Source organism: Vidua macroura, chromosome 12 (genome assembly GCF_024509145.1).
Source record: "Vidua macroura isolate BioBank_ID:100142 chromosome 12, ASM2450914v1, whole genome shotgun sequence".
Classification (NCBI taxonomy): domain Eukaryota; kingdom Metazoa; phylum Chordata; class Aves; order Passeriformes; family Viduidae; genus Vidua; species Vidua macroura.
In genome coordinates this window covers 16995326-17067414 of record NC_071582.1, presented here as the reverse complement: position 1 = coordinate 17067414, position 72089 = coordinate 16995326, and positions in this window count along the sequence as shown.

The window sequence follows — 72089 nt, the reverse complement described above, 5'->3', positions numbered from 1 at the left end:
CTGGGCTAAGAGAATCCTTTTACCTGAGGTCAGAAAGGCTGAGGTGCTCTTACACCTTTCCTCTGTGCTTGTATATATAGATTAGATGCAAATATTTAGGTAGTACAGGATATGGTTTACATTTCTGTTTCATATAAATTATATTTTGAGGATTAAAACTTTTTTAGTATGACATCCAAGAGGTTTTAGAGCAAACTTCTGATAATAGTAGTTGGAAAATTTTATCTAAGTGAGCTTTAAAATGGGCCTTAAAGACATTAATAATGAAATATATCAAATAACCTTGGAAAATGGTGAGGACACTCTGAGTAGGCTGCAACACCAAGTCCAATTTTCCTCCTAGAAAGAGGGAAAATCCCTTGGGAACTGGTAGAAGGAAGTCCAGTTGTTTAAAACTGCAGCATTTCCCAGCTCATCAGAACTTCTGGAAACTCCAGGAGTGGAGGGGAAACAGGCCAGTGCAGGGGTTGAGGATCTGCTGGGGTTTTCCTGGTAGGAACCTGAGCTTTAGAGTGTGTTTTAGAGGAGTTCCATTTCCTGCATGATATATAATGAAGGCTGAGGAGGAAAAAGCAGCAGCAGAAAGAGGCAGATTGGAGAAGGTGATGTCTCTTTGGCTTCAGGAGGTGTTAAGCAAAGCTGAAGCAGTCTTCACTTTGAGAAGAGAAATTAAGTGAATGCCCAAGTCAGGTGGGCATCCCCTCCCAGCTGCCACTGCTGACAATCAGATGGAGGTCAAGCAGCAGCTAAAAGTCTGTGTTGGCTCTGACCAATCTACCAGAGACTATGCCAGGAGCCTCCTGAGAAATGCATGAGGTTTGTCTCCTTGATTTTAAACACTTTTCGGGGGGATGGCACCTAGAGAAGCATTTATTCTGTGTAGTATGGCATGGAGTAGGGAGGTTCTTAGTGGGTATCAGCCTAAAGGCTGGATCCCCTCTGTGTGCACTGTAGATAAACGCCTGTCCTACATTTAGTGCCTTAGAGTTTGGGTGAGTTGGATGAGTCCTTATCTGCTCAGGAGGGCTTATTTCTTACCAAGGTTCCTCTGAGTGTTGCCTGATAGAAACCTTTTGCTCCTCAGTGCCTAGAGGAGGAAGCATGAGGTGTGTCAGCTCCCTGGGGCTGGAATAGCAGGAAACAGCAGTGTGTAGGCACAAGTTCAGCTTGTTTCAAGTTAAAAAAAAAAAAAAAAAAAAAAAATCATGGTTTTCTGTTCCAGTGACTCCTGGTGGAGGAGATGGGGGATTTTTCTGGGTTTTTTTGGTGGGAGCCCTAGTCTCACAGCCGGTACTGTTGGTCAGTGGGCTCCTGGCAGGCAATGTTGGATTACATCGCTTGTAAAGTTTTCAGATACGGAGACAGAGAATGTTGAAGGCAGACATCTCTCACTTTCCAAGCACAATACATACTTTCCCTTCTTTCTTCAAGTGCTGTTCCTTTTGGAAATCTCTGTGGAGAACAATGCAATAATCAGTTCTTAACATCTAATTATGCCCTTCCCTTTACAAAAGAAGCTCATATTCTTAAATAACACTTCCTGGCAGCAGAGCTCCGTGGCTCACTTTGAAAGAGAGGGGAAAACAATGCAACCCAACCCAAATATCTTCAGATCATTAATGCACAGGGAATTGGGTGCACAATCCTTTCTTAGCCTCATCAGTAGATGAAAATAATACTTACCCTTGAGCGCCTGGTGATGTTCTTGTACTGAATGCCGACAATAATCTAATCAGTTAACAATTCTTATTCTGATGATCATTTTCCTGTGAATTGTTTCAGAGGTAGGAAAAAAAAAAAAAAGGAGAAAATATAAATAAATGAGACTTTCTTGCTGGAAAGACGATGACTTACCAAGAGCCTACTCTTTACAGCTTGGTTTCTTGTAACAATTCAGATTCTTCTCCCTGCTGGGTGAAATGTCAACCTGCAGAGCAGTAAGCTAAAAAAGGCCGTTTACACTGAAATCTTGCCCCTGTTTTGCCCAGAGGCGTTTCATAGCATAAGTATAACACTTGAGGTCTGCAACTACTGGCCTACATGGCAACTTCTCTTTGTCTGCGTTTCAGGAATAGGGTTGGGTTTTGTTTTTTAATACAGAGAATGTTTAGGGGTGGAGGGGGGGTTGTTTATTTTATTTTTTTTTCCTTCTTGTGGAGTAAATTTCAGCCCCGAAATGTATGATATGTGCTGCATTTGGTGCACTCTCCCCGAGGCAAACCAGGGGATCTGTAAGTGGTACTATTTTTCCTATCAGCCCTGGAGAGTAGTGTGGCAGCCCTGCGTGTTATTAATGGATAAAATCTGAGCAGCAGCCAACCCCAAGGTGAACCCTATGCATTTAAAACATTTCATCAGACAGCTAAGTATTTTTTTTTCCTTCACTACAGCGGATATCTCTACTGCCACCACTCAATAGATCCCGATAGAAGAGAGCAATAGCTGGACTCACTAATGTGAAAATTGATAGTATGAGCTCTCCAATGAAATATAAACAGCTCTGTGTTTCTTAAGTGTCAATATCACGGGGCTGGGCTGAGGAGGTGGTGTGGTGGATTAACCCTAGAATTATCCAGGAGGGGGGAGAAGCTGGTAAATAGGAAATATTTGTCCAATCAGCCAGGGCTCATTTCTGAAGTGGATAAGATGGGCTGCTGTTGACTCCCAGCTGCTGACAGCTAGAAACCCAGCTCCACCTCCCTGCCCCCGCACACTGGAGTGTTTCCGGAGGCACGAGGAAGGTCACTCTGGACTTGCTTGCCCTTTCCTTTCCCCCTTCCTCCCTGTCTTTAAAAATTTGATAAAAGAGGGCATGAGGAATGGTGTGATAATCAGGGCTGCAACCTTGCAGACGCCTTTGCAGATGCACAGACAGACATGCTGCATTGGGAGCAGCTCCTGGCAAGCTGCAATGCTGCTGTCAAAACAGAGCTCATTAGAAGAGCAGCTTATTCTGGAGGGAAAACCTGCAGCAGGCAGAACAAATATCCTTGCTTGAGGAGAACTGAGACCTTGCACTCTCATTCCCTCTTACAGAAGCACTTAACACAACCAGAAGGGCCCCTGTCAGGGAAGGCAGGTGTCTTTGCATTAGGTGGTTTCCAAGGGTCAGATTGCCTCAACTCTCTCACTCTTGCTGTTTTTTCACGTGTATGGATAATGTAGAAATGTTACTTAGCACCTTCTGCTCTGGCTAGAAAGCTAAAACCAGCCAAGACCACTCCTTTATTGACATCAGAGTCACCTCCTGGTCTCCATACTGAGCTGGACAGTGCTAGGTGCAGGTTACAAATAGCCCAGAGCAATGTTGTTCTTTTGACAAAGAAATGGTTTCCATGGAAACTTTTAAATATACCCAAGATTATGTAAGTTTATATCCAATATACCTCCAGAACATTTATATTGCTAGGTTGCAGAAACACATTTTTAAAAAAGAAATTACTTAAAGTTCTTTGGCATTTGTTCTTTTTGAGAAAAACAAGCAATTCTACATACTGCTTCTCAGTATTTAAATGAGAAAATGATTGAGCTAAATGTGGACAAATGGGTACACAATATACCCAGCTTTGACTTGCAAGGGTTGTGGGAGGAGTAAAAATAATAAAAAAATACAAAAGGCAACCTATAAATCATTACAAAGTCACTAAAAATCTCTTTGCAACAATATATTATAAAAAGTGCTTTTCATGCCTTTGTGGTGGGAGACTTGGACTTCTTGAGTTTCTCTTCTTCATCATGTTTACTGAGTTTTCAATCCACTTTTTAAGGCTTAAGGACTCTTCTGAGTCTGCCCTGGAACCAAAGCACAGGATAAAGGATCATACCTAAGTTGAGTGTCCTTAATCTTGTGTGAGCAGACTGAAGATTTAGTAAACAAGCCAAAAATGACTTAAGGGGTCTGAGCAGACTCTTGGGAGAAGGGGGAAAGGAAGATGTTAGCAGGAAGGAATCATTCAGCTGCACAGAAAGAAATGGGATGAGGGGTCTCCCTTGCAGCACTCTAAAATCAGCAGGTTTTCATAAGTTAAGCACCCACAGATATTGGTTTATGGTTTTGTCTATGAAAAGGAGGTTTTCAGAAAGTCCCTAGGAAACTTCCCATTAGTGGCACTGGGAAAACTTCCTCTGTACAAACCCTTTTCCTCCCTGCACAAGAAAATCTATGAGAGTTTTAAATTTAATTATCAATGTAATTCATAGCTTTGCTTCTGTTGGAACCCAAGATCCAGCTCAATTGGAAAGGAAGAGGAGATAAAAGTATCTCTGTTGGACTTTTCCCGTTATTCAATAAAGAATTTGAAATGTCAAATGAAAATAAAAATTTAAAAAATCATCTGCAATTTGAAAATTTTAAGCTGGAGTTGAGAAAATTAAGTCATACCTTAAAGATAAATGCAACATTCACATTTATATCAAAATATATACTGAAGTACATAAAAATCAAAAGCATATCCTTCCACCTCAAAGCATAAGATTGGTTTAAATATAACGAGGTTGCATAATTTAAAAAAAGTAGTTAAGTAGGTAGCAGAGCAGGGTTACTGGGGGGTTCCTCATTTAATGTTTAGATTTCAAGCTTCCATTTCCCTGTGTACAGACCAGAGACCTTTAATGCAGTCTGAATTTCATAGAATATCATGAGATAAAAACACAAGACACCAAAGAATCATGAAAAAATGGGACTGAGAAACTTTAATTTTGTGTCTGTAGGTTTGGTTAAGGGAACCCTGCAAAATGCAAGAACTGACTGTGTGCTTTGGGTCTGCATGGATTTGTTATAGGGGTAATTTCAGACTTTGAGAGGTCCCCTCCTGTTGGAAGGAGATGGAACTCTCATTAGTTAGAAGAAATGTTAAATGCTACATATGAAAATATTTCAAGTCTTGTTTTTATATTTTATCAACAATAATTTTTCTTTGTAGAGAAAAAAATCCCATTGTCTGACCAGCTTTAGTGTGAGCTTAGTTTTCTGTTTATTATTCCTGAACACGTCCAAGAGTTATACTGATGTGTTTATTATCAGTGAATCAAAGCTTGATTGATAAAATAAACTAATGTGGTCAGGAGTTGAGGTATTTGAAAAGTTTTTCTGAGTGGCTGAATCAAAGTTGAAGAGAAAGATAACCTATGCCAGCTTTTGCCTCTTGGCTGGATGGAAAAAGGCAATTAGAAATCTAATTCCTCTCCACTCATAGATATTGAGAAAATCATCCTGGGCATCAAAAGGGAGCAAAGCCAACATTAGTCTATGAGGAATGGTGAACACTGTTGAAATCAGAGCTCTGGTGCCCTGATGATGTGGATTTTTACCTCACTTTACTTTGTTTTTCTTTCTTCTCTTAGAGCTGGAGTCGTGGATAGTTACCTCTGAAACTGACATTAGCTAGATAGAAAAAACTTCCAAAGCCATTGTAAAAGATAGTTTCACATTAGGGAAGGAAAATCTGAAGGAAAGTAAGGCAGAAAAGCCAAGAGAAAATGGTGAAGGTGGAAGGGGTTATGTACATATCTCATTGAACTTCATGACCGTCATTTCCACCTGTACAGTGGCTGGATCATGGAGCAAGGGTAGAAATATGAACAGTGAATCATTAATAAAAAATGAAATGGTATTTGCTGAATTTTTAGCTGTGTGTGTTGTGCCTGGGTCCTTGGGAGGACACCTGGAGCTTAGTGACTATGCACTGTCAGAAGTGTGTGTTTCTGTCAGGTAATTTCAGGGAAAGGCTGACGCCTTCTGGAGTTGTAAATGCACAAGAAACAATTCCTCTTCCTTTTCCCACTGAACTTTGCCTACAAGTGCACAAAGGACTCCCAATTGGCACAGGCTCACACCCCCAGGAAGGAAAGGAGAAGCTGGAAAAGTATCTTTACCACTGACTTGAAAAGGCTCTGGAAATCGTCACAGGTCCACAAAAGGATCAGCCAAAAGCCAGTGCTTTTCCTTTGGGCAGTAGTGGCAATGCAAACCCAGCAGGACTGAGTGCCCCAGTGCCCAGAAATTCACTAGTGTGTGATCTGTTAAATGTTCCAAGAAAAGACAACATCTTGCATGGCTTCACCAAGTCCCTGTATAGGGTCCATCTTAAATATGTTTTAATTTGGTCCCATATTTGTCTCTCTGGAAACTACACTTATGCTGGTCAGTGGATTTTAACTGTTCTCTATAAAGAAGGGCAAATTTCATCTGGATTTCAGGAGCACTTGGACAGAAGGAGGTCTAGTTTTACCCTCCCTCAGTCCGTATCATCCAAGGATTGAGAGGAGGGGTGATGGGCACACTGTGGAAACTTTTCAAAACATCTCTCTTCCAACAAGTCTGTAAAAACGCTGAGCTGAAAGACTTGAAGCAGCTCACTTGAGACTCATTTTCAGTGTGGTTAAAGTCCTGAAACCCAGACTGCAGAATCTCAGGAAGCAGCTGGGTTCCTAATTAGCACAAATCGTTAATAGATTTAGCAGGCCAAATTTATGCTTTTCAATTAAAACCACTGTGGGGCTTGGTGTGTGCTCGTGTGTGTGCTCTGACGTGCTGGAGATGGGTGTGAGTTAGAGCAGTTAGGGGTGTGATGTGTGAGGGGTTGGGTCAAACCTCTTGTCCGCAACACGTGTTAATGAATTCAGAACATCTCACTAAACAGAATACAATAACTCCAGAGCAGAAGAGTCATGACAAACGTGGTGTCAAGGACACTTTATGCATTCGTTTCCTGACCACAGACTGTTGTTCGTCCTTCTGCATGAAGACAGGCATTTTCCTCACAAAATTTTTTCGTTATTTGAGAGCTACAAATGTTTTAGTCAGCATGGTGAGTCGGAGCTATTGTTTGACTGGTGGTCACCCAGCATGAATTAGTCCTTCAATTAGCCCTGCTTTTTTCTGTGTATTGTTGATTTTCACACTTCAGACCAGAGCATCCATTTGCTTCCCTAGAATGGCTCTTTTGTAGGCATTTCAGTAAAACTGGGGTAAAAGCAATTTTGTTGTTGTTGTTATTTAAATTATTTTTATAGTATGACAATAATTCTCATTACACCAAATTTGATGAAATGATTTTTATTTCCATCTTTTTTCTACTGAGACAAAGAATGCATCTGTATGTTTTTGTTGCAAGAAAGAAAGAAAAAAGCCATGTGTTGCCTCAAAGCATTAAGCTGCCGAAAGTTCTTTTGTTGCTACCAAAATGAGGCTAGCAGCTCATATATCTGCTTTTGAACAAGAATAAGCTAAAAACTGCTCTCATTTTGTAAAAGCTAATTTCTCTTTTCAAGTTAAATGGAGGACTACATCTATAGATAATTCTTGCTCTCCCCGTCAAAAAAAAAAAATTCAAATGTTTTCAAAACGCTGATGAGAAAATAAACTTTTTCCTGCAGTGAAATGTGAGGCAATTTTAAAATTAAAAAAAAAAAAAAAAAAAAAAGAAGGACAGGAGACCACATATCTCCCAGAGCCTGTCCTCAGCTGATCACGGGACTCTCACTGTGCCTGACCCCTGCATGGTGTTCAAATGAAAATAGAAGCTCCAGTCCCACCTCCAGTCCTCTGACTCTATAGATATTTATTCATTTGTGCTATAAATGGGGAACTCAGGGTTATGGGTTCACTGTAGCAGATTCCAGTGCAAAATTGGGCCCCTCTCTATATACAAACATTTGTAACAGCAAAAGACTCTGTGGGCGCTATGGCTAAATGCAGGCTGGCTGCTCCATCTGCCTGAAGATTTGCTGCGACGCTCATATTTAGTGCCTTGCCTTGCAAAGTGCTTTCAGAGACATCTCGGTGGCAAGCAGACAAAATTCTCTTGTATTGTATTATAATGCACAGAGCTGACCCGATTTATCCTTGCTCCCAAGAGCAACATGGGGAACGTGCAGTGTTTTTGTAAATTTTGGAAATGCAGCCGTCCCGGAGATGTATTTGGGGTTGTCGTGCTGGCAGCCAGAGGGAAGGTGGAAAGGGGAAAAAGCTGGGTAGATTCCATGGTGCTGCATTAAAACCCTGGAAAGCTCATTTAGTCAGAGATTAAGCTCTGGAGCTAAATCTGAAAGTGAGAAAGGAGAGGAAAAGCTATTGAAAACTGAGATTCTACTGCTGACTATGGAGGCCACATGACCCTGACACATAACTTTTACTGAGTTGACTATATCTCACTTCCTTTAAGTGCCTGTCCCTCCTGCTCACTCTCAAGGACTTGGCCAATCTCCTTTTGTAAATAGAACAATGCTTTATATTTCTCTATTACTCTGGAGTGACTATATCAATAATGCAGGAAAGGCATCTGTCCAGCACAATGAGATTATTTTTCTGATTTTGGTTGACAGTTATGGTAATAGTTTGGCAAACAATCTACTCCACCATCAGTGACCACACATTACAGCTGTTTTTAAAAATCTCAGCCACTCCTGGAAACTTAGAAGATTGATTGCTTGGACAGAAAGAGAAAGAAAGATGTGTCAAAAGCTTTTATGGCTGAAACTTTTAACTCTGTCTTGCTCCCATTTTTTTCTCCCTCTCCTGATTCTGAAAGCCAATGTGCAGCCTTATGAGTGCAGTGAGTAAACAAGAGACCGTGCTGCAAAGGGAATTGAGGAGCTGCTCAGCACCAAAGCCTGTGGAAAGCAGGATGGGAGGTGTGAAGGTGGCTTTGTGTCCCTCCAGAGCTGTGGAGGACAGCCAGGGCTGCTTGCCTTGTCCTCTACATGTCCTGTGGATTGTGCTGCATCCCCTGTGCATGTTGTCCCTGTGTTTGTGAGGCAGGATCTGCTTATGGGATTCTTATGGAGGGCGATGTAAGCAGTGCCTAAAATTTGTGCTTAACGCCTGAATTTGTTCCCCCTTGTGATTTCCTTGTCCTCTTATTGAGCAGTTAGAGGATTTGACTGGGAAGTACCTGCAGGTTTATAAGAAAATCCCTAAAGAAAAAGCAGTTTCCTTTCATTTTACATATTATTTATCTCACATGAATCAAAAATGGCACCTTATAATCAAATACACACCTTGTAGAGCTTAACACTGCATTAAAGGACTCAGAACTACCAATAGCCAGAGTGGAAAACATACTGTTTTGAATGTACGTGCCCTTTATGCAAGGAACAGAAATAACACCATGAGATCTGTGTGCCTAGCTAGCACCGGGATTTCAGATAGCAAATGTTCACATTGAACTGCTCAGGGACAAATTTGCAGAACAAGAATTATCCTCAGAAATTATTCAGGAGATATTTTCAATTTGAGTAACAACGGAAGAGAGAAAATCAGGGGCTGCTTGTGGACAGGGCCATGAACAGATAAAAAAAAAAAAAAAAAAAAAAGGAGGTCAATTCATCAAATAAATTATTCCCTATGAATTATTCACGCAGGTCTAACTTAACTGTTATTCCTACTTTCCCAGCCTCACTACAGGGGTTGACAATAATACAGCTTTGTCAGTTTCTGGACTTTGGTATTAGCAGGAATAAAATCTCAGAGTGCAGTTAGGTCTGCCAGAGTCAGTCAGGAGGTGAATTTGGTCCTCCAAGTTGACTTTTCTTATTGGCCATGACTTTGTTATGTTATCAGCCATCGTGAATGCAGAAGATGCAGTCAAGAAAGTTAGTCAGAAAAAGCTGACAATTACAGAAATCTCCTGATATTTTTTTTTTTCTTCTTAGTTGAAGAGCAAAAACACTCTCAAGCAGTAGTGAATATGGATTAAGAATCTGGCTGCTCAAATTCTCAAAACTAATGTGGGTTCATCTATCTTATGAACTCTTCACCCAAGCCCCAATTAGTATTATATTAACCTCTTAAAATATGGGACTGCCGTGATCTCCAGAATGTTCTATTAGCTACCCCATGTCCTGACTCTGTCAGATAAGAATGCTGCAGTAGGTCACTTGAAGGCATCGCTGAATTAATGCAGAAAGCTGCTGTGGGTTCCCAGGATGTCAGCCATGCACAGGGAGCTTGGAGGACTTCTATTACACATCCTCACAATTTTACACTACAAGTGCATGTAAACATGATCTGAGAACTTGAGCACCCAAACACTCAAAAAGAAACTAAACCTTGACCTCTTGCTGAAATTGATAAAAATTAGGTGCTTAAATCCCATTAAGAAATAGGGCCACAGTCTCATAAGTGGTCTTGGATTAAGTCCCAGGCAAATGAGATTACTATTCTGGATGGTGTGGGCACCATATTGCACCAACATATATTCTGAGCATAATGCAGCTTACAAGCAAGGAATAACTTACCTCCACTTTTAGAGTTCCAGATCACACAGAGGATTCTCCAGGTGGGCTTGGAGGAAAATTTCTTTTTTGTTGTTTGTAGTCTATACAATCATTTCCTACTGAAAGTTACTCACAACATTGCTTGAAAAAGTCTTCTGGTTAACTAAGCATATTTTTCAGAATCTGACTTCAACTAGCTTTTGAAAATACTGTCTCTCAAGCCAGCAAGGGATTTTGAAGGTATCAACTGAGTTGCCTGTTATATAATTCTATGGCACCACATAAAACCTACTGCTATTTGTGGAGTCATGGCTTTGCTTCCACTGAATCCTTGCTAAATCAATCCAAAGTGCCATTTCCTATCTCCTTTCCCAATCATGGCTCATTAAGCATCATGCAGAATGTAATCTATTAGGAGCGATCTCCTTGGCTGCTGAGAAATTCAGTTATGAGTCGCTAACTTTTATAAAACAGAAAAAAAAACAAAAATAAAAACAACATTATAAGGCCTGCCACTATTAAAGAGATTGAATGCAGGAGGTGTGTATTTATGCCATTGAGCCAACTTAAATGTTCATAAAGACGATGAAACTTCAGTATCCTGAGTCGTTGATTTCAAGCTTCAGGTCAGAGACAGATGACTTCATGCTGAGATTTATTACTAAGAGGCAAAGCTTTGGAGTTTGTGTCAAGGTGGGCTCATCCATCACCGGAAGAATTCTGCCATAATATTCTGCTGTCAGATCCCATCTACCCTTGATCAATCTATCAGTTGGTCTGCTTAGGAAATTGTACATAAACCCAATATAATCTGATTAGACATCCAAAAACAGCATCGCTGGTTAATCATGCAGGTAAATTGTAGTGTGCTAAATGTGACTCCTTTCCCAGGGCATGCATGCTGTCATGGGGGAATGTCCCCAGCCTGGCTAATGAATTTCTCATTCCTCTGTGCCTGGGGAATCAGTGTTAGAGCTGTGTCCCTGTTAAAAATTCAAATGCTCTGGAAATCATCCACTCTGTGTGTGTGTGTGTGTGTGTGTGTGTGTGCGCGTGTGAGACACTGGAGTTTGTACTTGTAAAGCCTGGCTGATAATTTTAAGATGTTTTGAGGTGAAAATATTGATGTTTATCAGCAGGTACAGGTGATGCATTGTTTCTAGTGAATATGAGATGTTATCAGCATCTACCAGTATCTGGTTGTGAACTTTGTGATATAAAGATCCAGGAAGGTGGAATAGTTGACTTAACAGAGTCCCTCTGCTTTCTGTGAGTGCTTAAAATCCATACCCAGCAGGAACAATCCTGTCCACTCAATTGATCAATAAATCATTCCATGAGAACTCATGAGTTGCTACGACTCTGAGATGAGGATACAGATGGATGCTGTCCACTAGAATTGCAGGAAACACTTGCCTCTGATCTTAGTCACGTCACCTCCCACTTCACTTCCAAGGAAAGCCTCAGATCACGCAGACCAGACCAGATCCTTGGCCCCATTATGCCAATTTCAGTAGTGGGTCCTTTCAGGCCATACCTTAGATTTTGGACTGCTGGGTTGCAATCCTGAGTTCCCACAGTTTAGCAACAGATGCTGAGCTTCAATATGGCAGAGACATTAAAAGAGGTGAATTTTCCAAAATGAGGGAGATCAGTGAGCTGTGCTGGCAATGTAATTCCATTACTTTCAAAGAACCTGAGTCTGTTACAGCCAGTCATGTGGAACAGAGTTGTGCCTTAAAGAAAAAAGTTGGATTTTTTAATGGTTGCTTCTTATTATTATTATTCTTATTATTGATTATAATAATAGTAATAATTACTATTGTTATTTATTTATTATTAGTCTGATGTGAGAACATTAAAGAACTGGAGTAGTGGAGTTAGGTAGCAAACACATCTCCAAAGAGAAAGAATATTAGTTTTCCTCGGGTGTAAAATAAATCTGCTCATAGTTGAAAAAGTGGCTGCCAGCATTTCCCAGATAAATTGATGTGAAATGGAATTAGGAAACACTTACCCTCTGGTGCTTGGCCCATACAGGGTGTCCCCTGTGGCAAGCACAATCCTGAAAATTTCCATTAATTAAGGCATCCAATCCAAAGAAATATCCAAAGAGATGAAGACTGAGGGTAAGGTGAGACTTGAAGAGCCACTGAAAGGGACTAGAAGCTCACCCCAAGATCTTTTTCTTTAAATGTCTCTGACTCACATGTTTGGATAAGGAGAACTATGCAGAGGTTGTCTAGACATGCAGAGGCTGTTGGCCACATCCTTCACCTTTATCTGAGTTTCTCTCCAAAAGGTGGCATAGACTCAGGACATGGGCAGTGCCATGATGAGAGAGGACGTTTCTCATCCCTGCCTTCTATTAATTTCCCAGTCTGAATTCAAGATATTTGGAAGAGCTCATCAAAATGATTCCAGGGGAATTATTCAGATATGAGTTAAGAGAAAGCCTGTGTAGGTACAGATGATGAAGGAAGAAAAGGTGGAGCTCAACAGAATGTAAAAATTTCCATCCTACTACACACAGGACGTTGCACAACCCAAGCAAGAAAAGAGCTTGAACAGCACCAATATTTATAATATCCTGAAGCCTGTAAAACACTGAGTTGTTTGAAAATCCAGCAGGAAGGTGCACTGAAGCTTAGCATTGATGTTTCAAAATAGAGGAGGAAAGGCACAGAGAGCCAGGGACATTTTCCCTGGAGCCCAGCTCTGAAATGCCAGGCTTTAATGATTTTGAAAGAAACACATTTCAGCACTACCGTGGCACAAAGTACAGTGGAGATGCAGTCAGGAGCCTGAGCAGGTCCTTCTCCTAAATACCCAAGGGGAATTTTCTAACTGCTCCAACCCACTCAAGTGCCTCCCGAGGGCAAAGTGTTAACAGTGTGGTGGCCTTGTTGGGGTCGGGTGATCCTGTGTATTACACCACCAAAATTGTACCAAAGCAGCTACGGGGGGATTAACCACAGGTATTTGACAGCTGCTGTTCGGCTGAACTTTGCGTTGGAAATGAACACCAAGTCAAGCAGTATTGTTACATGACACCACTACCTCAGATCTGGGTTACTGACCTGACAGGCCCTCCTTTGTTAGAGATTAAATTATTTGGATTTTTTTTTTTTTAATAGCTCCATTAAAGTAGGGTGTTGTGGTTGCTGTTTCAACTGCCTTGCTAATTTATTCCCTCCAGGGCATTATTTTGAAAACTCCCCTGTATGTCTTTAGCCAAAATAAGTACAGACCATGGTAAGCATTGCCTGGGCATGTGATCAATTGATTTTTTAATTTTTTTTTTTTTTTTACTCTAGCAGATGTTTATCTGTCTCTGAACTGCTTAAAATATCACAAGACCAGGCAGTCTTATGATCAAATGAATGTTACAAAACTGCTTGAACTTCAAGGACACTTGCAGTGGCTGGACAGACCATTCTTTAAAGGAACTTTGATTTCTTCCAGTAGTGTCCCTGTATTTTCAAGTACACTGATTCATTGTCAAACCAGCACCCCACCCTTGCTAGCACCAGGAAAATACATGAAAGTTCCATTCCAGTAGAAAATCTAGGTAGCTCCATGACGTACCTTGCTTGAAAGAATTCATATATATCTTTCCTCTCCCCACCATTCACTTCTGGCTATTTGTTTTGAGGTTTCTCAAGAGACCAGTTGCCTGGAAAATATGATAGATGAACAAATAAGCTGGGGGTTGAATTTTTTTTATTTGGGGATTTTTTTTTTTTTTTTTCCCCTAAGCCTTTCTACATCTTTAGATGCTTTTCAAACATGGGAAAATCATTCATTTTCCTCAGTATTTAACCCTCAGAGTTTAATTCCCAGTGAGGGAATGGCAAAAGCCAATGGACAGTGTAGTACATACATGGTTTGGATCTATATCACCTTGCTGTGCTGAACTTTCCTTGTCACATTATTATGGTGTGATGCAAATAATTCTGAATAGCCCCATCGTGACTGTGACCAGGCTTGGGCACATCACTCACAATCCATTACCTGTGCTTGAGGAGCCCCAGCTCTAGAGTTTTCAGAATGTGTTTCCAACACTGAGTTTTGTGGCAAGTAGAGTTTTACTGTTTTCTTAAAAGTAATTCTTAAAAAAACCTACAAACTCATATACTTCCTCATAAATTTGTCATGGGGGTATAGAAGAAAGGGGCTGCTGCTGTTCCTGTCTCGCAGAAAATTAAAATTATATGTGAAAATTATATGTGGGGAAATCATGACTGGTATTATCAAGCTAAATATCCTACAAAGATAAGTAGAAGCTACATTTTCATTGGTCCTGAAGTCTGACTTTAGGGCACAACAGTACAGAATTAACTATAGATAACTAACTTCAGGTCAAATTTACTAGTGGAAGGTGAAAGCTTTTTGCTTTCTAATCAAAATCAGCCACTGGATCCAGCCCCAGCTATTACATTTAATCCAAGAATCTTGCCCAAGATCACAAAGGCAGCAGGAGTACATCACAGCAAGAATTGGCTCTCATCACTTGGCCCCAGCCACTTCCCCTTCCTCCACCCCAGTCTTCCCTTTTGTACTTGGATTACTCCTGTCTGTGCAAGTGAATATCTGGCATGGGTGTTTGTGCATATCTGGACATCACCAAGCCAGTTGGGTTTTGCATTAAAAGAAAAGCCAACAAAGAGAACAGTTAACCTTCCCCTTCCCTCACACCCTCAAGGCATGTTCTTTACTGACCGACCATGGCATGCTGAATTCATTTGTTTTTATTAACCAAACTCTGGATCGGTGGGACAGCTAAAGGGGAGGAGGCAGTTATCAATAGATAATTGTGCTGCTGTGGATTAGAGCCACTTAGTTATCTATTGTACCTTTGCTCTCCCAAGGGTCTGATTATAACCCTTGGCTACGCTTTAGATGATGTTAAAAACATACTAAAGCAACTGATATCCCTTCCAACCCCAAAACACATGCTAAAAAGGGAGATTAATCTCCTTTGGCAGCTGATCACCTACCTGGTGGTGAGCCACTTTCATTAGAAGAGGAAGGGCAGGGCTGTGTTATATATACTTGCTGCTAACTACACAAGGATGGGAGACGTGACTTCACTGGCTCCGTGCTGGCCCTTGCAGCCTTGCTCCTGGATAATTTTGCCTATTTATTGAAAAATGCTTAGAGGCAGGAGAAAGAGAAGCACATCAGGCAAATATTACATGGGATAGCTAAAAACCAAAATGTCCTGGCCCTCTACCAGATTCCACTATGGTCATAAAAATCCATCTTGTGGACATGTTCACGTGAGTGTGGTGAAAGGCCTTTGTCAGTGCAATAGATGCAGTAGAGAGATGCAGAACAATCTGATGTTTTCCCCACACACAGGGTAGTCAGGAACTCCTTCATCTCATCTCTGTTTCAACTCCTTCTGCGGCCTTTAGAAGGTCACTTCACTATTTTTTCTCCATCTGGAAAATGGGAATAAAAATAAATCACATGCTTATCTAACTATCTCCTGGGGTTGGTGTGAAGTTGTTCATAAAACACTTTAAACATTGAGCACGCTCTGTAGGGCTTGCCTTTATTATGAACTTTGTAAGTGTGTCCCAGATGAACCACTGCTGATGGGAGGATATTACTCCCACAAATTTTTCTGGCTGTAGAATCTGGCAATGCAAGGGCCAAGAAGGCAAATGTTGGAAATACGTGGGGAAGAACAGTAATTATGGATAAATTCAGAATAATTCCAAATTCTTTAGTTAGCCTGATTCACTGCAGTCAGCTTCCTTTCATGCTCTCAAAACATATCAGGAACCCCAGAATCGTATTTATCTCCTTCACCTGCATATTCCCATTCCCAGAGGCTGTACTGGTACATTTCCATGGCCATCCTAGAGCCCTGTGACCTTCCCTACAAGACAAGATGCACAAGATACTCCACATCCTCCAGCAATGGTTGCCTTCTGCACCAGACAGCTGTTCCTCCAGGCATTTCTAAGGCTCAAAGTGGCAACAAAGCCTCAAATGCCATGTTCTAAATACTATTCCAGATGTGCAGTTGTGCTCTTCTTCCACCCCTTGACAGTCACTGCCTCAACGCATTTGACACTGACACATAAAGTGTCACCTAGTGTTGATGATATGAAGTCTACACTCACTGAGGCCAATTAGTTTTCATGTTTGTTTATCCTATGAGAAATGCTTAACCATAAAAATTTGACCATTGGCTTCCTTTATCCAATTTCTTCTCTGTATTTCACATCTTCTGATACTGAAATGTAACTTTTTTTCTCTTTTAATTCGAGAGTAGGACTTGGGTCCAAGGATATTACTCCCTGAAGGAAATAATCAATAACAGGCTTTAGTTTTTTTTCATTTATCCTCTTTTCTTTTTCACACATCTGCCCCCCTTTTCTCTTTCGCTGGAGAGAACCAAACCTTTTAATACCCAGAATCCTTCTGACCCATCACTAATTGTTCCTATTTTTTAGGAGAGCTTGGCAGGTCTGGTGACATTATAGAAAAAGTCCTCCCTAAAGAGCACTGCCAATTTCAGCTTTAATTCCATCAGTAAACAACTTTGACTGTGTTGGGAAAATTCCATTAATCATTCATGTTCTGTGAAGAATGATACACAAAGGAGCTGTCAAAATCAAGCAGCTACTCTCCATTTGTTTGGTAATTAAGAAACTCCAGGCCATTCTGATGGTGCAGGGACAGAATTCCAAGCCCAGCTAGAACTACTTCAAATGAAACGATACAGAATCACCTGCACTTAAACACTAGAGGCCAGACTTTAAAGCTCTCTTTCCACTTCTGTGCTCTCAGTAGGTGTATTTAAGGTCACCTGCACATCTAAATGCCCTATTAGATTTTTTTGATGTCTAAATGATGTCAGCTGCCCTTACAATTATTTGTGGGAATATACAATAATGCACCAGGGCCTGAGCAAAGAATATCAGAAAAACATGGAATGAAAGAGGGGAAAATAATGTAGGTGGGTAAAACTTCACGTTGTGGGATTTGTTCCTGATATTTTACTTTAGTCAGTGCAGTTTTCCTAGGACCCAGCCCTCCCCTCTCTCCTGTCAGTTTGTCCACTGCCTTTCCTACCACATGACATCTGGTCTTTGGAAACCCTAACAATTTCAGTGCATTTCTTCTGGAGTAATTCACTATGGAAAATGGGGTAGAATCATAGGATATCCTGAGTTGGAAGGATCATCAAAGTCCAACTCCTGGCCCCATGAATCACACCATGTGCCTGAGAGCATTGTCCAAGCACTCCAAGAACTCTGGCAAGTCCTTTCTGGTAGGAGAATCTACCTCTCAGTCATTAAATGTATTTGGCTTTTGAAAAATAGTTAAAGATGACTTCTTACACAATGATTCTAAACTTTGGTGTGAAGCCTTTTGTTCAAATTTCAACTGAGGTAGGAGTTAACACATTAAAGATATTTCAGGGTTATGTCAGACTGCTCTGGATTAAGTATTGAAAACTAATATCCACCTCCTTTGAACTGACAGGTTTTGGAAAACAAGGCATTTTTTGCCAGGATACTCCTTAAGAGAATTGCAATGCTCCTTGGTGATTTGCTGGTGAGAGTCCAACCTATGTTCACATTGGAATCTGCACTTAGTTTATTTTAGTTTATACTGGTTCTAATCTAAATACAAAAATTAAAAAAAAAAAAAAAAAAAAAAAGCTATGTTTAGCATGGTCTTTTCCAATCTTAATGACTCCATGATTCTGTGAGGAAGAATAGCAGGATGGAAAGTTAATTACGTAGGGCTACAGAGTATAATTCCGCGTACAGATTTGCTCCCACAGTGCTTCTGAGTAGGCTAAAATGATAAACACGGATTGCTGAATTAGGCAATGATATTCAGAAGGAAATGGGCTGAATGATGATCGATTGACTGATTGAATCACTGCCCTTCTCTTCTTACTAAAGCAGAACTAGAGGTTTACAAATAGAAACTTTGTTAAACTTTCACATTACAGGAAATCACTTCTGGGAATTTTTTATTTAAGCTAAGAAATATTTGATTTTCCATATAATAATTATATATGATATTTTATTAATCAGTTGTAATATATTTTTTATTACAGAATTAGGCTATCTAGCACAGATATAAAAGTACTCTGTGCTACCTAATGTCCAAATACTATCTAGATGCCTCCCCAGAAACTCCAAATCAGGCAATTAAATGCTGTGAAGCCCATTCACTTTTAACTGATGGTACAAGCTCAACTGAGGCCCTTCAGAAGAATCTGTGCCTCCGGGGTTAGTAGAACTTCATGCTTCAGCCTTGGCTGCCTGGAGCTGAGGGCAATCTATTATTTATGAGATTATTATTAGATCAGCAACGATGATCAGTAATTCACTGGTGGTGCTTGATTCTGGGCAGATGTTCTGGAATCAAATTTGTTTGGAGAGATCTGCACAGTGGCCTGGTTTTTATGTTGAGGTCAGGTTGCCTTGCAGACATTCCAGGCAGCCTCAATGGGCTGATCCTGTGGTTGTGATGGGAATCACCTCGGAACACCCCAGCACAATCACCCTGCTCTCCCATTCCAAAGATACTCCTACTAAATCTCACCTGGACTGTTCCCAGACAAGAGGAAAATCTCCTCTCAGGGACTGGACACTAGCAAAAGAATGTAATCCTTTTTTTAAAATAAAGTTAATAATCCCACTCGTTACTTTGGAACACAAGGCCAGGAACAGGTTTACTTTTTGACATTTAAATGTGACCTTTCCTTAAAACCACAATGTACTCTCTCCCTTACATGATGCTGGCTCTGACATTCTTAACTCATTTATACAGGACCAGTGCAGCTGAAGAGAATCCAATGATGTAACAAACCGCATTTGAAGAGGTGTTAATTTTTTTTTCTCCAAAATCTGGGTCTTGCCTCTGTTCTCTGAGGTCCTTGTAAACACTTCTTTAGCTCTGTCAGTCAGGACTGTAAAACTCCTAACAGTTTGGAACAATGCATGGTCATTGAGACTCATCAACTAACTGGGCATTTCTTCTTCCTTGTCCTAATATTGATTTCCTAGAAAATCATTCTGAAACCATAAATTGCATTTTTGGGGAGGGAAAAGATAACTAGCTATTTAGCTCTTAATCTAAATTAAGAAAATCAATCAATCAGCATGTGCTTCCATTGATGGGCCGTATTTATTTAGGATTAATTAGGGTGGTGTTTCCAATTACCCATCACTAGGAACAAGTTAAAATGCATGTTTCCTACCTGCTGCCAGGGAACAGTTACCATGTGCCAGCTGAGCTGCAGTGATTTGCTGCAAGTGCATTCCTATGCCTGGGGCAAATGCAAAATTACACACATCACTTTGCCCTCCTTCATGGCAGGCTGAGCCTTACCCTGTAAATTGGCCTTTCCTTTCAGATAAAAGCATGCCCAGGAATGGTTGCTGCAGCTTAGCTGACTCATGCTGACTTGTTGAACTGTTGTGATTTGATCATCTCTTCCATTTTTTTTTTAAATGAAAGCAGATTTTTTTTCAAGCTCCTCATTCTCTGAAGCTGTTCCTTAGGATAAAAAAACCATCCATCATCAAAATAGTGACACAACTACAACATTGGGCAAAACTGCTCTTCTGCATATTCTTGTAGCTTATGGAAGGCATTTAATAAATTCCTTGATATCAGACAGTTTTAATCTACATGGCTGGTAATTGAGATCGCTACTTGGCATACATTCATCCTGCATCTCATCTCCCTCCTATGTATATCACATCATATCTTAATTAGAAAAGTGAGTAGGTCTGCCTTGGAATACACTAGGAACATGCCTCTTGAGGAAAAAAAGCAAAGTCTTGTTTCATATTCCATTTCTTTTGACTACAGAAGCGTCAGAAGTTATAGCATGCACCACATAGCCATGAATTTTTCTACCTGATGACAGTGAATGTCCTTTCAAGAAAGAATGATCAGCATTTTAGTACCTAACTGGCAACTTGTTGAAAAGACTGAGGAGCTGAGGTTTTGCTGTATACCAGCAAGTCTGGAACTGCATTTGGAGGATGAGTCAGTCAAGCTGTCCAACATGGAGAATCAGATGAAATCAGGCATGGGTTCACAGCCTGAGTCCTAAACCCTGGGAAATTACAGGCCCAGAAGGGGATCTCAGCATAGCAACAGGCAGAAATAACAAATTCCACAACAAAAATAAAAATTCTTCCAGCTAGCAGGTCTCCTCAAGACAAATCTCAACTCTTCTGACCATGGCCCTAGAGAAGAAGAATGGCCTGGATTAAAAAATGTGCTACACATCCACAGATTTAGAACCTGCTTTTCAGAAACCATATTAAGCAGCCCTTTATTTACTAATCCTAAAAACAAAACAGTTACAGATGATCAGACTCTGTATACCCAAACATAGGGACAGTCTGGGACCTCGGCAGCCAAAATTTCAAGGAGAATAAAACTGAAGGAAAGCATTGGTCAGACTGAGGAAGGGCAGGTGGACCTTGTCCTCAAAGGACAGCTGTAACCTTGAGCAGCCATCCTCAAGGAGGGCAATCTGGGAGGAGATCACTGTCTAGCTCTGGCATCTGGGGGTTGCCTTCTCTCTCCTGGCTCATGGGAACAGAAGGTGGATGGAATCAGGATAGCCAAGAGATTGCCTGGTTGTCTCTGCAGAGGGCAAACAGAAGGATTTGTGCAGCACCTCAGGTCTGTCTGGATGGCTCACAATGCCGTAAATAGCCTGGTGCTGGCATTGCTCACGGCAGAGGATTTCACTTAATGAAGGCAAAACCAGTTCCTTAAATTGCATAGTTCTGGTAGGTAGCATCATCTCAGTCAGAGCCCTCCTCCTCTGGTCTCCTTCCACCACTCCTGCCTTTCCTTAGGCATGCAGGAAAGCCTGTGATTTTTTTTTTTAATTATTTTTTTTTTTTTAATGCCCTGTTTTCAGTAGGGCACCTTAAAGGTCAAGTAAGACATTTGATATATTTTAACACAGGCAGCTTTGGAGATGAGCAGATTTGACATATTTAAATAAAACATCCTAATAGTATGTTCTGGCCTTGAAGGCCTCAGGCAGCATACATTGTATTTGTTAGACACTATGGCTTAATTACTCTCATAAATGAATTATACCCATTTCAATTTAAAACCATAAGTGTTGCATTTGAACTAGGGTCAAATTAAACTTTCTGTCAATTATGCAGATTACTTAAGCAATTATGTAAATTGTTAATAAATTCTTAAATGGAGGGAAATTTTTTTTCCTGCAAAAATATATATTTTATGCATTACCAAGCTTAAATATTTTCAGTGGATAAAAGTATGGGAGAAAAAAAAAAAAAAAGGAGTGTGGTTTTAAATACCTCTCTTGGGATTTGCTGCAGTATCTCAATCTCAGACACTGGTGATTCAGGGTCACCTGCTCTCCAGCTGGATCAGAAGGGGGCCACTGAGTTAATGCCAGGTGATGGTCTTCCTTCTTTTGTGGCATGAAAAGTGCCACCAGGCGTTAGGCAGGATGCTGTGGTGGTGGCAGCCAGCACTGTCACAAGCTGTTACACCTTCTTAGAGGTCAGTGTAAGCTCCTCCTCCATCCCATGCTTTGTAAGGCTTTTCCATAGATAAAAAGCTTTTGGAAGCAGAGATTGTGTTTTGCTTCCCTTTATTGTTTAGGGTCTGTCTCCTTCAGGGAGGAAGAAGCAAGAGCTCTGCTATTGATTTCAGTATATACTAGTTAAAGTCAAGAACAATGAAAATATAGTCAAAGTGTTTCTTTCTATGGATTTCTATTTCCTTCTGTTCTCCAACCACTGAAAACAAAATCCTAATCTTGCTTTCATGAGGAAGAAAGTGGGATTACACAGTGACGAGCATGGAACAGCCCTCAGAATTCAGGCCACTGCTTGCTGGATGTGTTTTGATGTAATTACGCTGAATTTATTTCAGTGCAAGAGTGTTTGGAATTTTCAGGGTTCCATTTTAGTCCTGTCATTAGGAGGCTCAACTCTCCCAAGACCTGCTAGTCCCCTCACATCCACCAGTTTAATGCTAGTGTAACTCAATTGACTTAATTAAAATTACACCCTGCAATGAGAAAAGAATCAGCTCCATTAACTTTGGTGGGAACTTTCATTAGGACTCAGTTCTGTCTCCAGGGGATTCTAAATGAATTAAAGCTACATCCATTTTGTGCCCCCACAGAATCCCAGAAAGGTGCAAGTTCCATTTCTGTGTCACCTCCGCCCATTTGCACTGACTTGCATGTTGCTGTTATTGAATCCTGCTGATTTGTGTTCCTCCCAGGCCAATTTTTGCTTGTCAAAAAACCACAGAGGTTTCCAAGTCTCTACAAAGACATGTCCATGATTTATCTCAGCCTGGCACTCGACTCACAGCTTAGTTCTGTTTCTACTGTGATGCAAGTTGTTCCAGTGGCGGGTGGGGTGAGAACTGGAAATCCCACCAGGAAAAATAGGAAAGCAGACTAGTGGTTGGGTCTAGGAGTTCAGGAGCTTTTGCATCTCAGCTTTGGCAAGGGCAGTGTTCAAACCCAAAACTTGGGCGTTCCCAATTTGGCCCGTGACTAATTGAAATCCTAATAAAGAAAAGGCCTCTGCCCTCAATCCTCTGGGCCACTTACCTTGTGCAAATTAACATTTTAACATCAGTTATAAAATGTGCTACATCTCTGGGAGGTGGGTGGAGGGGGACATGAGGGAGGGGGAAGCATCTAATGCAATGAAATATGCATATCAAAGCCTAAAAAGAAATAGGGAAATTCAATGAATGCTAAATTATGGATCTACAGAGGGTCATCTGTTAAAATCTACACGGCGGTATCTTTAAACTCCAGAGTATTAACCAAAGGCATGGGGGCAAACATACCTGGCAACCCTTTACTTTTTATTCTTTGTGACACAGAGAAAATACTTTATAAAATACTAGATGAAAGGGCCCTTTCAAAGGTACTTTGCTTTTATGGCGCCTTTCTCTTGAGCTGTTCTGCATACTTAAAAGTCAGAGGCACCTTGAGTGGATTACATTTTTATTTTTTTTTAAAGTGCATTATAGCTTTTTCGCAGCAGCCGACGTAACAGCCACCCGACCTGCGTTCCCAATGCCTTGTTGTCATCATGATAAGCATTTACTGTGATAGGAAGGCAAAGAGAATCAACCTTTTTAAACACACACAAAACCCTTGCTGCTTTGTTGAAGCAAGCAGCAGCCCCAGCTCACAGGGATACACAGGGGCTGTAGACAGAAAGCTATTTAGAGCATTGAAAACAGGCTTATTACCCTGCTATTTTTTTGTGCACAGGATTTTTTTTTTTACTCTCACTCTCTCTCCCTCACTCTCTCTCCCTTTTTTTTTTCCTGTGACATTAGAGAGTCCGAAGTGACATACATTTTTTATAGCTTCATAAAGTCGTCTCCTGACCGGGTCACCCTTCTCATAACTAGGGAGCAGAACGCTTGAAAAAAGCCATTCATCAACGTGAAAGGAGCCGCTGTCTACTGGCTCCAATATGCACACAGTCTGGCAAGATTCAGCTCAGTGCAAATGCTAAGTTACTCCTTTGCTAATGCCAAATGACCCGCTCACTTCTATTAGCACACAGAAGGGGACAAGAAGGGCATGGCTGCTGTCCGTGTCTGCATAAATGCCTCTCAAGACGCAGACCGGGATCAACACTTCTTGCTAAATGTACTGAACACGTAAAAAAATTAGTTTCATATTTATACTAATTAAATATTCAATTAAACAAAGATAAAATTATGGGAAGAGAATTTGTTCTTGCCTAATGGGCTATGTCCCATTTATTACTTTTCCACACATATACCATTAAAATCTCTGCAAAGGGATGCAGGATTGTTACTCCTGGTTTATGTCTTCCCCTTGCTCCCCCACAGCTCTTTGTTCTGATCTGAGCCTGGAAGACTGGGGAAGTAAAACCAGGCAGAGGGACAAGCAGACTTCCCTTTTTCCTGCGGGAAAGATCTCCAGTGAAAGGGCTGTTCTGCGAAACACAGACATTTGCAGAGGGTTTGCATACGGGAATACACCAACACACAGGAAAATGGGAATGATTATCCTGGGTAAGGCCTCTCTTTGCTATTAATGATGACCAAGACCAGATGCCTTCAAGGAACACCCTGGAGACCCTCTAGTGGGCAACTCTGGGATGACCTGCCAGGAGAAGAAGTTTCTTCCTGACCCTCAATAATTAGAGTTTAGATTTCTGCCAGGGAGCCCGAGGGTTTATCCCAACCCCTTGGAAAAAGTGCGCTGAAGATGTTCAAAATGAACAGTAGTTTCTGTCATTATCAAAATAAATGTCAAATGGCTTTTTCAATCTTGCTTTGGACTCTAGAGAGGCTTTGTGGTAATGAATCTCATAGGTTAACAAGTCACTGGGTAAAAAAGCAACACCAAGGAAACTGTTTACTTTCTCAAATTTAAATGCACTTCATTGTTCTTGGGTAATAGGAAGAGTGATAAATCATTCCTTGATTTAACTTCTCTTAAGCTGTTCATTATTTTGCCAAACTCTTTCACTCATCTTCTGTCTGACTCACCATACCCCAGTGCTAAAGGGTCCTCCTGGTTTTCATGTATGATTTTAAGAAAGAATTTCACTACTGCTTTTTATTTTTCTGTCATTTCTGTGAATTTCAGTTTTGCATAATTTTGCAGAGAAAGTGATGATAAACTGCTTATTCATACAGTATACTGGTACCTTAAAGGTTTATTCCAAATGTTGCTTTATTTTGTTCTACTGTTTCCACAGCAGCTATACATTTAACCATGGCTTTATTCACCTTTCAGGATGAATGTAATAAGGCTCTTTACCTAGAGAAACCCGAGTTCGCCATAACGTGATTTGTACAAATAACATGCTGAGTATTTTTCTCATTATTAGACAGAAGTAATTATCTTCATCTTTCTCCTGGACAAGGCACTAACTTTTAAAATCATGTTGATCAGAAAGTAGTTTTATCAGAAGCAAACTGGGAGTGTTTCAGCAGCAAGTAGGTCCAGAGGAAAATTAAAGTGCATTGTTAGTGCTTCCTGAATAATTTTCTTTCCAGAACCTACCTCGGCAGATCTCAGATATTAAGTGGAGGAGGCAGGCTCATCAGAAGAGACTCTAAAGCTTTTGTTTTGAGGCAATCAACATGGTGTTTCTTATGGGCCTTTCAGGAGCTGTCAGTCAGAAGCGGCTTCCCAAACTGCAACGAGGCACATAACACTGCAGTAAGACTATGCTATGAAATTCAGAGATCCAGCCAGAGGGGGAAAAAAGAAAAATCAAGCTTTCATGATTCCAAGCTTTAGGTCAAAAGTCCCAATGGAAAATCTGGAAGGCCTTATTAACCCTTCTTCTTTTGTTGTTGCTCTTCAGGAATCTTCTCCAATGAATAGCACTCCTTTCTTCAAAAAGTCATTTTCCAGTTAAATACATGAAGTTCAAAGAAAGGCAAAAAATGTGGGGGAAGTTCATGTGTGGAGTCGGTGGCTTAAACACAAACTGCTGACCCTGTTCCTTGATGCAGACATGCTGCTGCCCTGCTTGGAGCTGCCTGTGCAGGAAATAGAGTAACACACATGAAGATATTTGGGTGCCAAGGCAGCCAGGCTGTAATTGCCAATTACAGAATAAGATGGTGAGGCTGCACTATTGATTGAGTTTTTGGAAGAGAAACTTAAGTAAACACAGTGCATTCTGTAAGCATCATACCTTCATTGTGCCAAGTTAGATTAAAAAGGGACAGAGGATTTTCTGCTATAGAAGGAGTTTGTCAAATGCTCCCCTTGACAACTGAGTGTCTTTCCTCCAAAATGGTGTCTCTAGAAGGGTTTGATTCTTTTCTGTGCCATTTGCCATGAAGCAAGAACCTCACAAATAGAAAACAACAACAAGTTTTGATTACTTTTGAAACAAAGATCCTCTTTAAAGTCCCAAATGGTTTCCAACTGTTTCAGATTCAAAGCAATTCCAAGCATATGTGGAATTTAAAGCACAGAATTGGGCCATAGGGATGAATGAAGTTTGAGCACCCCTCATTGCTCTTCTGCCATCATCCCAGTGAATGTGGTGTGACACTGAAACTCTGAAGATGGGAACTACCAGGCTTTAGCAAAGGTCAAATGTCTGCTTGGATCAGCTGGGTTAAAATTCACCTGCAGGCTGCCTGTCCTGTTTTGAGGCTTCTTCATCCTATCGTGCTTCCAGATGTCTCCCTGTTGTTTTCTGGGCATATTAAAAATCACACTAGAAATCAGCAGAGAGCAGAGGCTCTCAGTCCTTCAATCTAATCTTTAAATACAAACCATAAAGAAGAGTTATCTGTGGAGCTGAAGGGAATTTGGGGTTTCTTGTTCACAGCCAATGAACTCTTCGGAAGTTTCAAAAATTGTCTTCAAAAGCAATGAAAATGTAACTTCTTTTGCTAATTCTCATGTTTTCTTTGCTAGATTATTTTTTGAGTGTATGTTTTCTTGTAAGATTTGCTAAAGAGTCTAGTTACAGTCAGATTCATATTCACAATTTCCTTTGGTTTCACTGTGACTTACATATGAATTTGTGGGCAGAACTGGATGGCTGAGTAATTTATAGAGAAGGTCAATACTAGATTTGTGTGAATAATTGATTTTTCAGCTTGTTTGTGATTTTTTTTTTTTTTGTAAATAGACTGTTTAAAGTCCAGCTGAAAAAGAGCCTTTGTTAATGTCCTGAATGCCTCAGTGAGTTGAAGAAAAAAACAATCCACAGTGAAATATTTTATTCTTGGGAAGTCTTAATTTTAATTAACTTAAAGTGTACTGAGAACAGAGATTCAAGTTGAAAAAGAAAATTAACAAAACGTTGCAGTTTTTCTTAGACTTCTTCAAAAGAAAAAATTTGGTCAGTCTGACTTTTTCTTTTCTTTGCTCTTAAACCAAAAAGGCATTTTGAAAGAAGCTTTTACAACCAAAATATTTGTCTAGCTGTAACTATTGCTGAAAATGACTGCCAAGTGTGAAGAAATTGAGTATTATCTTTTCTGTAATTTCTGTTATTCTTCAAGTCTTTGGTTTTGCATATCAGATCTTGAGCTCTCAATTTAAATGTCAAAATATATTGAAATTAAGAGTGACCTGAAAGAAAATATAGATTGGGTTCTGAGCAACCTCAGGTGCCCTAAGTGGGGGTATATTTGTTTTAATGCGATTCTAGTTGTTCAAGTTTAGTTGAAACTCTGAAAACAAGCAAACAAAACCCCTTGCAAGTAGAAAAAGAAGTAGCATTATTTGGAAATAACCGCTTTTCTCCCAATCTGAGGTCTAATCTCTTGTCAGAAAAATATTCCCATTGACTTTATGTTTCTGTCCCTGAGGTCCCACCTCAGATGTGATGTTGTCCCCTCCAGTCTCTATCATTTTCCAGCCATGCTCTCCCAACAGCTCTCACATCTCCCAATCAAAAGCACTGCAACCTTCAATTCCTTGTAACAGCTTTGCCCCAATCTCTCATTTCCATTTTTCTGCATCCTGCAACACTTCTCTCTTTCCCCAGCATGCTGTCCTATCTTTTGCCTCCCAATCACATCTCGCTGTTGGATCACTCCATGCTGCATCCCATTTGCATACTGAATACCAGCAGAGACAAGGTACCAATGTCGTGGGACATGACCCGCAACATTTAGATTGAGACGCACATTTTTGGATCACTCACCCTAATCCCAATTGAGATGAAACACATCTGAGCCACAACTTTGGCAGATGGCTCACAAATCAGGTGTTTTCAAAATCCCCCCCCAAAAGTGGGAAGCAATTGTGTATGCTTTGTAAACTCCAAAACTCCCCTGGTGACAAAGAGCCTGGCTCTCTCCTCGGGCATTCAGGCTGGGCTTAGTTTTCAGGGGATTTCCCAAAAAACATACACTCTATTTTCTGCCTTGAAATTTTTTGGAAAAGATTTTACAGGGTCTTTTGGGGGAGTTGCTTTTTGTGTTTTTCTGGTTTCTTTTCTTTTTCCTATTTAATTTTTGGAGCTCACCTCAACCTCTTGCTCAGTCTCCTGTAGATAATTAGCTTGAATGCCATTTCCATCCGTTGTGCTAATGTGAAATCAGACAATGTCAGGAACTGGTAGAATGGGTTTTGAAATGAGATTGCTTACTTTGTGGGTGTGCAGAGAGGATTTTTTTTTTTCCCCTGGACTTGGGGAGCCACTGGGGAGATTGCTTCAGATATCTTTTCACTTACTTTTATTAACTATATTGTACAGAGTTTACATCAAGTCAAGAGCGATACACAAATGGCTGAGAGAAGGGAAAAACAACCCCACTCGTTCCCTTCACTCAGAAAAAACATCCGTGAGAAGGTTACAAAGGGTAGTTACGAATCATTTGGAAACTCTTGTTTTTCAACCATCTTTTAATAGTTGCTTGTCCCCCTGACAGTTGCTGCCTGCCCTCTTCCCAGTGGTGTCTGTATCAGGCAGAGATGTGTTAATCAGCTTTATGAAGTTTGACCGTAGCAAGCCTCCTGCCTATACTCGGTCAATCAGTGTTTGGCCTGATGGTGCAGTTCTCGTCTTCCCTGTTCCACTGGTTGAGTTCATTGTTCCAATATCCTTGGTGGAGTCAGCCAGGAGGGGATTCTGCATGAGGTCAGGGTGCCTCTGTTTCATCCTTCTTGTAAAGTCTGAATGAAGCTCAGCAGAATGACGCTTCTTTAAATAGTGTCTTGTTATTTCTCTTTTCTGATTTGCCTCCAGATTGCTGGGAACAAGGGGCTTAAGTCTTGCCCAGTGTTGTAAGTTGGGAGGAACGGCCAGAGAGCTGCAGATTTACACAGGCATAAAACAAGTGGAAGTGAAACCAGAGTCTCCAGTTCTTTTATCCCAAGCACAATGCCCTTTTGCCTTTGCTCTGTCTTCCACTGAAAAGAAAGATCCCTACACCCACCACCACATTGCTTTCCTACCACCTCATTACTCTTCTCTGAATGCTTCTTGCTTTGCCGTTTCAATGGGGAACGGGTCTGAAAAATTTACAACCTCCATCTTGTCTCCATGGGAGGAGAGGAACCCTGGAAGGTGCTGGGTGAGCTCACCAGCTCTCCAATCCCTCTTATTTCCTGGGGAATGTGCTTAATATGTTCTAGGCTGAACCCTGTCCTTGAGCTGTGATCCTGTGTGGGTCTCTGCCCTTGTGCTTGTTTGAAGTCCTGTACCAGAGCGTGTCAGTGCCTGTCCCCTGCCCGTATCGAGGCTCCAGACATCCAGCGAGTGTAAACCAATCTTCCCAGCGCGTGATGCATGCACAGCAATTTGTTAAATTTCCACATATGACACCTCCTTCCCCCGGCAGCCCTCCCCACGTTTCCTCTCAGCGTAGTTGAACTTTAAAAGGCCCAGGAGAAAAAAGAAATAAGACTTTAAATAATTTATTTTGGAGAAACAGTCAGTGAAGAGGAACAAATAATGTTTCACTAAAAGAAGCGGGACCTTTGACACTCCCCTTTTCGCTCGGGTACCTGAAGGCCTAGCCGGATTGCATTAGTGAAATTTTCATTTGATGGCATTTTAATATTCTGCCTTGATGACTTTTTAGCAACATTTACTTTCAGAGGTCTTGAGTGCTCCCTCAGAGGAAATGAAACATGTCAAAGCCCATTACAAAAATCAAAATTTAAATACCTCGGCCACGTTGGGGCTCACACACAATCCCATCAGCGCTTAAACTGCGGCTCACAACTACTCATTCACTTGCTCAGTTGGTAATGAGTACATTTGATGAAGCATTCTGGGGTCATGGAACATACGCTAGTGATCTAAACTTAACCCATTGATTGCTTATACACAGAGGGACCAGGGGAGGGGGTATTTTATTGAAATGTAATGTTAGAATAATTTCCGTCGGCGCTGAAATAACTTTTTTCTTTTCCTTTTTTTTTTTTTTTCCCTGATTTTTTTTATTTAACAATTGCTTTGATGAACTGGGATGTTAATAAGCATGATGGGAGGGCTTTTTATTTAAGGTGGGGAGGAAGGAGCCAGGCTGGGAATACAGAGCAGTTAGCTCAGTTCTTCAGCCACTCAAAGGCAAGTACAACATTTGGGCTTTCTTTCTATGAAACCTACATTTGAACTTCACTGGAAATCTTCCTTGTTTTATCATCTACCTTCTTTTCTTACTGAAATATTGATTGGCGCGATAGATGGAAATGGAGATGTACCGCAAGAAAATAGCTAGAAAATCCTATATTCTAAATATCATAACTAGAATTCAGCATTAAAATTTTCCATTAAGTATCTGCACTTTATAAATCAATCTGTAGATCAGTGTGAAGGTTGCATTTTCTCTCAACCATTCCTCTTCTTATTTTTCAAGATATCTAGAACAAATGGCTGAGAATGTACATCTTTCCATCTTTTCTCCTCTTCTTCCCCTCAAAAATGGGAAGCCTTTTTCTGCTGTATGCTAATCTCATCCATGAGAAAACTGTGATTTCAGTACCCCAGTGTTTTGCTGTTATCATCTTTACTATGTGATCTATAATCAGCAGCTCAGCAGTAGTTCCAAAAGTCATTCCAGGATTTCCATCTCTAAAGAAGACTGGCTTCAAACTCCTCTTTGGCACCCTTGTACAATCAGCACAAGCTTTCTTGGTTTGTCCAGTAATTTGTGTCCTTTCAGTCAGATCATCTCCATCTTCTTCCTTTCAATTCCAGTGGTAAAACCAACATTTAGACAGCAAATAGAATGCAGAACCCAAAAGCTCACTAAGATCCATAATAGCCTGTTATGCAGGGAAGGCCACACATCATAAAATCATTACAGACAACTTTGCATCCATAAAAACCACTTTCTTCCTGCCCAACATTTGTGTTCCACTTATGTTGTGGAAGCTCACATTTCAGCACTAAATTGGCTTCTGTACTCATTTTAGATTTGCCTCTTGGGACAGTCCTAATAAGATGCACTACTGATAATTTTGAGGTGTTCAGTCTTTGGCAGTGGGGTTACAGGAGTAATGTTAACTGAGTCATTTTTTGAAACAAGCTGCAAATTCCTCCATGTTAAGGACCGCTAAAAATATGAAATCTGGAGAAATTTGCAAATATGCTGAGCAAAATTCAGGACCCACACTAAAGTTCACAAAGCACAATCACCTTTAGACCGGGCTTGACATATGAGTGATAAGATGCCAAACAGCTCTTGAAGATGAAGGAATGACCAAACTTTGGAAAACACCTGAATATCAATGACTCTTTGAGCTGATGGGAGCCTTTCTCCCTCACACACCATTAGATAGAGATTAGACTAGGCTGGCAATTCCCAAAGGCAAAATACAATAAAAATATTGTACATGGGGAAGGTTGTAACCCTTCCTTTTGTTGATGAAAGAGTAGCATAACTCTAAGGATTCATAACATTAAGCAGTTGTAGGTATTGTGAGGAGACCACTATTAAATTGAATCAGGCCCTACCACTATTTTGTTGTGGTCTTTTATTGCTAGGAGGAACACAGAATGCAGGAAACATCTTGAGTGTAAAAGCTCTTTCTGGGATTATGAAGGACAAGTGGTTCAGTGCAATTTATACATGCTATAAATGTTGTCAAAAGTCCAGTTGTGGCCTCTTCACAATTATTCTGCCTTGCACTAACCAGAGAGGAGGAGGAAAAATGCTGATTGTTATAAACAAATTTTAGGAGTTCCCAGTATTCCATCTTGCAGTCTCTTCAGATATGACACAATTCATTTTGGGCAATTTAGCTGTAAATTATTTTGAACTTTTTGGTTTTTTAGTCATCTTCAAGAAATGTGCCTATAATCAATTTTTTTCAAGAAAAAATAGTTAGCAGGAGCCAGTTTTAACCACATAAATTTAGATAATGTCAAATAGCAGTGCAGGCAGTTAGCAAATGGGGAATTCTTCAGTGGATTTGTGTAATGAACATTTTTAACATTCTATGAAGAGAAAAAGGAGGCAAATTCTCAGAATTTGTTACAGATTCTTCACTCGTCTCTGTTGGTAACCGGGTAAAATCAATACAGTATGAATGAGGGATCCTGAAATCAGGTAAATGGGACAAATATAAGGAGGCTTCTGAAATTCTTATTCTCGGTGAGCAGCATCAGACTTTTTGCTTCTGCAGAATTTGTCAGTATATCCATTACAGAACCAGGGAGCAGAAATTGATCTGTGAGAGCTGTCCTCATCACACAGTAAGAATGCAAAGCAGAGGACCTCAAGTGCACTCCAGCCTTTGACGTCTTCATGTTCAAACCCATAGAAAACAGCAGCCGAGTGATTTGACTGTTGTGTGATAGATAGTCACTCTGAGACAACATCACCACTGAAAAGCAGCCGGGTTGCATTTGCCCTGGTTCTGCCAATCTGACTCAAGACCTGCCTATGAATTTGTTGACCCATTTCTCCCTCGTTCTGATGCCCGCCCCGCACACCGCGTGTGCAATAAATCCATCGCGCACGATGCTGCACTGCTCTTCTGTAACGTGAATTTATGCTAATGGCTGTCTGCATATGCTTATATCACATATCTATATTAAACTTAATAGTCTGTTACATTGCTTCTTAACCCTGTGTCCACACATGATTAACTTTTCTGATTTCTTTCAAAACCGTTATTAACACAGTGTAGCATTTCACTCAACATGTCACCAACTTTCCCTGCCTGATGCGGGAGTTGGGGTAATTATGCAACCCTATAGCTCTGTCAAATAACACTGTACACAGAGAGTTAGGAGTTTATTCAGAGATTTGGGGAGCTGCATCAATGTGTGCTTGTGTACACTTATTTTTCTTTAAGGATAAGTGGTGGTAAAGGATGATCCTTCAAAAGCTGCTTTTCAGCAAAGTGATTCTTCATTTCATTCAGTTAAATGAGTCCTTTTGGGTCCAGATGTCAAGTTTAGACAAAAAAGCATCAGCATCCTTACATTTGTAGTGATATTCATGAAAGTCACTTGAAAGTTGGAGTTTAGAGAATCATTCAGATGCCATGGAACTAATTTGAAAACCTTCCGGGAGATGTACAAGGAGACAGGGTTGAACCACGTTGACAATTTGATGATCACAATCATAAATATTCCTTTTATGTGAATATCATATTAATAGAAATTAATTTACATATAGCATAAAATATTGTATTTGCTTTTAGACATATATTTTCATTGGGAACTCCAATGAAGCTCCTCAACTTTCTGCTCAAGGGTGCACTGATACATTTTCTTCCCTCAGACATGGCTCTGATTGTGACTGTTAAAAGCAAAGAAGTTAGAGCTGGAAGGTTATTCCATATAGCATATGTTCTGAAGTCAGAACTGCAGAGGAAACTCTGCAGTTTCATTTTCATGACACATTTTAAGGTTAAAATGCTACTGTCATTTCTAAGCCTCTGAAATCATGAAATTGTGCTGGAATTCAAAGGCCTTTGGAAAACTCTGCCTGCTGCAATTCACACTGAAAAGATGAATTTGGTATTTCCATCATATTTTATTTGTGGCCTTTGAATTTTAACTAGTTGGAAGATGGGACAGCAAAGAAAAAAATCACAACAAATTGTATATCATCTGTACCTTCCTGCAATGTACTTGCTGCATAAAGTAATGGGAGTAATAGGCACAGCCACTACTTTTGCTGGATGAGGGTGATTATTACTAAGCAAGATAAAACAGTGGTTTCTGCACTGATTTTTCTGAATTTGTGATTTTTCCAAATCAGCAGCAGGGACAGCAGTCAGGAGTTTCTAGTCACAGACTCCACACCTCCAGCGGATTTCACTCTCTCTACACCCCAAATTCCCAGGAAAAGGAGAGTTTTTTACAGGTTCAAATAACAAAGGGAATGCTTAAGTAATAATTATAATACAATAATATCTGAAGGTCATGCCAATACACAGATATGTATGACCCAGGTACAAATTTCACACTGAAAAGTCTTTTAGTGTCTCAGCCCTATGGCCACATATTTTTTTTCTTCATTCTCCTCATTATTTTGAACCTCCTGTGTCTTCACCACAGTATCTTGCAAGAAAAACAGTTTTAAGACATTTTCCACAAAACATTGCATTAACAGGACCATAAGGTTTTACAGACTTGTCTAATAGCTGCATGCTAATTTTAAAGTGTTTTTCAAATTTTCTATTTATCTTGCTTTAAAGCCTTTTGACAACATGGCAACACATAATAGTATTAATAATAAAAAAATAATAATAACCAGTAATTACATTGGTGATAATTTTAGTGGCCCAAAATTGGACTGAATAAGTCCCTGTGGATGTTCATCCACTATATTTAAATTCACTGCTTATGAACATAAAGGTTTCTCGTAACATAACATAACATAACATAACATAACATAACATAACATATAACATAGCAGGTGGTTGTTCACTGGGCTAATAAAACGAAGCCATTTCAAACACACTGTAAACTGTCACAAAAAGGATCTTTTTCATCAGACAGTATACAAAGATGAGCTATCAATGAGTGTTTCTGCTCCACAGGCAGCTTTATGAAACTTTCTGAACGTGTGCTTGATGTGTTTTACTTATCTACAGAGAAGTGGATCCACCTCCAGCTGCAGAGTTGGAGCATGATGCTCTCTCCACCACTGCTTCCACTGCTCCAGAGCTCATTTCTAGCTCATGTAGAGGTTAGGAGCAGCACAGGAACATTACTAAGGAAATTCAGTGTCAGAGCATTTTTTCCAAATTTGAACATGACAAAAAGTAGTATCAGTTGACAGGGTGTCCTTACATGTACCATTACTCTGCAATTTTTTGTTGACAACTGTTATCACTGTCTTGAACCCACAGAGCAAGTTAGTGTGTTTGTGTTGTCTATCAGTCTTGATAGATGTGAAGTAAGGAGAAAGGAAAAATGGAAACTAGTGGAAAAGTAGTGCAAATAAACTGTTGCACCCATGCCATTTTTTATTTTCTGGTTTAGTTCAGTTCATACAACAGCTTTATGAAGCTCATTAATGACAATGTTATTTATTCAGCCCAATTTTTAAATCAGAAAAATAGCTATTTTTCAGAAGATTAGAGCCCATGAAGAGAAATAGATTTTTTTGCTGAGCAGACTTAGTGGTGAATGTTAAAAGCCCTAGACTAATACAGTGTGCAGCTTCTGTTCAAATAAACCTTTCCAATTCCATGGACAGGTAGGAAAGACAGGGGCTCCTGAGGTGCTTTGAAGGAAACAGCACCTGACTTGTAATATACTCTGCTTGCTGAGTGGACTGGCACTTTTTACACTTACTAAGGGGACAAATACATAATTTACTAGCTTATGTGCAAATGTACTTTTAGCTTCTGCTGGATCAGTTCTGGCTCACAAACTTCTGCTCCAGTACTTGAACTTACTTTATCCTTTAGTCTTTGGCCAATATTTTTTTATTTTTACTGGATGACAGTTAAAGTGATAAAACTAGCACTGTAGGGCTTCACTGGCAGCTACAAAACTATGAAATAATTGTAATCATTATGCAAAATCACTGTAAATGTTGTTTTTAACTCTAGTCTACTTAAAAAAAAGCTTGCCAAGGGTATTGGAGATAACCTAGATTGAATTGCTCAGATGATAGGTCCTGGCTATCCCAAAGGTTGGGATGTATCTGATCCAGATCAGTTTAATGTTTAAATACAAAACAAGTGGCAGCCAAGTCTCTATGAGCTCTCAGAAATACTGAGCTTTCTCTGGTGTAATACATGTAGCCATTATGAACAGATTTGGCACTAAGGGGGCAAAAAGAGAGTGAAATACCAGAGTGCTCTTGGGATTGATTGTACACAGAAGTGAACAAGGGAAAAGGAAAGGACTTTTGTTAGTGGGAAAAAAAAAGTCTTGGCAACTCAGGGATGTGTTGTAACAAGAACTTGAATAAAATAAATAGGGAGCATTTTCAGGCTGTGGGGGCTGAATGAACACAATCAATCTTCGCTGGGCTGGAACTGCATCAGTCTCACCCACAGCTCCCTCTACTGAATTAAAATCCCACGGTAACTTTAGTTACACAGTGACATTCTGGCATGGGACATTCACTGAGGACTCCATCATGTGTATAATCATATATGGGATTTCTGAGTGGAAGGTTTTGGGGATGTGCAGCCTCCCACTGGTACAAACCCCACAGACCTTGATGTGGGCATGTTCAAAAAATCCAGCAGCCTCTCTGTTCAGACTATCCAGTCTACATCCAGGTCTTGGCATGAGAATAAATGAGTCATCAGACTAATACTATGCCATGATTTTCCATGTCTCCTGCTGACATGCCTTACCTACCACTTCTTTATCAGTCCTTTAAGTTCTCCTTGCTTTTAGATTCACACTTAAATTGTTCTGGATGCTTTTGCCTTTCCTACTGTAAAGGAACCATGAAGGAAATACCAGAAACTTTGTTTTAGTGCTCCTAATCCTGTATTCAACAACTTTTGTTGTTACTTCACAATTATTTGAAGAGTCTTGAATTTTGGCTGGGGAAAATGCTTTTTTCCAAATTTCAGACCTCAGTATGTAACTTCTGAGCAGAAGTTACTGCAGTCAGGACTGCAGTCCTTCAGTTAGGACTTCCAGGTGTAGGTTCATCCAAGTGGTAGAGGAGTTTTGATATTGTGGTTTAGGGAGTTATTGTGCCCTACTTTGTGCATTTGACAAGTGTCATGTGGCTCTTTGGGTTTTTAATTATTATTATTGTGGAAACACCTAATATGAGCCAAGTTCATGCAGACTCTTGAATAAAAGATTTCATTAAAAACCTTTGTGAGGCTATTTATTATGCTGTTGATCCCTGGAAATAGAAGATGTCATGTGCAGGAGTCAGACCTTCAGCTCTGTAGAGTTTCTGCTAATTAAATTGCTAAGTGTGTCTGTTATTAGGAAAACCATGAGAAATGCAACAAGGGGAGGGAGAGAAGTGCCCATATTGTCCTTTCTCTGCAGAGCAGCATTTGGAGAACTCTGACCTCCAGGTCTCAGAGAAGCTGGTTTCTATCCCATCTTAGCCAAGGAGAGAAAAAGGTGATGGGCAAAGAGTCAGAGCTGGGGGAAGTGTGTGGCCAGGAGTTCATCTGGAGACTTTCAGGCAAAACTTGCCCTCCTTAGACACACACTTCACCCTCTCCTCCCCCGGCAGCCCCACGCATCTGACATTTCTGTCAAAAGATACCCTGAGCCGCCCCTCCTCCCTCCCCCTCCTTTCTCATCCCTCTGCCCTTTTTTTTTCCCCCTCTTCTTTCCCCTTATATGTGAATAGTGAGAAAATGACTGGAAACAATGTGCCAGTTTGGAGCACTTTACACTGAGGCCCTTTTCTCCTCTCCCCTGACTCGCGAATGACTGAGAGTTGTTTTATTGTACAGAGATTCTCAGAGAAAAGAACTTTTATTTTACCCAATAACACAAGAATGGGCAACGGGCAAACAGTTAGTGCCTTGTTCCCAGCTGCCACTCAGACTGCGGCGGGGGAATCGCTAATGGGGTCTCTGTGCTGCCTCTCTCCTCTCCTCCGTCTCTCTCTGTCTAGTTTGGCTCGCGCCTCCTTTGGCTGCCTGTGAGCCAGGGTAAATGCTCCCGAGATAAGCTGCTCCGATGGGTTTAATAACTCCACCTTTAGTTTCTCAGGGCAAAAAGATTGTGATTTTTTATCATCAAGACTTGGCAGGCAAGCATACAGCGGGGCAAGGCCGTGGATGGAGTGACATAACTTGTGATTTGTCCCTTTGCACCTTGGAAAAGTGGAACATAAGAGAAGAGCTGCAGCACAGGGTGCCCGTGTTAGAGAAAAAAAAAAAGTTACAAAATCATTTCACTAATACTTCAGCTGTTGATTCATAGTTGATATCTAAATGTCAGCCTTTTACAGCTTAATCATGGCTTTATTAACCCCTCTTTTTCTTAGCTGAAAGGCAGGCTGACTAGAAGGAAAGAATAATAAAGATTGGAGGATGGGGAAGCTGAAATGTGAAGAGTGAATTAGACTTGTTTAGAAAAGAAAAGACTAGACAAGAAAAGACAAGCTGGGAAAGAAGGGTGTGAAAAAAAAACCCAGAAAACATCGTGCCATTGGCTGTCCAAGTGTTTCATATTCTCGGCAGCAAAGTATGAAGCATAGTTGTTGGAGACATTGAGAATTTGGGAAAAAAAAAAGCCTCTACTTAATTTCATCCATAATTCTCAAAGCTCATCTGTCATTTAAAATCCTTCCAACTTGTTATACACCAAGTCTTTGACTATGGATAAGATTTTTAGAGTCTGATGAAGTTAGGTATTTAAACTCAATGAGACGTGAATCGTCACATTTCCTTTGAAAATCCCACAGTTCGGGGTCTGTTTTGATTTGTTTGATTTAGCAGGATGTCATTAGATTTGAAATAACAACATCAGGGGCCAAAAATTTTTCACAACGGACTAATGTTTTCCTGAGAATTTCTAGTCATATATAACAGAAACAAAAATACCTATACTTAAAGATGAGGCACCTTTTTATTACAATACTTTGCTTTTGCTTGCTTATAAACACTTCCTAAGTGTTTTTGAGTAAACTTCAGGTTTTAATATTAATTTTTATTGTTTATATTTTCAGCAAAAAAAGTTTTCAGTCATTTTGTGAGATTGAAAGGTTTATATTGCTTGCCCAAGTTAAAGAATATGCACTGTCATCTCCACCTATACACATGGGAATTGAGAAAATTTTGTGGACATATCTTCCATTATGAAATTTTGTCATGTTCTCAGCTTATTTCTTTTGTTGGGAAGAAAATCTTAATGTTTTTCTCCTGTAGTTCCTAACATGAGCTTCTGCTCCAGATTCTCCTGATGATCCCTTGGCTTCACTATCAGCCAGGTAGAGGAAGGAGGATAATATAATGGAAATTGTGCCAAGAACAATAAATTACTGCTAATTATTATATCTAATCTATAACTAATAAATAATTATAATATCCTTCATATATTAAGTAAAAAGTGATTGACATGCATTTGTAGAGAATTTTAAAATTAGTGTTAGATCTGTTTGAATGTGTTTTCTAAATCTTGGAAAAGCTGAGATACTCTTACTAAGAAAGTCCAGGTGCATTGAAATCAAACTTGCACTAGGCCAGTTGAGACCTTTCTGTATGGAGGCAACATTGTTTAAATATCTTAATCCATTTTTGAAATACAAAGTAGGTCTTCTCCAGTTTCACTAAAGCCTCATGTGCTCTGTGCTTCAAAGGTTTATATCCAGGAGTGTTTTAGGTGCCAAGTATGAAATGTTGCATTTGTCTTTCATCCTATTTAATCTCTTTCTCCCTGTTACTAGGGATAGAAAACACTTATTTCGGAAATTGCAAAGATACAGGCAGATATCTTCAAGTTCAAAGATATCTTTCCTAAGCAAAATGGAGATTTTAGTCATTATCAGCCTGTATCTGGGTGTATTGATTCTGCCCTGTTTTTGTTGGCATTGCAGAGAAGGGAAATCCATTTCATATTATCCGTGTCAGAATTTCAGCAGTGCAGATCCCTGCTTTCAGTGCTAATGTTCCATAGACTGTATTCAGTGACAATATATTGTAAAGATTTCAGGAGGCTCTTAGAGAAGGTCTGGACAAACTTCAGTTTCAACATCTTTACAGCTGCAGTGCCAAAATTTCTGGCTTGGTGAAGCAGAATATAAATATGGTTGTACCTTGGTCACAACGCAGTGGTCAATGCCTGATTGAAGTCACAGACAGTTCAGACATAGACAATTTGCCTTCTGCACATCACTCATTTCAGGGATGCAGATTTGCAGGACCAAATTAATTTGATATAGTCCATATGGGAAAATGTAGGGTGGGGCAACAACTTTGTGTTTAGAGAGCCTATGAACATGTCAAATTCCAATTAAATCTTGATGCTTGGCCCATAAATTTCTCCAGGTAAGTGCTGTACATTGGCTTAGTCTCCCTCCTTTTCCTGCTCACATTTGTGACAATCTCCACAGTGAGTGTGATCTTAGTTAACTGTTGCTCAGGCTGTTACTCAGAGAAGCAATTCAGGCGGCAAGAGCAACATTTCAATTATACGAATAATCAAATTCAAAATGTTATTTGAATAATTTGAGTTCTTAAATTAAGCAAGTACTTTTTTTGCAAGTGGTCTATAAATTACATTTTCCGCTACATTGGCAGTAAACGGGTAATTAATATCTCAACTTTTCCTTCTTAATGTTGATTTAAGAAAAATAAAATAAGCTTAGAACATAAATGAGCTTTGCTTTCAGAGCTCAAGCATTACTGTCCCTGCTCAGCTGGCTGTGTAGCTCTGCTGGCTTTCTCTTTCCCATAACTGGATTGATAAAAGTCCTTCTGTTTAATGTAAATAGAGGAATTTTAGAACTAAAGAAAGTACAACTAAATTATACTAATTTTTTTTCTGTTGATTTCAGAGAAGATATCTCTTCATCTTCAAAATGAAATAATTTAATTTGTTACTTCATGTCCTGTACCAACCAGGCATTTTGGTTCATTTACCCAACATAAGTGAATTGAAATTCAACTACTTTCCTGAGAGAAAAATTGTATTTAAGTTAAACTATTATAACAATAAAAATGTAAAATGTCATAAATGGAAATAATATTTTAAAACTATGTCATCTAACTTCTCAGAAAAGTGTTGTGAAAATGACTTTATTTTTTATTTTGCTGAAATAATGAAGAGTCATTCAAATGGATAACATGGGAAGAATTGTTAATATTTCTCAACCAGGGAGAAGATATTAAATGGACCACTGGGTAACATAAAGAAGGGGTCACCAGTGACTACATCCATAGTTTAATCAGTTTACCCCTACTATAAATAGTATGCTGATGTTTATAAGAAATACACTTGCTCAAAGTGTGAAGGTTAAACACATGCTGTTCCCTTTGTAGGGTTAAACGTAGTCAAGTTTCAGCTAAGTGACAATAAGATATATAAAAGACAGCAAGGAAGACAAAGCAAAGAAAAAAAAAAGACTGTGTTTCCAAAGCTGCACCTAGAAATAGTTGAAAAACGCAGGGAAATAATTTGTTTCAAAAGGATTTAAATTTTTCATTTTTATTTAACCAATTACTTTTTTTTTTTTTTTTTGCAAAAACTATATAAAGCACCTATCTTAAATAGCTTTGAAAACAGATATATTTTCTATAAACAATGAGGACTTCATAGGAGGCTAATGATAATCATTCTTTATTTGATCACTTCCTTTGTTCATCTATCCGTCTTTTAGTGAACTGACTTTGTTTACAAAATGTTAAGAAAACAACTCAAAATCGACTGAATTCAGATTTTTTTTTTCCCTCTCAGACTCTATTTCCTCAATCTCTGCCTGGAGCTACAAGCTGAGCCAGCAAGGTGGTGTGAAACTAGTGAAGTATCAGAGAGGAACAGTGAAATTCAGATCCTGGATTGTTTTAATATGGCACTTGGGCGATGAAGAAGGGCAGAAAGTGGGGAGAGTCTATATAACTGAAAAGAAATCTCAAAATACAGGAGAAGCCCTGATACATACTCAGCAGCACACAGCCTTTATATCACAGATGTTTAAAATCTTTCATATGAAAACAGTTTTATATGGTCAGAGCTTATCTAGATGTGTTCAATTCTCACATTTGCTCCATGAGTGTCAACCCAGAAAAAAAACTGTTGTCTGCTTAGAACAGAGCCTGAATTCAGTATTTGCTTGCCCCACTACATCTCACAGGGTATTGGAGGTCAGAACCTGCAGAGACCTTGGCCACACTCCTGTTTTAAACTCCTGCACAACCCCCTGCAAATCCCACAAGGGAGCCAGTGTGCTTCCAGCTGACATCCCCAGGACTTATGGAATGTTCCAGAGTATTTAGGTGATTTTCTATGTGTTTTGTCAACCTAAGGAGGTATTAGACATGATTTTTTTTTTTTCTGTTTGAGAAGATGAATAGATAACCAGAAATAATTACCCCATCATTTCCTACTGGTCAGAATTGGTAGTTGGTTAATTATTCAACAGACCCTGGTGCTGCTGCCAAACCCATGCTTTCTTCTCAGAAGGAGCAGACAAGCTTGTTAGAGCAGCTTTCTTTGGACTGGCACTTTTATGTTGATATGGGGTTTATTGAGATGCCAACACTTTAATTTTAGTTTATTTCTTTATTCTCTTATTTCTATCACTAAAAATGTACAACTTTCACTGGATATTTGCATTGTCAAGCTAAGCTATATTCATATTACCTTTGTTATGGTGTGCCATTCTTTTGCAGAAATTATATGCAGGGTTTAATGTCTTAGTGGAATTCTAGAATTAATGTGTGCCTCTTTCCTGGTACCGTATGTTGCTGTTTTCTACTCATATGGAAATGCAGGTAATCTTATGCCCTCCGTGACATGGGCAAGTGCTTTACAAAAATGCATCTTTGACTGTTATCTTTCACACTTTAACATGACCAAAGAGTGAGGCTCTTAACCAGTAGGCCTTGTACTACTTTGGGATTGGACAAAAGGCAGGAGTCTTGTGATAGTAGTATCCATTTATGAGTTTGTATTATCATTTCATAAGGCAAAACAGAAGGTGATATAAGCCCACTGCCATTCCTTAGTTTTTGACGGAACATATTCATCAAAAAAGCATGCAGTCCCCTGAGCTTGCAGCCATATGCTACAGGAAAATGTCACCAGTTAAAGATGTATTCATTTGCTGTTTTGAAAACTCTGTTTGATATTCATGCATTCCAAGTGTTTTGACCTAGATTTCTGTAGAGGCATTAGATCCAGTACTGAACAGGAAGCTAGACAGCTGTTGCTTGTGTAGTCAAAGGAAGAATTTAAAGTAAGGGGGGGGGGGGAATAAAAAGAATAAAAAAATGAAAACATTTATTAATGCATGCCAACATTTTGCGCAGCCAATATGTTTAATACTAGATTAACTAATATAAGCATATGGAGATGCATTTGTTGCAAAGCTTTAAAGAAAAGAACAAAGAAAAAAGTTGGATGTATCTAAAGTTCACAGAGAATAGAATTTGCACTTTATCCTATAAATGAAAGCCTGGTGAAATGGCAACATACTTTAATTATAAACTACTTGCTAATGTCACAGCATTTAAGTTTGGGGGCTATATTGTAGTACAAACCTCTCAGTGAATGCCTTACTTAATCCAGAAACCTACAGGTAATAATAATCCTTCCTGAGTTTAGTTGCAGTCTATTTTGCACTGAAGTTGTATAAGCAGTTTGCTTGTTGTAATTGTTGGTTCCTTTCCTGTAAAGCCAGGTACAAAACAGATATAATATAAATGTATACATCTAATTATTAAATGCTGGCATTCATTCTACAGCTATGTCAAAGTTTATGCATTTTGTAATTCCTGGGTTTATACTGATACAGTTAATCTAATGCCTATAGGTCCTTTGGCCATTGGGTAACTGTAAATAGCATGGGAAACAAATCTTCTCTTAGTTTGAGAGGACCTTATGGGGGAATTCATCTAATCCAGCTTTAACCAGCCAAAATTTAGATGTCAAAGCTACTTGTCCAGGTTGTCTCTTCATAGCTCTTCATAGCATCTACTGCAGATGTCTTTCTTGGGCTGGGCTGGAAAGGAGCCTGTTTCTTTCCTTTGACTGTCAAGGGGATTTGGCTGATTTGTCCAGATCAGGTGCCAAACCTTAAGACAGCTACAGACAATACATTCTCCTTTAGCAGTAATAAACAAGCCCAAGTCCTTTTTAAGTATTAGTGGAAAAACTTTTGAACTTTACATTCAAGCATTTAACTATTACATTCAATGTGTTACCAATTTCAGCATTTTCTGGCAATGGTTTTTATACCAAGCCATTTCAAAAATAGAGGAAAAAAGTTCAGATATTGATATTTCTCCTACCTCGGTCTTCATTTTCCCAGTGAAAAACACAAAGATGGATTTTTTTTTTCCCCCAATTTCTCTTTTCCTAGGTGTTTATCAAATGCATTTCAGCTTATGGTTTATTTATAAACAGTTCAATTTAATTCTTCACAAAGGTGTGGAATTGGTTATTTTTTTATTTACTCATTTATGACTGGGTGAATGAAACTTTTTAAACTAGGGAAAAATGAATGAAGAATAGTGAAGAAATGATGCTGCTGTTCAGAATTAATAAATCACCATGTCTAGATGTCATGAAACTGAATTCTTCAGTATCTTTATGAATAGTCAGGGTACTCGAGGAGGCTGTTGACAACTAAAAAGCTGGATATTTCATGAGGTGGTTGAGCTACTCACACATAAATAAATATATTTATTTGGTCTCAAATGATGTCCCATATAAAAGTCCAGCTTCTGGGTTTGGATGTGCTGTAGGTGGTGCAGCCTCCCCCATTAGAAGTGATGCTCAGGAGGTAGTGACCTTCTTGCACTCTTAGAAGCCAGTTAAGGGAAAAAGACTTTTTGGGATCACCAGTCATCAAATATGATCCCACAACGGGGCAGAAACATCATGCTACAATCCCAGAAAATGGAGTAACACAATGAAGATAGTTAAGAAAGGCTGTGGGAAGATCATGGCAGTGAGGGGATGGGTTAAGCAATGATGAGAAACATAAGCCTTTGGTGGCTGAGATTGGAGGATTTTGCAACCAGAGTAAAAAGAACAAGAAAAGTCATAAACACTTCCTTTCCTGTTGATTTATGAAAAAGTGTCTTCCTGGCTGCTAGAGGAATTTCTGTGAAGTAATCAGTGAAACACTGGACTTTTTTGTCAACTGTGTAACATCTGTGTAACATCTCTGTATATAGCCCTTATTTCCACAAAAGTATCTTGAAAATTTGTTCCGTGTAATCCTGTTCAAGTGGTGATTACTGTTGACAGTGGGGTTTGTTTGATACTTCCCTTTCCCAAATCAATCAACAAAGTTAAAGGTTTTTCTAAGTCTAGCTGACCCAAAGGACTAGGTTGGGTGCACAAAAGACATGTCTGGTTAGTCTGACATATGGTCAGCTTTGACACCCACCCAACTGTCCATGAATTCAGTTCTGTCTGGATCATCTAGGCACGGGACCAGGATAAAGCTTGAGCACATTTGTCTGGTAATAAGATGTTTCAATCCTTCCACCCTTGCTTTCCCAGTCAGAAGACACTTTGCATCTTAAACTGACATATTTTCAAATTTTATAGTCTACTTTTGCAAGATCCTTCCATATGGTTAAAGTTAAAATTCACAGAGGCTATAGATAGCTGGGCCAGTCTTTGTATTTATCCAAATGTGCCTGGTTAGGGAACACTACCTCTGTACAACAAAACAGGAGCGAATAATGGGTTAGTTCTTTGCCAATAGCATACCTGACACAAAATGTCTTGTTATCCAGCCTGAACCACTTAGGAATTAGCAGTTGCATACTGTGCTATAGGCAGTTTGAACAGATGGATTTAGAACTGGAGACTCAAATATATCCCTTTTCGGAATTTGTCTGCCTAATTTACTCATGTTACTGTTACAGAGATACCAAGATAGCTGCTGCTACTGCTCTGCACTGTATTTACTCTGCTGCATTGCCACACAGAAATGTGATTCATAGACTCACAGGAATTGCAGATGGAAGAGCCATATTAGATCATTCAACCCATCTCCCTGCTGATGCAGAATTGCTCGCTACAGCTACAGTACATTTTCTAGTGTTTTGTCTGGTCTAGATGTAAAAGTCCCCTGACATGGGACTTCCACTGCTTCCCTTGGGAAACTACTCCACAGTTCATCTTTTAAAATTGGCACTGTCAGAGACAGGCTAGAGAACTAGAGGGACCATTGACCTGTGGTCAGTCGGGAATTCCTCCCTTCCTAATCACTAGATGACCCTGTATGAAGATGCTGCACCACCAAAATCTCACGGTGCTTGTGGACATGTCACAGATTTACAGTAATGGACATTTTGTCTTCTCATTTGCAAGATGCACTTTGCTTTTCCAAACCAACCAACTTTTGTTCCCTTTTTATCTCAGTCCCTCTGGTGCATCTGCCAGCCCCCAACAAGCAATGGCTTGATGCTAATAATCCATCTGAACCACAGTTCCTGCCTGGATCCCTGCACTTCTCATGTAAAGTTCAAGTTTTTAATTCTCACAGATTCCTGGCCAGTTTTCAGTGCAGGCCTTTTCCCTTCTCATACCAATGATATTGTCTTTCTGGTTGCTTCTTTACTGCTACAGTAGCCTTTGGTTTATTCCATAAGAGTAAGACAAAGTAATTTTCAGTTTTCATCTTGTTCAGAAAAAGTCTGGCCAAGGAGGTGGGAACTGTTGTCAATCAACACCAGTAAACAATTTCTCAGAATATCAGAAAACCAAGAAATTAGGGGTGGGGGTGGGGGGAAGGAAAGACTTGTTGATTGAAAAAAACATTGCACTTAAAAATGTGAGTACACTGTAAAAATGTAAATAAGTAAAGGAAATATTTAGAAATGGAATTGTGAGCATCTCTTAGATACTTTGTTTATCTGACTTCTTTATGTAAGGAGAAAAAAAGAAGAATAAAAGTACAGGGAGGCAGTTCAGTTATCTGTATGTATACTGGCTTTTCATTCAGCATCTCCCTTAAACGAGGTGGTATGACCATCTCCCAGCCTTCCTGATTATCTGCTTTCATTATGACTTACAAACTAGGCAGTATTGAAAGATTTCATTGAAGTCAGTGGGCTCTCTGCTGAAAAAGTTCAGATTTCTCTACAGTTCAGGAACAATTAGGAAGTGGAGACTGGAGGATAAAAATTTAAAAAATGAAGTACAATCAATATTTACACAATATAAAATATACATATCTTTTTTGGTCAATTATACTTTTTTCTCATGTTCTGAGCCAGAACTGGATACACCAAATACCAAGTGAAGGGGCAGTTATGTCAGTAATTCTAACCCATGTGGAAGCAATAACTAGAGTCAATCACAGAGTAAATCCTTATCTGATGAGATTTCCAGCCCAATTCTTTTAGACACCAGAGGTTCAGATAGTTCAGATAAGGTTTGGCAGCTGAATTGGTATTTGTCCCAAGCAAACCTCCAGAGGTTCACCAGTCACTGGCAATAAATGAAAGTCTTTATCAGGTGATGGTTGTTTTGTGGCCAGCATGAGATAAATTGGTGGTGCCAGCCCAGGTCCTAGGAGACAAATGTCTCTGTCCAAATGCCATCACCAGCCTATTCAAAACCCCAGCAAAGGCACTGGCACCTGAAGGTTTTAACGAGCCCTCCTCCAAAGCAGAGGGTGGCTTTTGCTTTTGCCCTGAGGTAGAGTGGGAACCCATCTGCTTTCAAGGGCAGCAGCTCCAGCACTTTCATTCTCTGGAGCAAAAGAAAACAAGCTGCTTGGGATGCAATACCCACCGTGAGATCCACATCCATTCCATCTCTTCCCCATTAGCTTGTTTTCCTGCTATGCCAGGTGTTGTCATTAGCCATATGTATAAATATTTGTCTAACTTTTTTTTTTCTTTTTTTAATCATTCTGGTAGTGTATGTATAGGAAGAAGTGAAGTCGATCTGTTTGTGAAAATCAATGTTTGAAGATTTCCTCTTGGCTGCGAATAGCTGGGGCCTCTTTAATAACCCCTGTTGCACTTGACTGTTATCTCAGAGCCCCTTTTCCAACTACTAGAAACCAAATTAGAAAAAAAAAAAGTATATGGATGAGATATTGACCTTCCACATGTTGTACATTTTACCAATAAGTATTAATGACAAAGGCACTAAGGAGTGTAATCTCCCATCAATGAATCAATACAAATCCCATTAACACTCGATGAGGGGATAAGATAGACTTCAAGAGTTTCACACTTCCTCTTTGTATAGGACTCCCTCTAAAGGCTCTGGAAGTCCTTTTTGCCTCTGGACCATCAGTATATTGTGGGTTTAGTGAAATGAACAGTTTGCAAGAGGCTGGGAAACTCAGCTGAACACACCTTATTCCAACTCTGCTCCATACAAAAATTGATTGCTTATTTGATGTGTGTCAATTCTTTTAGAATCTGGAAACTAAAAAGTCTATGACATCAGCTGTTCAAGTTGCCAGCAAGATATAAAAAAAAAAAAACCCAAACAAAAAAAAAACAAAAACAAAAACAAAAACACCAACCCCCCCCCCCCCCCAAAAAAAAAACCCCACAAAAAACCAAACATAGAGACAATTCAACAGTTTCAGACTTCTTAGGAATACAAGTTATCAGTTTTTAATCAGCTGTCTCCCAACTTTCTCACTTTGTGCTTTAACTTGTCCCTCCGGTTTCACAAGTGATACTAACATTATATATAAAAATCCACCCTTGACCTCTTCCCTTGTAGATCTACAATCATCTGCAATAGTGATTTAACCCACAGTCCCTGCACTGTGCAATTTCTGCTTCTACTAAAGCAAAAAACTGGAGCTAAACTTCATGGGAACTTGCAAGAGACTTGAGTACATGGATTTAGCTCACTGAAGATAGCCAAGGATAAATTAGTTAAAGAAAGCACTGATGTTCCTCAGGGTAATTGGTTTGAGTTAACCATTAGACCTACTGGGCAACTTTAAAAAGTTCTTTAAATGCTTCTGTCTCCAACACTGTGGTGGGAATAAGAGGAAAATTTCTTACATATATCTAAATCCTCTGGGCAACATTTTCATACCAAACAGATTTAATTTAGGCTGATAAATCAGAGAAAAAAAGAAAAATCTGATTCTGAGCTGTATGTTTTGATTTGGTTTTTCTGTCCTGAAGTACTTGGTGGGGAAATGTTCAAAGCCTCTGAGAGTAATTTGTACTGAATATTAATTTGAGGGAGGGGGCTTTGAAAGGTTTTCCATAAATCAACATCAAATTTAGGTGCCACAGTATCAGTGAATTGAATAAAGTAGTTTTCCTTTGTCTTCTACTTACCTTTCTTCCTCCACTCTCTTGTATTTATGTCTCTCTGAAAATCTGAAAAAAAAAAAAAAACCTGCCTGCAATTCCATTCCTTACTCTGTTTTTGCAATTAGATGTGCAGTCTGTGTTACCAGTATCCTGGGAAGACAACCAGGCTGCCTGCCTCCTTCCTGGTTGCTCTGAATTGCTCCAGCCAGCAAAGAAAACATTGTGGGACTTTGTTCAGAACAGTAAGAAACTAAATATTTATCTTCCCTCTTATAATTCATGCAGCATGGGATTAATATGGAAAGTACCAAGACTGAAAGGTCAAGTGAGCTTCCAAACAGTGTTTCACAATGATATATCATTGCACTTTACCATGTCCTGCTTTCTAGAAAATGAAACACCAGTGTCACTGATGCACCTAAAGAAATTATCTAAACTGCGCCATGGTCCAGTTTTCAGTTATGCATTTGTAAGTTTTATTTAAATTTGCTGTAGGAATCATTATCTCTGCTGAAAATTTTAAATCTGTGTTGCTACCAAGAGAGTCTACACTTGTGCAATTTTTTGCAGGCACCTGCTGACGTTTCAATTATTCAGTGGACTGGCTATGGTATGGAGATATTATGGCTGTAGGATTTTCTGGTGTTGGACCAAGTCAGCACAGCCAAAATTCCTACCACCCACCTGGAGCAGGCCAAGGAGTAAAACTGTTGACAATTCCTGGCTTTCCTCTCAGACATACAGTAGTAAAAACACATTGTCCTTTCCCATGAAAGACTTTTGGAATGGACAATTTCCCTTCCTCCAAGCTGCTGGAGTCACAATTTTCATATTTATACTCAAAGGACCTTTCCTGAAATTTCAACAATCCTTGTGCCATTCCCTTTGTATGGCCATTATTAAAGAAACTTCAAGTGAGGCCAGTGCAAGCCACCAGCCAGGCTGCACAATACAAAAATAAAAGGGATCTATCTCCAGAAATTTCAGTTTTCCTTAGGCTTAAGTTGGTTGAATCAAATAATATGACTCCTTGCTATGTCCTTTAAATTATTCACTTAACTGTGCTCTTCTTCTGAGGCTGGAAAAGACTTTGTCCACAGCATTGCATCACGGGTCAGAACAGCGCTCTAGTTTCTACTCAAAAGATATTTTAAGTGCTTTGCTTAAGTTGAATGACCCAGTCTCCCAGTGGATGTAGTGGGTTCTCCACTGCTTGAAGCCTTCAAATCAGGAGTGCATGCCTTTCTGAAAGATATCATTTAGCACAAAATTATTTATTAGCCCCACTACAGTGGGAAATGAGTGAAATACTACAACTGGAATTATAAAGTCGCTTAGCATAGGTGACCTGATGACCCTCCCTGGTTTTAAAAATCTAACAGCTTAGCCAAGGATCTGAGAAGTGAATACGGCTTTTTTATAGGCATGATGTAAACAAGTTTATGTGGATGTTTTGTGAACCAGGACTCACTGAGGTTTTGCTAGGTCAGATTTGAAGCACTTTAGAGCATAAGGCCACTTTTTCATGAGTACAGAAATCATAAAAGAATAATTAAAAGAATAATAATATCATAGGTGAGAGCTAAATAAAGCAGTGGCTCAAATCCCTCAAATGTCACATTCTTTGGAAGAAGAGAAGTGGAAAATTATAGATGTATGGCCAGAAAAAAGGGAGGGGACATGAATCAGAACCATCAGCCATCAAAATCTTCTGGTTTGCAGATAAGAGGGGAATGAAAGACTTCCTGCACACAGGGAGCAGAGGCCCTAGGGGCCAGAGCCAGCTGGGAAATGCCTAATGCTGTTTATAGAAACCCTGGCAAATAAACAGCTCCTGCCTGGCCCAAAAGTCATAAAAAGCAAAGGGACGGTGCTGGTCCCGACCCCTCTGTGCCTGCCTGGCCTGACAGATTTAACAAGTCCAGCAGTCACATCAAAAACACCCAGAGTCTTTAGATGAATGAGCTGTTTGTTTTTCTTCCCGATGGCTTGATAAGAGGTCACAGGATGTGTTCAATTTATTTTCTTTTTTTTCCTCTCTTTTTTCCTTTTTTTTTTCTTTTTTAATATATAATGAAACAATAGGTTAAGAGAGAAGCCCCAACCCAGTCCCAATAGGTCTCTCCGTCCCCCGTGCTGCTCCATTTCCTGCCTTTTTTGAAGCAGACATCCCGCTTTTGTTTTCCTCCGGCCCGGCCAGCGCGTGTCGGCGTGGCGGCCACCAAACAAATGGGTTTTGGCCAGTGTCACCTCCTCGCCCCCGCCTGCCCGCCCGCCGCCACTCGCTCATGGCCGGCGGCTTCCTGAGGCCCAGCGGGCGCTGCCGACGCTTCGCCGGCCTCGCAGGAAGAGATGGCGCGGCCTTGCAGCCGCCCGGGCGGAAGGGACGGGAAATCCCTGCAGCCGCCCGATTGCAGGCCCGGGCATGCGGCGCACGGCGAGGGAGCCTTCCTGTTGGCCCGGCCGCGGTTCTCCCCCTGACGCTGCAAGGCCGTGGCACGCCGGCTCCCACACGCACGCCGGGGGAAGTGCTGGGAGCTGGAGATAAGCGCTGCTCCTGCTGCTGCTGCTCCGGCTGCCACCCGGCTCTGCCGCCGTGGTGAAAGTGGGAAATAAGGCCGAGGCGCCTGGGAGACTCGCTGTGCTCTGCCAGGACCTCTCCTACCTGGAAGGGGACACTGGGTGTCTCCAGCTATGGTTTGTGGGAAGGGCAGGGACCGAGCAGCTCACTGGACAGGAGCAAGGGAATGTGCTGGGAGCCGCCAGCCTCTCAGGAGAGGTGTGGATGAAGGATGCTCAAGGCTGGAGTCAGGTGTTGAAGTTTTCACAGCCCTTGCCAATCTGCCAGCCTGTCCAAAAACTGGGATGTAAATGGATTGTTTCAGGCATGTATGAATTCTGTGGTTTTCAGGGAGTTTGGTCCCTGCCCCTGGGCAATATGACAACAGGCCTCCTAGAAGGAAATGTGTCCCTAATCACAATAAACAGGGCTGGAATTAAAAAAGCCACCTCTGCACTAATTTTAAAGTTCATACACACCCTATCTGTGCCCAGAAGGAGTTGAACAGAAGTGGGAAAAGCAAATTTTCCCTTCTGGCTGGAGCTGCCCAGAAAGAAGGATGATGGCAGACTCAGGTGTTGGCAGACCCCAGACACTGTGTGAGGGATGGGGAGATGGCATCGTCAGGGATGAGCTGCTCCTGTCTGGAACTTGTTCCATGTCAGCCCAACTTCTGATTTTGGTCTAAAATTGTAAAAATTGAAAAAAAAAAAAAAAAATGACATCTCTTAAACTGCTCATTAAGGTTTTCAATTTTCCACCTTCCATCTGATGACCTCTTTATAATTCCCTACGTATGAGTGACCTTTTCTTTTGCACGGAGAACACAAAGCTCATCCACCAGGCAGTGCATGAGTTAAAAATATATTCATATAGACAAATTTGAACACTAAAATAAAATTGTCTTCCTGAGGTCATTGTCTCTGTAGACCAAATTGAGGGAGGAAGTGCAGGAATGTGATGCTGATTAAGATACCACATGCTGGGCAGGTATCAGTTTAAACACTTTAGACTGTTACCTGCTCAGCAGGGGAGACCTGAATCCACATTTGATGATTAGACCATATTTATGTCTCAGCTCAGCGAGTTTCTATACATTGGCCTGATGAGCAGAGTGTATAAAACTCACACTGGTATCTCCATATTCATCAGAGGGGTGAAAAAAGTAAAAGTTTCACAGGTATGTTAGATTTCTACATACGTGGGTGTCCAGGGCCCATTTACCCCAGACTGTATTATGGGGAAATGAGATTCCACTCAGTCTGCCCCCCTTTCACATTTGGGATGAATAATGCAGCAAACTGAGTCATCTCAAATTAATACTCATTCACAGTTGCACAGGCAACAAAACCAACAATGTGCCGCCTGAAGAAGGGAGTTTCTAGCACATGGAAACTCTGCAGACATAGAGACGTACACAAATATATGCACATCTATAACCTCTACATGCACACCTATATGGGACCTATGTATAGATGTTTTGCAACATTGCATGACAAGCAGTAGCTGTGTTACTTCACATGGTATTTGAAGGTCTCAAATTCTGATTAGCATTCTTGATGGGTTCTTTCAGCATGGTTTACTCAGGAAACCAGGCTTATGCAATCACAGTCTGTGTATGTGTGTACGCGTCTGTCACCATTAGACATCAGCTAATTTACACAGGAGAGAGGCATTATGAATGTCCCTAGACCAGGAAAAGCTTCCTGGAGAAATAGCTGCTGTCAGTGTTTTCACCTTAAAGAAACAGAGTGAACCCAGCTACGAGACATGCCTCCACTAAAAATCTTCGTTAGGCTATATTAAATCCTGTACTCGTGGAACTGTTTGCTCCATATCTAAAGAATTATTATGAGTAAGGAGTCACCAAAGAAGCAAAATGCTACTCATATTTCTTATTAATCTACTACGTTTTTCACTGCAAGAGATACACTTTTAAAGGTTCTATTTTTTGGTTTACAAAATTCTTCTCCTGGCTATACACAAGTAGGTTTGCAGCTCTGGGCAGAGTTCAGCTTTCAGGATATTGCACTCCCACATGACCCAAACCATCTCACATGACATAAGGACTAATATTTCTATTTAGGAGTTAAATCTGCCCTCCAAATGCTCATGAGTGATGTGAGAGGAGCCTTTAGCCCACATGCTTTGTAAAATAGAATTCCAGAGTAAGGTCTGATTAGCACAACTTCTGCTGATGGACCTGAGTGCTCCTTCAGCAACAGCCCATGAAGATTAAGCCCCATAAGGCCCAATTATGAGCTTAGGATTTAATATGGTATTTAATATAGGACAGTGGTTTAATTTCTTTTCCTGGTGTTTCCTGTTTTGGGGATTATTATATATATATATATATATATATATATATATATATACACACAGCCTTGGCACTGGGGTTTCTACAAAAACCAAAGAATTGGGCTGTGCTGTTGCTTCCACAGAAAATCCAACTCAAACAGCTGTGATTGCACCTGGAGAAGTCCTGGCTCCTGCCAAAATCCATCTCTGGGTTGGAGAGTTTCTCTAGTACCCTGTTAGGCATTTGTGCCCATGTACCCACTGCCTTAGCTCATTGTTACAGTTGGATCACAGACAATTTGCTGGGGTTCTTTTGGGACAAATAAATGGAGAAACCAGAAAGAGGAAGGGAATTACGGTTTGAATTGCTGATATTTCTAAAGGAAAAACAGCAGTTGCCATGACAATGAAAATGTGAAATATTCAAAGAGGTCAAAATTAAAATACATGATTTACTCTTCACAAAGAAAGTGCTACACACACACATAGCTTGTGGATTTTCGTTTTTCAGATTCAGTTTTTAAATTTTTTTCTTTCACATTCAGGACACCATCTCTTGGAGAATCCCTCACTGTTAATACACCTTCAAACTGACCTCTGCTGTGAAGCCCATTTCTGAAATAGGGTCCTTATGCTTAATAGTAATCTCTAGAAAATTAGAAAAATGTGTCAAACATCTCTAGTCCATCTTTACCTCTGTGACTTAATGAGTGAACTGGTCTGGAGAGATGAAGAATCCCCAGCTGGGAAAAGATGAGAGCATTTGCTTCTGGAATACTAATATGTTGACAAACAGAGATATTTTGGGAAGGACAGACCAACAATCAGTGCTTTGTGTTTCTTCCTTTTTAGATTCTCTGGAAGAGGGAGGGCTGATTTGTTTTTTATTTTTGTTTTAGTTTTAGCCTCCCTGTAGCATATTTCCTATATAGCCACCTTGCCACCTCCTTTCTCCTTACTTTATGCTTCTATAAGGAAGACTGGCTTGTACCAGAAGATTGACTCTGTATCTGTATAACAAAACTGTTCACAGGCTCCATCCACAAAATTTCAAATTTGACCAAAAAATCCAATACTTTTTTGAATGCTCAAGATACAAAAACAGATTTTATTTTCCTCCTTGTGGTAGCATGGTAAAATGAAAGAGATTGCCATTAAAAAACAAAACAAAATTAAAAATAAAAAAAACCCAACAAAATACCCAGAAACTCCTCCTTCCAGGCTGGGACTGATCTCTGTTTACCTTGGGGGTTGCAGACTGGCAGGAGAACCTGCCATCTGAGCATGGCACGTGCCAAGTTCTCCTTGCAGCCGAGTCCTTGTGCTGTAATTTACTTTCCATGGAACAGGGAAGTATCCAGAAGGATCGGTGAGGTGCAAACCTTAAAGTGTACAAGGCCTCTTTTGTTCTGAACTAATAATGTTGTTACTCATGTGTGTCTTAGGTTGGAGATGTCCACGGAAGAGCAGCCAAGTCTCTGCTACCATCACCCTTGTCACTGTTCCAGCCATAGCAGACAGCAGCATTCTTGTCCTCAGGGCCATCAAGAGCAGGGCACTTCAGGAATTCACAAAATCAATAAAGAGTAAAACCATGTGTGAGTGGGAAAAGGGAGGAGAAAGGTCAGCAGAGGGACTGGCCTACCTAATGTCTGGGGCTTGTTCAGTGTGGGGTGGGTGGACTGGGGCAAGGTTTTCTCAGAAGCTTTCCATTTACTGAAATAGGTTAAAGAGGTTGAGCCACTTAAAATCAGGTTAGTTTTAGTTCTTTTGCTGTGCTTGCTCAGGAAATGTCAACAGTGACCCTTACCCACACTGTATTTTGAAGAGGATGGATTCTGCTCTCTGTGGTGCTGCTGGAAATCCCAACTGCATTCATTGTGCCAGATTCCCTTTGCCCAGATCCTTACCAAATTGTACATGCATCTCATCCACTGTCACGGGTAAAACCCAGTTGCACTAATAAGTAATGACTTTGTCTGTTCAGGTTTGTTTTTTTTTTTTTCAGTCATGTAGAAGGCTGATTCCTTTTATTAAGAAGGTAACAATTTGCCACCAGAAACCTTTGAACCATTCATTTAAATTCCTGAATTTGGGGCAAAATATTACGTGCACAACAGACTCAGATCTCCTTATCTCTATAGCCTGAAGTATTTCAAGTGTTACCTGCTGTACAGTGCATATCTCATTGCAGTACATAGGCTCTGAAGTGTGCCAAGTAATAAGCTATAAAGAGAGAAGCAGGACTCAAGCAACACAAGGATGCAAAGCAATATTTTCTCTTGACACCCAAGGTCATGGCATAAAGAAACGTGGAACAAGGGAGCGTCAATTTTCATTGGAGAACAGGGTACAGTGCTGCTGTACCAAGCTAACAGAAATAAATTAATGTGATGGAAAACTTAGAGTATCCTCTTAAAATGTGTTTATAAGTGTGTGAGTGTGCATGCAGGGGGATGATGCTGCATTGCTCTGTATATTTTCATGGCTAGCAGAAACAGGCAGCTCAGACTTAAAAAGAAACACTTTTTAAAGATAATCTACTCTGTATATACTATAAATACCGACACACAGTTTTGCAAGGAGCTCTGGGTTAAAGAGCTGAGAGGGAAAAGTATGATTTGCTGCCCAGTGAATTACTCATCAATACAGTCTTAACTTGTTTGCAATTCCTAATCAAAACATTTACCCAATGATAATTTTCTAGCATTGATTATACTTATACCTGGGCCCCTGTAAAGCTGAAAAAACTATTGTTGCATTCTTCCATTCTCTTGACTCCGTGGTAGGAGCTACCTGTGTATAGGGAAACAGAAGGAATTTTGTTTATCTGGCTATAAAGTGGAAATAAGGAGTAAACGCAGAAGAATAGTTGGATTTCTGATTGCTCTGTGCCCAATTTGTCCTGTGAAGGCAATGGAAAGTCTTCTACTGGCTTAGGAAGGGTTTATATCAGCCCCTTAGACATTATCAATCCATCCAGAAGGATTCATAGCATTCACTCTATGGCTCCAACTTACTTTAATTCTTTACCTAACATTTCTGAAATGCAGACTGTAAGGGAGCATTTCTTTATAGTTAGGAAAGCACACGGTGCTTAATTTTAATGGAAAACTCTTTTTTAAACACAGACAGATCCTGCTGTGTTTGACAAATATGTTCCAGAAAGAAGCTCAATCTAGATGTTATGTGTAACTTTATCTTATTCCCTTTTGAGCACTACTGTTCTTGCAAAGTGATCTCTCAACTGCCCAAAGTCATTACACTTTTTCCCTTTCACATTGTACCTCTGTAAATGTCAGGCATAACTACATTTTTATTTGCAGAGATACCACTGCTATGAATGAGTAAAAATTTCCTGCTCCCCCGCCTCCTTCTCTTTACCCTGTGCGCTTTCTGCTAATATGATTTGTTGAACAAATTGTTCCATTAATCTGGGGCTGTTTGACAGAGTGAGAAAATAAGTGCCAAAGTGAGAAGATTCACAAGAATCGGAAATCTCAGTCCCTCTTTCTCAAGGTAAATAGTTATTATATCAGGGTGTCAGACTGGTGAAATGGATGTACTTTCATTCTCAGTTTGTAAATGTCACTTTTCCTCAGCCCATCAGGGTGACAAATGAGGTGTGGGTTACAGTAAGAGTTCATTGCTTGACAAAGTTCTTGCTGGCTTATTTCAACGGGAAGGTAACCTCCCCTTTGTGCCCCCCACCCAAAAAAAAGCAGGGGGAGGGGGACACATCTTCAGTCAGGAGAGAAACAAAAAACAAGGCAACTTGGGCTTGAATAACGCCCAAATTGCTCCCATTTGCTGCTAAAACCTGGTGGAGGTTTCTTCAAAAACCAAGTCAGTTTGTTTGCTTTCCTATTCTTTTCTTGCTTGTTGTTTTTAGCAAAGACCCATATGACATACTTTTACTGGTGCTTATGTCAATATTTATTGAACAAGTGGTCAAGAGAGGCCACTTTCTAAGCCCTGTGCTATCTGGTTGTTAATTACCACACTGCAATGTGTTAATGAAGAAGAACACCCACCTCTTTTGACAGGTAATTGATAAGAGATCAGGAGGCCCAATGACTGAGGAGAAACATGAAATGGCTTCTTTGATTGCCCCAAAGATCACAACTAGCAAGGAGCTCACATGGCTCCTGGGGAAGCACAGTGACACGGAGAAGAGAAAAGGATGATCTAAACAATTTGAGCACCAGGTCTTTTTGATTTCTGAGTCTCCGATTACCCTCAGGAAAATAAGATTTGCAGTAGCTCATGAAATGTCTTCCAAGGCTGAACCATTATCTTCAGGACATAGACTGTGGGGTTTTTTTCCTAATGGTTAAGTAACTATGAAAGAAACCCGCTCCTGCCAGAATTTGCCATAGTGGTAATTCAGAAAGATATTTATTTGATGGATTCAACTCTTTTCTTTCAGCTTGTAGCAGCTCGTAGCTTTTAGAATTATCTGGTGACTCAGTTTGGGTTCTCATATTGAGAATGGTTTGTGGCTTTACTGTGCTTGGTGCTCATGAACAAAACTGTTTTGAATCAAAAATCTGTGATTTTGTGAGAAATTCTGGAGAAAAAGCAGGAAAAAAGTAAACGTGGATGGATTTTTTTTTCCTTTTCTTTCAAAATGAAATAAAATTTTCTTCAAAAATTGGGAAAACAAGCAAGCTGAATGGAAAAACAAGAAACAATCAGCAGACCCCACTTGTATTTTCTCAGAAGCTTATCAAAAGCAATATGTTTCCAAGGAACGTTTTGCTTTTAGTGAATCAGCATTTTCTGATGAAAATACATTTTATTGCAAAATGCCTGCTCCATTGGCATATAATCCTGCGCATGTCATAAGAAATGAAAAGGGTTGAGGGTGAATGGGAACAGGGACCTCCAGATCTGGATCTACTGCTTGAACTGAAAGGCTCCTAAATGAACAACTATTATACACTCCTGTGCGTGTTCGAACCCTTAGAGGGAGATATTAATTAAATGCATGTAGCATGTTTCTTTTCCTGACTGATAAAATGTCAGGCTTTGAATTAACTTGACGATCACAATGCTTATGATTCAGAAATGGAAATTTGCTTTTCATTATTAAGAAAACCACTGTACTCCAACAGTCACTTGAAAGAATCTATTTCTACCAACACGTCTGCTGTTAAATTCCCATGCTAGAATATTTGTTAGAAATTAGCATTAAAATGGAGACTACACATAATCAAAAAAAATTCTAATTTTTCTCTGCGTGTGCATTTCCAATATATTTATCTCTGTAAAATCCAAGTAGCAGATAATAGTGAATTTTGTATGACATCATATGCATTTCAAACAGATCAGTTTCATCACCATACGATTATCTTTTCCTAACAAATCAGGGACTAAAAGGCCGTACTGAAAATAGAAATTTCAAAAAGTAATAGTACAGTGAATAAAAAAAAAAATCACTTCATACTGAGACTTTATTTTTTCTTCAAAATGTTCTTCTCTTTTTCTCATCAAGCTTGCTCCTGCACATAAATTGTTCTTTGAAGACCTATTTTCTCTAGTACTGGCTAAAATAAGCAGAACAGTTACAGTCAACAATATTCTGCCCACTATGCCAGAGCCTTCATAATTTATGTCTAACCTGGATAGGAAAAGCCCTTATAAATTTCAACAAATGTCTCATTAATTAACACCCCATCTCCCTAAGCCACAGAGCAGCTGGTGAAAGGAATTGTGTAGGTTGATTCTGTAGATATAAACTAGGTCAACAAGAGGGATCCATACTCACTATTGCAAGCTGATATTTCTCTGGAGGGTATTAATAGTTTCTCAGATCTTTCAGCTTAGGCTCATAACTATACAAAGTCAACAGTATAAAGCTGCTCAGCCTATGTACTTAAATTAAATAAAAATAAAACTTAAAAAACCCACAATGCATTACAAGGTTTCTTTGCAATCTGATGCAATGGGTCAATTCCTGAAATCCTTCCTTAGGTCTTTAGCCAAGACAATGGGAGGCTTTCTATTGATTTAAATGAACTTTGTATTTCAAATTTTTTCTGGTTAGTACTTGATCATGCAAACTCTTTACTGATTACACTATATATTCATGGAGAGTCTGAAGTCCTTAGTCAGGCAACTCTTTCTTCTTGCCTGCATGATAAATTATCTAGAGAGCATTGTTCTCTGCTCATTTCTAAATACTCCTTTAGCCTATTCAGCATGCTAATTTTAGGGTAATTTATTTTTTCTATAACTGTGCATAACTGTAATAAAATTAAATTAAAAATATAAGGGTGGACAGCAAGGAATTAATATTACAGGTCTATCTAATGCAAGAACCGAATACAAGGTGGAAAAAGGAGAGGAAGAAAATGCCTGAGAAGCATTTCCCTTGCTATAGATGTCTTGCATATGAAAACCTTGTCTGAAGTCATCTGAGGAGGCAGACAGGCAATTTTCACCTATTCTTAGTGTTAGTATATACTATATCATGATGGGATGCAGGGAAAGGAGAGGAGAATGCAGTGGCTAGCAGAGAAAGATTAGCATACAAAATTTAAGCAGGATCTGATAGCTGGAGGAGGGAGTCAATGGGCAGGCAGAGCAGAGGAAGACTTTTCCATGCTGGCAGACTCATTTCAAAAAGGTGCAGAACCAGGAGTGCAAGACCAAAGTAAATTATAGCAAGAGGGTGAGCATTTATCAGAAAAGAGGGAGAGGAAGTAAGGGATACAGTAGGATGTGAAAACAGCAAAGCAGTCAGGAGTGAAGCCATAAAGCTCCTCGGAGGAGATAATCCTGCCTCTAGTGAAGTCAATGGGAGTTTTGCCATTGACTTCAACAGGGTCAGGATTTCACCCAGGGAGTGTTAATATGATGTGGAAAGAGATAGAAAGACTGGGGAGATACTCAAGAGAGACAGCAACATGGTCATAGCATATAACATTAGCATATTAATGGCTATGGCTGTTTTATTTTACAGCTCTGTATGAAGCATAGAGACTATAGGAACTTTAAGAATACTAATATGTCCCTCATTATTAACGAATGCAATGTCAGGAATCCTCCAAATACAGATCCTCCGCCCACCCCTATCTCCCCCTGCAATATCTCATGAGGGAGCTGGAGTCAGACTAATTTTGGTATTTAAAAAAAGTCAGAACAAATATCATTGTGTCCAGTAAGCCAAATGTATTGATTGAATCCAAGCTGACCACAAAATTTAATTGCAGGTCCTGAATTATTTGAGGTTAGGAAAAGTTACATTATAGTTTCTGAGTTAAGCTAAATAGATCAAGACTTTTTATTTTGTAAAAGAACAACCTAGAAGAGGGATAAGGAGGTCAGAGATAGGTCTTTAACATACTGACTGGCCTGGAAATGGCAAATAGATAATGAATGTTCACTGTCTCTAGTAATGCAAGATTTAAAAGTCATCAAAGGAAACTAGCACGGGGTACATTCAAAATGAACAAGACTTCTGTCTTTGTAGCACAAAGGCAACTTGAAAATTTCTTGCAAAAAGATTTAGGGGTGGTTGTATAGCTTCAAAAACAATCTATGGAGAAATTCATGGAAGAAAAACACATTGAGAGCTATTCAATGCATAGAGAGCTTTTGTTTAAGGAGTTTCTGGGCCATGGGGATTTTTTTTTTTCCTGAAAAACAGCATAGAAGTTTAGAAAAATACACTTGTATTGTTCTCAGGATATCTGCTTATATCCAAATCCAGAGAGCACACAGGTTTATACAACTCTTAGGTCCAACATGGTGCAGCAATTCTCTATTCTAAGGCAACAGAGGCAAATTTATTTACATAAAGTCTACATTTCTTTTTTTTTCCATTTTCTTATGCAAATATTCTGGGAGTACCAGGTAAGGGATAAAACTTTCTGCAGGTAAAGGTTGGGTTTGTCGGAATAACTCCACTGGGCAGCTCTGGAAGGTTTAGCTCTGCCACTGCTCACTAAAAGGAGACAAGGGTGCCAAGAAATCAGCAGCTTTGTTGGCTGGGATTTTGCCTTCTACTGGAAATTCACTTAGGAGCTAATCCAAAGCCAACTAAGTCAATGAAAAACTCCCATTAATTTTAATAGGTTTGGGATCAGGCCCTTAAATCATACGTAGGCAGCTAAATCTGCCAGTCCTTTAAAGCTGCATAAATTTACCTGCTATTCCCCAAAGCACAACTGCATCCCTCCAACACCTGTCTGACAGGACTATTGCATATAATAAGAAAACCTTCCAGAATCACAAGTAAGCTGTGAACACCAGCCTGCCACCAATCTCTTCTGAGGCTGAGGTAGTTAGTACCTGGGACTGCTAAAAAGCCATAATCAGGGATGGGGCTGAGATATGAAATACAAGCATTCCATCTGCTTAAGCTGAGCAGCTCACAAAACATTAGCCAACTGCTAAGTTGCTGCTTTTCTACAAACTGAGTCATCCTCATCACACATTACACTGGGTTTTAAATGATTGACAGGAAAAAAAGCTAAGAGAAGCAGCTATTTCTTTACATTTAGCTGGTTTGTCAGGGCATTTGAAAACTTCTGGATTAAGGTGAAAATGCTTAAGGATTAAGTGGGGAGTGAAGGGAAAGGGAATGAAAACATTTTAGTGCTGTGAATTTAGAAGTCAAGCAGACACGCTCAGGAGAGCTAGCAAGACCTTTACCAATATGCTGTATCTAATCAACAATATAATTTAGAGTTTTCCACTTTATGGAGGAGAAAAAAAGTAATGTTTGAAGGTTTCTCTTGCCAGCGCTCTATCTCATCAGGGCCTTAATATACTCAGCGTGTGTTTTGCAAAATGAGATTTTGTAAAAATCAGGGTCACCCCTTGCACCCAGGCAAGAGGTATTAAAAGATATTCATCTTTACAAAGAGTGTCCTGAAATGATGGAAATAAATATAAGTCTCAAGAACTTTGGAGAGAGTTACCAGAGGCTCGATCATACCAGACAGTTGTGAATCATAACAAGAGATGTCTGTATTATTCAGATGGAACTGCTGATATTGATAATATTCACATTTAAAAGACTACTGTGAATTGTTTTAATGTTCCTCATCACATAAAGAACAGACAAAAAAGAGGTACCTTTCTGTACTCCTAATTTCTTTGCACTGTGGTAGGCAAATGGTGGCTTGAGGGCGTCAGGAAATAATGATTTAATTCTTTGGCCTATTGCAAGTTTCTGGTAATGCTTTGAGTACTTGGTTTTCTGTGTTTATTTCCCCATAAAATGTTTTTGGGCAGGAAATTTAAAAAAGAGAGAAGAAAAATCACATATGATCAGTTTTATAGAGAATACTGGATAGTTCTATCACGTAGCAGGAGATTAAAACATCTTCCACTAGCTGTGGAAGCTTGGTTTGGAGGACAACAGGAAAAATTAGGGAAGTTTTTCAAATGCTTGAAGTAAGTTTAAAGACCCCAGAGAGGAAAAAGGCAAGTAGGAAGAACAAGAAGATTTAACATTATCACTTGTAGGAAGCTGTTTCTTTTGCAGAGACCCCTAGAGCTGGGAAAAAAAAAAAAAAAAAAAAAAGGAAATAGTGAATCATTAATTCTCAGCTCAGTTGTTTTCTTTCATGTTTGCTATTCAGAGTAAGTATTTTATGCCCATTCTGGGACTGGAAACGTTTATATACACAGTAGCAGCAGCATCAACATCATAATAACTGAATAATTTATATTTAAAAAAAACCTTGCACATTTTATAAAACAGTATACAGGTATCACTGCATTTGCTCATGCAAAGGTCCACAGCAAATCTCTGCCTAGAAAATGTCCCAATGTTTAGGAGAAAAAATTGTACATAGCTAAAGACAATTACCACTTATAAATAAAAAGTCTGAGGTAATTTCAGCTTATTGGTAAAGATTGATTCATGTAACACGCAAAAGTAGCAGTTATGATTCAGGTATCTCTGATTATTTCTGAATTTTCCTCCGGGGGCAATATCTGAAGCTATCAGGCAGCTCAGATTTTGGGTGGTGTGGCTGCTAACACCAGGTTCCAAGGAGCAGTGCTGATTTCCTTACTGCTCCTCGTATGGCCCATGGCCCAGTTATTTCATGGGTCTCACTGGAAATTCTTCTGCTCTCATGGCAGAGATGTAGAAATATGCTTTAAGGAAGATGAACCCTATCCTGAGGATGTCCCAGAGATGGCATGATCACTCTGAAACCTGCTTCCCTTCAAGCCCAAGATAACAAAAATTCCCTGGCTCATCTCTGACCAACACGAGCTTATGGGCACACCATTGCAACAGGCATCCTCCACTGAGCACCAGTTCAGGGTCTGCTTTTTCAGAAAAGAGGATACAGAAATTAGACTGATTCTTCTACCGCCAAAAAAACCCAGCCTGATAACTGTGTATGTCAAGGAGTTTGTTGGATTTAATTTTTTCAGGGACCTGCTTAAAATAAGAGGGGTAAAAAAAGCCCCATACTAGGGGCTTGAAACATTACATAAACTGGATTTACTAATCATCCAGTCTACACCCTTCCAAGCCCTGTAAAGTACATATAGGTTAACATTATTAAATCCCACTTAAAAATAGGTTGGTTTTGTTAAGTGTGGCATGATTTTTCCTGGGTGTTCTGCTCGCCTGGATTCCGGACCTCGGGAAGCACATGTAGGTACACGTGTCACTTGCTGAAGTAGCCACCTGGCTGCAACCCTTCATTAGGTTCTTAGCCATTCCCACTTATTAGCAGAGAGGATTTTTTTTTTAATTTTAATCTGCACATGGCTCATGCATTTAATTTTACATAAAAATGCATGCATAATTAGGCATAGCAGCGATGAAACATTCCCATTTGGAAATGTCCTACCCAAACCCACACAATTCAGTGTCACATTTGGTACCAAGGTTTTTTAGTACATGACAGTCCATTATCCATTAGTTTTGAATCTCTTCTGTTAAATGCCTTGTTTCGGTTAGAAACTGCACAGTAGGAAATTAAAACATGTTGATAGATTGGAAAGTTATTAAGCTTCCTTACAGTGTTAAACAAGAATTTACAAGAATTCACTCTCCAGATTTATCAGGGATATATTTACAGTACTTGAGTAAGTGTGAATATTACTCACTGGAGATATTTAGTCACATACTGTATCTCTCTGAAGGGAGACCATATTGCATTAAATGTCTCCACCATGTTCTGTAATTTGAAAGATAAATCCTTGAGTGCTGATTAGTCATATATTGATACAGAACATCTATTATTTTGGGTCTATAAGAAGATTTTCATCTCTGTAATATTAATTTCTTGGCTATCATCATGCTTTTTCTTAGCAACCATCTTTCATTATCATAACTCAGGCCACTCAATATTGTTAAATTTCCTCATGTACAGTGCCAGAAATGGCATTGCAGGTGGGGGAGGTAAATCTTACTTAAATTAAATGGTTTGGTGTGGGCTTAAAACAAGAGCAGATATTGCTAAGGTTTTGTGTGAAGTTTTTCCAGTGACACATTTTGTGGCATTAAGGAAAAAGCTCAGACTCAGAGGGACTCCATTTCTACATCGGAAAACTGGGTTGTAATGTAATTTCCCAGTGACATGGGGAGATGTTTTTATTCCCAAATTATTATGTAATATATTAGTTAAAATAGGGTCCAATTGCTAAGATCAAAAATAGTATTTAGCACCTCGACTCCCACTGAATTCAAGTATCTGACTCTGCTTAGGTATCTGGTAAGGAAAAAAAATAGGTGCTCTGTCTTGCATGTGTATTTCTGTCTAGTTATGAAATACAGGCAGCAATGGTGACCAGAATAAAACTTCAATTTACCAAAAGAAAAGATAAAATAATTTTGATCGTCTTGTAGGTAGTGAGAAATATCAACTATCTCTGATACACATGAGTTTTACTCAAAGCCAAAATAGTTCTTGTAGTCCCACACCTCAGAGTTGAAGTTAGGAGCAATTTTTAAGCATTGATTTTTGACTAACCATTAGTGTAGCACTAGATTTTTCTGTCCTTAAATCACAGCTGGGAATGGTATTCTCAAAATACTAAGGTTGAGTAAGAATCGAACAAAGTTCCATGGAAAGTTACTTTTCACAATGCAATATTGTTCCTATACATTAGAGAAATATCAGCTCTCCTCGTCTGTCTTCAGCCCACTTGTCAGGAAAAAAAATTGTCTTGTTTTCAGGTTTTCTCTTTTTTTTTTCCCCCTTTCCATTAAAAAGCAAATGAACAAAGTCCCCCGAAAAATAACTGCCCACTAACAAAATCCACACGGGGACCCTAATTTATTTCTCTCCAACGTAAATGTTTTGCAAGTCTTTTAGCAAGCAGAAGATTCACTTTTTTATCCTGGACAACAAACACAGCCAAGGTATTTGGTGCCAGATGCCCTGATACTGCCCTCCTAACACCTCTCAGCTGTGAGACAGAGAGACTCAGACCAGGATCTCATCCCTGTGCCTTCCCAACCCTCGTCTCTCCGAGGCAGCAACCATCACCACAGCGTAGGCAGCACCACACCTTTTGTGATCAAAGCTGCTCTAACACCAGCAATTAATTTCTCCTACTGGGACATCAGGGGCTTCAAACAGTTCACGAGCACGGCAAAATAGATGGCAAGACTCCAATTTTCTTCCATGAACTTTCTAGGTCAGAAATCAGGTTTTAAGGGCACAGGAGATCATACTGTCTGGCTTGCTCTATAATCCTGGAAAAGAGACCTGTCCTAGGCTGACCAGCTTGTGAATCGAGGCCACTGTTTTTCTTTAGTTGGCCCTGCAGAAAAAATAGATTTTTCTTTGGGCTGAATGCTCAGAATTCTTATGGAAATAAAAAGGTGAAAAAGAGAATGGAAACAAAAAGGGAAATGGAGGGGGAAGGGAAAGGGAAAAGGGAAGGAGAAGGTGAAGGGGAAGAAAAGGGAAGGGGGAAGGAAAAGGGGAAATGAAATAATTTCTACTGTGTTAAACGCAGCTGGATATAAGCCTGCCATAATTTCACACACAAATCTTAACCTTTCCTCCCTCAGCTCGACCAGACTCCTGTAGTTCACAAAATGTTATCACAAGCGAGTTGAGCTGGCTGCACACTCACAGCCCTAGGAGCATTCAGACCAGTATGAGACAAACCAGCTGTGCCAAATCCTGAGCTGAAGCACTGCCATGAGGTTCATCTGGTTTAGATCAAAGGGCTATAGGGCGACTCTCATCAGAAAGTGCTGGGAACAGGAGACCTTAAACCTTTTGATTCCCGCAGTCCCTCAACCTCCAGATAAATTAAAATATTTAATCAAAATCTAATGGCAGTGATCTTGTTTGTAGAAATGCTTTATTATCCCGTGCATTTTAGCCACAATCTGCCTGGTTCCTAATGCGTCCTAGAGAACTAGTCGGCATTTATTACAAATGCAAGGCAGAAAGCTTCTGGCTCAGCAATTAATCACTGACATGGAGGAATTTCTTCTCTCCAGGTGGGGAACCCATCCAAAAACTAAGAAAAATAATCGGGCTAATTAATTCTTATCTGCAAAGAGCAATTAGATAAATGACCTAAAAACAGGCCTGTCACCCCTAGTGAGGTGCTCAGCTTCTAAATAGAATAATGTCTCTTTGCCAGGCCATCTCTGCAGTGAAATGGAGATCACAGGGAGGAAGGGGAAAAGATGGCATGTGGGGAGGGAATGGACTGATAGGGGAGTAGGTTAATTAGAGCTGAGACCAGCCATTGATATAAAAAAAAATTAAACCAAAGCTCTGCACTCGGGTAGATTTGCTATGATCCCATCACCTTCACAGCTCTGCCTTTGTGCAGCCAGAGGTACTAAAGAGAGTGAAGCCACGTCTCCAAGCTACTTTTGAAGAGGAAAACCACTCACCAGGCTTGTCCGCCACTGCATTGCATTTCACCTTGGTGAGTGGCACCCCTGACATGGCATTCTTATTAACTCTGAACTGTGTGTCTGCGGCATGGAATGATGGTGCCAAAGTGAGATGCAGAGTACTCTGCTTCAATTAGTTTGCTCCAGCAGACTTATTCTGGTTTAGTTAGGAAATTTACAATGCAGAAACCTTCAGGAGTGAGCCAAATAATCTAAGCAGCACAAGTGAGAAGCAGCAAGAGTATTTGCACAGCAGACCTTTTGTCATCTATACCACCAACAAAATTTTGCTGTCCATTCAGACATCTCATAGCCAGGCAAAAGCCAGGAGGATAATCAAAAGAGGAGAGAAAGGGCTTTGGGACACATTAAGACAATATTAAGAATTTTTTTTTTTTCTTTCCTGTTCACAAATAAGTTCCTTGCTCAGTGGCACAAGGTATCTTTTCCCTGATCCTGCTGTTCTGCTTACTTATGTCATGACACCATGGCATGTCCGATGGCAGGAGACAAAGGGACACATTGAAGGAATTGATTCAGGCTTATTGAAGTATTTACAGAAATAAGCCTAAATGACCAGACATAAAATACTACAGCAGTCAGATTAAAACAATCCACTCCAGTTATAGTTAATCAGGGCTTTAGCCTCCAAGGAACTGATTTGAGACTAACAAAGTGTTTTCCAGATCCCAAACCCCATGCCAATCACATTACTCCTGCCTTGGAGCTGTTAACAATACCAAATACAAAAGTAAATGCAAGTCTGCAGATAGTTTTACTGTTTCCAAGATCCAAAGCTTCTTACAGTAAAAAAGAAAAACAAAAAAAAATTACTATCCCCAGGGCTACAGATGCTGGTAAGAGACCTTTGTCTCTGAAACCTTGTGTGACCAAGGTTCTTATAATTTATACAAAGCAGATGCCTGCTTAAATGCTTTACTCAAAGCTGTCATGGCCCCTACATCCAAGCAGTTAACAATAAATTACAAGGACTAATGGATTAGATTAAGATGCATGAAAACATTGTATATATTCTGAAGAATGATACTTCACCTACCAAAAAAAAAAAACCTATCACAAAAAAACACCACCCCTGTGAATGTTTGGAAAGGAGAAGAGATATATATTCCAGTTAAGTACTTTGCTGCTTGCATTGGCTGAAATGTGGCGGCACAACAAAAGCAACCATCTGTGTTTAAACACAAAGGAAGAGACAAGCAAGTCTGTGTCAGTTTAAATTTATATTTTCCCTCGATGATGCTAATGTGAGGTTTAAGGCAGAGCAGAGCCCACGGGATGCCTAAGGATGTTTCTGGAAGATGAATGCATATGTGGAAGATGGACAGCTCAGGTCCAGGTGTGAGCTTCTGCAGGACTGGGGATGTTCTGGGGAGAGGGTTTGCTGCAGGAGTAGGATTCCTTCCTCAGCTTGTGTCCACTTTGTAAACTTTGCCACGATTCCGAGAATAAAGATGAATAAGTTTCAGTTTGCTCTTTTTGCTGTATATATTAAAATGGACCAGGCTCCAGGCACAGGCTGTTGAAGGGGGTAATTGGAAGATTGCTCTAATAAATATCCTCACTTCATTTTTTGCGAAGATGCAGGAAAGTCCTCAAGAACTGGAAACTCAGACATAGCTGCAGTCCAGAGTGGATACTTGCTAATACTGCTGCATAATAGGAGTGCTGGGAGGATCTGAAAATAAAACAGGAAAAAATGAAATGTAGCTGGGAAAGTTGCAGGCCAATTGGTGTTTTCAGATACAGTATCTTTACAAGAAATGCCAGTGGCACATTATCCAAACTTCAGAATAGAAAGATGGAATTATACAAATCAACACAGATTCACCAATAATTTAATTAAATTTAGTAAAGAAAAAATCAAAGTGTGAAAACATCCAAACTACAGTTTTCCTGCCAAAGTCCTTCCATTTTATTTCTGAGACAACTTTGGCTCTATCAAGAGCCAAACCAAAGCTCATTCTTATTTTATCTAGCGTAAATTGACTGCACCGTATTGGTAATATTCATGTCCATAGTAAAACTGGAGCTACCTGCAATTGAAAAATTTGAGGGCAGTTGGCACATCAATGTCCCCAGCCCACTGAAAATGTCTGCAAGGGCTGTTTCCTCTATATGCATCCTGTACAAGGATTGAGAGTCAGGAGAAATATACATATATATATATATATATATATATATATATATATATATATATATATATTTTATCTTTCAACCATCTCACTTATGTTTAATTTACACAGAAGTAGGTACAGCCTCCTTCAGCACCAGAGCATTAGGGTGTTTTTAATGAATAACTTACAAGAAACAGTCACCTGCTAACAGGTCAGCCTCCCTTTTGTGTTTCATTCTAGTTTCATTAGTAAAGAAAAAAAGGCCTTTGATTGGATTAATGGAAATAGAACCACAGGGTTTAAATTATAAAGTATCCAGTGGTTATTTCTAGTAGCTCCTACTTTCAACTGGGATCATGATTTTTATCATCTCAGGCTCAAAGCTTTTGTATTTGACTGCCTTGGACTGCAACATGGAAAGGTTTTGCTTTAGCAGAAATCACATTTCATCTTTCTCTCTTCAGTGATGCAGCTAAACAGCCTCTGGCTTTAAGGCTATCACCCCTACTTGATCCCTGAGCTGCTGGGGTTGCTCTCGACAGAAACTTCTGAGCAGGGTCCCTTTGGTTGTTTGCTTTTTTCTCCCCTCCACTCTCCTCCTCCTCGTATCCCTGCACCACCACCTTCCAGCGAGGGGCTGTTTTTATTTACGTATTTATTTCTTTCCATTGAAACTGCAATATCTGGAGGTGGCTACAGGCAGGACACAGAGCCATATGCTCTGCCTAACTTATATAAACAGCGTCCTGGGTGACAGCCTTTCCTGGCCCATCTGCAGCTGCCAGGGAATCCATTATTTTTCTGGTCCCTGGGGAGAAAAAGTTCTTGAGCATCATTACTCCTAGGCAAATGTAACTGACTCTACCATGCACCCTAATTTGCTTGCCATAATTATAGGTCGCTCACCCCCCTTTGCTATTTATAAACCTTTTTTTATTTATTTTTTGTACTTATCAATAATGAATGGAGGCTAGTGAATCATGGGGCTGTAAATTTGAATATTATGAAAATGCTAATAACAAGGTATCATAGGCAGCAGCACCCAGGTCTTATCAGCTGGTCAGATGCTCTATTAAGCAGCCAGTGAGGAGTTCAAGCAAATTGGTTATGTTAATGTCCTGTAGTACTTGGGGAAGACGAGGAGTTAGCAATTAATTTTTTTTCCTTCTTCTTCCCAGGCTGCAAGCCGACAAGGCAAATTTATATTCCTCCTATTCTATGGGACCCCAGCTCGCAAGGGGGCCAAGGTGAAAATGCAAGAGGCTACCAAGAGCTTTCTGAGATCTAATTGAATGGTGCAACTGAAAAAGCTGCTGGGAGGGCGAAGGGCTGAGCAAGGAATAAATAAAGAAATATATAAATAAGCAAGCCCCAAAACAATGGGAATGAGGCATTCTTCCCCATTCATTCAGCTGACAGTGCTTTTGCAACTTAAACCTGTTTTATTAATTATGTTTGACATTTCCTTAATTAGTTTCATTTACATCCCATCAGCCCCTACCAGACGATTGCCCCATACATCATTTCACCAGAGGACTGAGATGCCTACAGAATTACAAAAACACCCCCCTCACTGCAACCCTCAGTAACTCATCACTGTATATTTCACAGATTTTGAGAATTAATCTTTTCACCTCCTATTTCTCTTAAAAAAATATATGGACATTTCATCATTTTTTAAAATTATTATGAATTTTTCAAAGGAATATGATGCAGGACTAAATTTCTAGTTTCCTTCCATACATACAGTTTGCTTTGCTTCACAGTTCTTATGTACCCTGACATTGACAAAATATGGACTCTAGTGAAGGATCCAATTCATGGACTCTACCTTGGCTCCAGAGTAACCCCAGTGCTTTTCCCAGTTAGCTCTAGAAACTCACAATATTTTAATTTATGGAGAGATCCTTGCTACCCCCACAGTTATTATGCAGTTTTCCATATATTGATTAATTTCTAGAGGAGCCACGACAGACTTTTTATAACTTTAGTAAGAAAGAAAGGATTTTTTTGTTGTTGTTGTTGTTTCATGCCATTGCTCAGAGCTCTGGCGTGTTTGTCCTACCTCTCTCTCCATCCCCTCCAGGGGCTGGTGCGTGCGCTGTCACTCTGCACATTGAGCAGCCAGACACAGGAGTGGCATTAGAGGCAGGCATTTTAAAAGTACACACTATTTCAAAA